At 48.2% G+C, this 70896-nt stretch overlaps 5 protein-coding genes and 1 pseudogene across 6 annotated transcripts in view; all 6 read left to right on the top strand.

The window, feature by feature from the left end:
• The first annotated feature begins 36686 nt into the window (after nt 1-36686).
• On the top strand, nt 36687-38782 carry LOC103646258 (indole-2-monooxygenase-like; annotated as a pseudogene).
• Nucleotides 38783-41530: 2748 nt separating this feature from the next.
• LOC103648538 (uncharacterized) lies at nt 41531-44475 on the top strand. Its single transcript, XM_020548821.1, has 4 exons — nt 41531-41662; nt 41860-41863; nt 43404-43845; nt 44469-44475. Exons 1-4 carry the CDS (start codon nt 41531-41533, stop codon nt 44473-44475), a joined length of 585 nt encoding a protein of 194 aa, XP_020404410.1.
• A 6524-nt stretch (nt 44476-50999) lies between these two features.
• Nucleotides 51000-53318, top strand: LOC103648537 (tubulin alpha chain). Its single transcript, XM_035965050.1, has 5 exons — nt 51000-51025; nt 52226-52440; nt 52533-52709; nt 53112-53143; nt 53286-53318. Exons 1-5 carry the CDS (start codon nt 51000-51002, stop codon nt 53316-53318), a joined length of 483 nt encoding a protein of 160 aa, XP_035820943.1.
• Nucleotides 53319-57652: 4334 nt separating this feature from the next.
• On the top strand, nt 57653-59874 carry LOC100383503 (putative cytochrome P450 superfamily protein). The gene is made up of 3 exons (NM_001176151.1): nt 57653-58211; nt 58273-58725; nt 58894-59874. The coding sequence occupies exons 1-3, from the start codon at nt 57681-57683 to the stop codon at nt 59533-59535; spliced, it is 1626 nt and encodes a 541-aa protein (NP_001169622.1). The 5' UTR covers nt 57653-57680; the 3' UTR covers nt 59536-59874.
• A 607-nt stretch (nt 59875-60481) lies between these two features.
• On the top strand, nt 60482-61618 carry LOC100384512 (uncharacterized). The gene is made up of 3 exons (NM_001177035.1): nt 60482-60790; nt 60915-60989; nt 61087-61618. The coding sequence occupies exons 1-3, from the start codon at nt 60676-60678 to the stop codon at nt 61344-61346; spliced, it is 450 nt and encodes a 149-aa protein (NP_001170506.1). The 5' UTR covers nt 60482-60675; the 3' UTR covers nt 61347-61618.
• A 7502-nt stretch (nt 61619-69120) lies between these two features.
• LOC100272298 (uncharacterized) overlaps nt 69121-70896 on the top strand; it is an 8136-nt gene continuing 6360 nt past the window's right edge. Inside the window, exon 1 of one of the 2 annotated variants that reach the window (XM_035964607.1) lies at nt 69121-70049. Coding sequence is in view for 1 of the 2 variants with exons in the window: in NM_001146784.1 (NP_001140256.1) it covers nt 69678-70049 (372 nt within the window). In the remaining variant the exon portion in view is untranslated. The remainder of the gene's footprint in view (nt 70050-70896) is intronic. The other variant, NM_001146784.1, reaches the window with a different exon arrangement.

Raw genomic sequence — 70896 nt, 5'->3', positions numbered from 1 at the left:
GGGTTTCTTTGGCGGCTACAGCAGCTTCTTCCGCGGCCATATCCAAGAGCATTCTATCAATATCAGATAATGTGCTCTCCAGATTGGTTTCTTCAGCAGTAGCAGCTTCGGCAGTAGCAGCTTCGGTAGGAGCAGCTTCGACAGAAGCAGCAACTTCGACAGCTAGTGTTATTTTTGACATTGAGGCCGGCGGTGGCGTTTCCTCAATAGCTTCTATAACAGTAACAATTCTTCGCCTTTTTGGCCTAATCACCACCTTCGCTGCCGAAGGTTCCTCCTTCTTCTGTAAAAGCTTCGTCAGATGCGGCCCTAGTGGACTTAGCAGCTTGATAGGTAAAGATTCGGTCATTACCTTTAAAATTTCTTCTACATCAGCAGCAGAAGGTGTTGAAGGAGTTTCTTCCTCTATATCAGTTGTTTTTTACTTCGGAGCTGCAGTTTTTCTCTTCTTCGGAGCAGTCACCTTAGGCTCAGGGCTAGATTTTCTCTTTTTATAGTTTCTTCATCTTCTTTCACCATCCTAGCAGCTTGTCTGCTCATGACACTGACAATCCTCTTTCTCTTTTGCCCTTCGGCACCCTTGTTCAATCGCTCGTAGTCAGGGTATTCAAAGTTCAAGGCATCCATCACCCGATTCAACCTTCGCTTTGGTCGGGTGCCGAAGGCCGCAGTCATCAGTTGATCCTCTTTTTTGGTGTAATTTCCCAGCACTTCATTACACACTGTTTCAATCATTTCCAGACGCTCTTGACAAGGTTCTTTAAATTGTTTCTCAAATTTAAACTGATAAGGAAGTCACACAAGATCAAGTCCCTTCTTCGTTCCTTTTAGCTTCGGCATGCTAAATTCGCTCAAAGTCGGAGATGTTCTGTTAGCCAAGTATTCTTGAACTAGATCTCTGGTGCTGATCTGTTCGGCTACCACCCTGAATTCTGCCACATCTTGTTGGCACGGTGACCCCGATGTCATACGACACAGGGGCCTAGTCAACCCGAAGCTTAGGCTCAGCGGGCTCAGTACTAGTGTCTTCAGCTTCTCCCTCTTCTTCACATCGGCCTTGACATAGAACCATTCACTTTTCTAGCCGGTTGGCCACTTGGTGCGGTAGCTTAGCACTGGGGCCTTCATATCCTTGCGGTAAGCGAAGTTGTAACAGCCAAAATTCTCATGAAGCCCATTTTCTCTGGCCTTCGTCTGGTAATGTAGCTCATGCACACGACAGAAAGCTTCAGCATTCGGGTCCACTCCTTGGCTTTGAAGGCCCCAGATGAAAACACTAAGCCTAACGATAGCGTTAGGGGTCAGCTGATGAAGATATATTTCATAATTATCTAAAACTTCCCCAATCATCTCATTCAAGAGAAACCACAATCCCGCTCTAAAAAAGCTCTTAAAAACCACCACTTCATCTTTTTCGGGCTATAGGGTGGTTTCTTCACCAGCAAAATGAAGAAGCTTTTTCTCTGTCTCCCCGAAGTAGCCCAGTTTTATCATCATGGGCATATCAGCTTTAGAAATGGTAGATTTACCAAAATCTAAGTGGCTAGGTTTTGATGGGATCAGAATGCTATAATCTTCTTCTTCTTCATCAGCGATTTCTTCCTCAACATCTTGTTCAGTTTTGGCAGCAGGTGCACCTTGTTCAATGGCTTCCTCTGTCACAACCAGTCCCGATTGTCTCATCACTTCGGAGATTGGGGCAGTCTCGGTAGCTTCGACCTCCTCTCCGTCACGGGTCACTCTCGCAGTTGAGCGTACTCTGGCCATCTGATGTTGAATCTCTTACAGTTCTTACGAAGTTGATGATTTTTACAGTTTTGACGAAGCTCCCTCTTATGCCGAAGCTAAATCAAAACGATGCTTTGCTCGTGAATGCGATGAAAAAGTTTTGGCTATGGTTAAATTTTTCAGCAGCACAACAGTGCAATGGCAATGAATGTTGTGGTAACTTCACACCTACCCGTCTGTTTATATAGTGCTGCAGGTGTGAAGGTGAATCGTCAAGTCACACGCACCCGCTGAACAGTTACCTGCACCCACTGAATGGTGGACCTCTCGGTGCGTGGGAGGTGAATTGCCAGAACACACGTACCCGCTGCATGGTGGGCTACATCGGAATATTTTAATCGTTTCTCGGCAACGAGCTCAGGGAAGGTGTTTTTCGGACCTTCGGCATTACGAAGCCTTGGAGAATTTTTCACGGATCAAGCTCGTTACGAAAAATGATCTAGCATCGCGAAGGAGCTACTGTTGGGGGTCTGCTTCGTCGTCGAAGGTCCTGTAAGAAGAAACACCTTCGGAAGATTGACACAGAAGCAACACCGAAGCTACCATCCAGGGAGCTTCGGCATAAGTGACGCCTTGAGACGAAGGGTTGCACCGACTTAAAGATGAAAAGACCGATCGGTCCATGATAATTTGTGCCATGATTGTAACCAGTTGTAAAGGATATGAATGTAATTTCATACAGGCTGCGCCCTGTGCCTATAAATAGATGAACAATACCCTCGTACTGTTCACGCTGACTTGTATCCACTCGTACATTACGCCTGTACCTTTTTCTTCTATCAAGTCGAAGGTACAAATGTAATTCAATATTGTTCTTATTCATTCACAATTATATGATAAATGGTATATTATGATGTCATATGATTATCCATGTTATTTCTCATGTTTCATATACTTCATCTTTCATTGATATATGTTGTGATGAAGAAGGTATGTCCTTCATGACCTTTGTCCGAAGATCGTAATATCCTTAGGGAAATAATGCTTCGAAGGACGAAGGACATTAACCATTAACCTATTTTTGTGTTGCCTTGTTCTTAATTCATAGCTTTTGAGAACAAGTCCCCAACACAAACCAATAGGGCACATCTTCTTTTTTGGAGGTCTATCTCAAAAGAACCTCTAAGTTAAGCGTGCTTGTTTGGAGCAATTTGGGATGGATGACCGACCGAGAAGTTTTCTCGGGTGCGCATGAGTGACGACAAAGTGCGCACAAAAGACTCGGGTTGGTTTGTGGGGACAATATATGATCCTAGAGAGTTGTTAGGAGTAAGTACCACTGGTCCAGGAGTGGACGGAGTGTTACATTTACATTTACAGGGTCTCCAATCATGTATAATAGGTTACCACTATGAAATGACTTCACATGGGTTTCGAGCCTGTCTCCTTCGATGCACCATCTAAAGTAGTACATGACTAACTAAGATGTGTTAGATTCTTATATATATATATGGACATAGAATAATACTATTACTCCATAGTTTATTAGTTTTCTAATATATTTTAACCTTCCTTTTACATGCCTTGGTAACTTGATGTTATTCCATTGTTTGATTATCACAATTATAGAAATAGTCGATATAGGTTTTTCAACTACCGATTAATTTATAAGGAGTTTATAAAGCCACCCAGCCTTGATATTGGTGATATATAATGATGTGAGTAATGCTCCTATTAAGATAGCCTGCTTGCAAGATTTTCATTAAATAACACTGCCTCCAAGTAAGAACACATATCAACTTGTGGCATAAATCTCACCAACATCAGATTTCTAGTTTGCATAATAATAATAATCCTCTAGTACCCTCAGACACCTAGTACAATGTGTTGTTCACTTGTTCTTAATTGATGTGAACCAAGAGCAAGACAACACATTTTTTATACGTTAACAACCTTCGTCCTTTGAGTCATTATTCCCTCTTGGTTATATGAATCTTAAACGAAGGTCATAAAGGACAAGTCCTCGTTATCCACAAATATAAAAAATATAACCACAAGTGCTATATAAAGTCACATATTTACTTCATAATGAGTATGTTGATGCTATCAAAATTTGTATTACATTGATACCTTCGACTTGCTTAAAGGTAGTGATGTGAGTCCGATTACAATCCAGCGTGAATAATACGGGGGCACTATTCATCTATTTATAGGCTATCGTACAGCTTCTGAAAGGATCACGATGCCCAAGAGGGGGGGTGAATTGAGCTTTTCTAAAAATTCTACAACAATTAAACCCTAAGCATGAGCCTAACTTCACCCAACTACTAGCAATGAGTAAATACTACTAGAAAAACAACAACCCTAAGTCATTACTTCAAATACTTGCTAATCAATTGAACAAAATGAAATACTCAAATTAAATGTGGAATGTAAAGCAAGGATAAGAAGACTCCTCCAATTTTTTTACCGAGGTATCGAAGAGTCGTCACTCTTCCCTAGTCCTCGTTGGAGCACCCGCGCAAGGGTATCTCTCCCCCTTGGTCCTTGCAAGAACCAAGTGCTCACTATGAGGTGATCCTTTGCCACTCCGACACGGTGGATCCCTCACGACCGCTTACAATCTCGAGCCGGGTCACCAACAAATCCTCCGGGGTGATCACCGCGCTACAAACGCCACCAAGCCGTCTAGGTGATGCCGATCACCAAGAGTAACAAGCCATAGACTTTCACTTGACCAAGAGAAGTCTAATACATGTGGTGTGTTCTCTAGGTGGCTCTCACTTGCACTAATGAGGTCTTAACACGGGATTAAGATTTTCTAATCAACTCACTAGGCTTTGTGGTGGTTGCAATGCTCTATCAATGTGTGGGCTTTAATGTGGGCAGCAAGACACTCAATGAGGTAGGTGGAGGGGGTATAAATAGCCCCACCCACCAAACTAGTCGTTACATGGCTGTTTTGCGCATGGGCGCACCGGACAGTCCGCTGCGCCAATGGTTGGCTCCAACGGCTAGTTCTGACAGCTAGCCGTTGGGCTGATGGTGCACCAGACAGTGAACAGTACCTGTCCGGTGCACACCAGACAGTCTGGTGTGATCGCTAAAATTCATTTTCCAACTCGTTGCTCTCGGGTTTTCTCGGGGGCAGAGGCGCTACCCTCGGGGCTGGCTGGCCCCACTGTCAGAGGGCGCACCGGATAGTCTGGTGCACACCGGACTGTCCGGTGACCCTAAGACAGAAATCCTAACTTCTTTTTCCTTTGATTTTTCTAAATCGTTTTCGTTCTAACTTGTGAGTGTGTTATAGAGTGACACCTAGCACTAGATGTGAATGTTAATATGCATCAACACTACACTAGAAATCTCTTGGTCAAACTACTCATCCACAACCCCTCTTTATAGTATGACTAAAATAAAATAGAAAACCTAATTCTATACCAAGTGTCTGCAACTCCTTCGACACTTGGAATACGAAGACCTTCATCTTTTGATTCGTGTTTTCAGTCGTCGCTTCAAGTTCTCATGTCAGTGATTGTTTTCACCGTTGTAGCACAACTTCCTGTAATGCGACCTAACTTACCATTTGCTCTGAAAAACACACGTTAGTCACATATAATCTTATGTTGTCATTAATCACTAAAACCAACCAGGGGCCCAGATGCTTTCAGCTTCGTACGTCATTACATTTATACCCTTAACGATTACATACAAGGTTTATAAATGTCATAGGGACATCATCGTCATTTGTATTCAATAACTTGAACATACCTTCTCCTCACGTTGTCTTCCTACTTCATCGTGACGGAGTATGCTTCGTCGTACCTCCCTTGAGTTATGTCGAAGCTTTTCTGGTGATGAAGCACCTGTAATACTTAATAGCATACTGAAAACAAATAGTTATCCATGTTTTTGAGGACCTTTAGAAGACAAAAGCCCCCAATAGTAGCCCCACACAATATTAGTTTGTTCCTTTCTAACAAATTCATACTGCGAAATGAACATAGTCCTTTAGCCGAAGGTCCGAAAAAGCACCTTCTCTTCGCTAGAATAGCGAGACGTTTTGTATTGTGGGGCCCATCGTTCAGTGGTGCTTTGTGTATATATATGAGGTTTTGCGTTGAAAATATTTTTCGTGCTATCAAGCTTTGTGTTGGGTTTGTCGTTTTAACTTTCTAATTCTATAACCGCTATTGCTTTGGAGCTTCGGCTTGTTGTTTCGTTCAACGCTAAGATGGTTGAAAAGAAGAAAAGCGTGGACCCCTCACTAGCTGGTTTCTACGAAGCCATGGAAAGGACCAACGTTGAGAAGATTACTGATGAAATGTTAGCTGTGCTGTCTAGGGGTTCTAGTGACATAGAGGATTTTGATATGGAGAGTGACAACGATGACGCCGAAGATCGGCCGTGGAGGTCAAGTCATGTTGTATTTGGAAAATCCACAGTTAAGAGAGGACAGATTGAAGCAATGAAAGGTAAATATTTTCGTGATACAACTATAGTGAGGGCCGGAGGAGAGAATAATGTTCCTCTTCCTGAAGCTGATGAAGTGGTTGTTTATAAGGGTTTCATAAAGGCTGGCCTTCAGTTTCCTCTGTATAAAATGCTGATTGAGGTACTTAAAAGATTCGAGATATATCTTCATCAACTCACCCCCGAAGCTTTGATCAAAATGGAGTTTTCATCTGGGCAATGAGGAGCCAGGGGTTGGATCCAGACGTCAATTGCTTCTGTAATATACATGAATTATCTTACCAGACGAAGGCAATGGAAAAGGAACAATATCACAACAATTTTGGTTGCTATTCCTTCATGTACCGCTCTAATGCAAGGCTATTCCCACGCTTCGCAAAAAATGGCCCAGGTCTTGAATGAAGCAATGGTTCTATGTTAAGAATGATTTGGTTGAGAGGGAGGATGTAAAAGATATAATTCAACGTCCAATACGATCTCACTTTGGTGTCTGAAGGCCCTCGATCGTGAATAGTGACAAAGCTCAAGCCTGCCTGGTAGCCTTCAACATTGTGTGCAGCTACATTGGCACCAGAGACTTGGTCCAAGAGCATATAGCTTTCAAAGTATGGCCCCTTGTCAATGAATGGGAAATGCCGAAGGAGACCACTAACATCTCAAGCGAAGGTTGTCTAGTTTATTTGAAATATACATACCGCTACAGAAGTCAATTCGGTGAGCCAAATGACAAATGGCTCGAGGCCATCAAGGCAACCGCTGATGATTTGTTGGGGGCTTACATGAAAGCCGAAGACGAAGGCATGAATATTGCCTTTGGCGTCCACAAAAAGAAAAGGCTGAATATAGTTTTTGTTGTTATTGGCTTTGCCTATCCCGATTACTGCTTTCTGGCTTGGAAGCACGAGCGAAAAAGAGAATTGCATCATCGGTCCCCTCTTCCGTGCCGCAATCAAATAAGATGAAAGTTGTGACTCACCGATTGAAGTCATATGTCTTGGAGAGGGCTGCTATACTGCTGGCTGCGGGGGTCTCAAAGATAGAAGCTGTCGAGTCTGCTGAAGATATCTTCCCAACTTCGGAGGTAATACCTGCAGCAGCAGCCGAAGTTTCCACCATCCAGTTGGAGAAGACAGAACTAGAGAGTTCTAAGATCGAACAACAGCCGAAGCTGCAGAGCCCTCCTGTAATGCCAGGGTTGTCAATGACAGCAACCGCTCTAGCGACGACTCCTAGGAAATGAAGGAGGATGGCCAGCGTTCTAGAAGCTGTTCTGAAACCTTCGAAGATGGCTTCTCCTGCTCCTACTAGGGTTTTCGAAGACACAGTCGAAGAATTGGAAGAAGTTGTCGCTGCAAGTGTTGTTCCTGATTGCACCAAGGCTGGACCTTCAGAAACTAGGCCAATAGAGCAAATAAAGGAAAGTCTGCCAGAGAAGTTAACACTGCCAATACCCGAAGCGGCGTCGACCGAAGATCTTGATTTTATCATCTGCCACGCTTCGGGAAAGCAACTGACACAGAGGCAAGTTATCGAGGCCCAACATTACACCAAGCAACTGAAATATCCTCGAGGGTCCCTGGTGTACGAAGGTGATGAAGAAAACAACTTTCTATATTGTCTTCCTGATAGCAAGGAAATTGATGTCTCTCGAGAGATGATGGACAAGATGGGTTATCCGAAGCTTGAGATTGGGCTATCCTGAATGCCGAAGGACCATCTGGCAGAGAGCTTAGCCTACAATAGCCTGAAGGTTTGTGCTTACTATCCCTCTCAATCTTTTGGTAACCATTTTCAAGTATATTATTTGCTCGTATTAATAAATATTTCTTTTATTATTAAGGCCTTATTTTAAGCAAAGTTTTAAAAACCCAAAAAGATTGCGAAGATGATAGCACAAAAATAGCCTTCGGGAATTTGCACTTGAAAATTATAACTCTCTAGAATGAGGCGCTTGAAAAAGATAAAATTCTGCTTTCTTTGGTTGAAAGATTAAAGGCAAGCAAAGCTAGCTTGGCCAAATTCTCCGAAGTGAACCAAAAAATTCTGAAATTTGATAAAGAAAAAGAAGTAGATGCAAAGCATATAACTGATCTGGAATATGCCTTGTCTATTCAAGTTGGATTGCACAGATCCAAAGTAGCAGGATTGGAAAAAAAACTCAATGAAGTTACTGAAAATTTCAACGTGGAGTAATCAAAACGTGAGATATCCGACACCGAGCGGATGAGCGTTTAGAAGAATGTTGAAGAGCTTCAGCAGACGAAGGAGGAATGCTATAATATTGCCATGTAGTGCTCAGACAAATTAAACAAATGCTTTTACTAGTGTTGGCGCGTTCTCGGCTGAGCGGAATTTCATTCGTTGTGAGCCCGAGGGTGTGCTCAAATGAATAAAGGGCAAGGTCGAAGCATTTGACGAAGTTCTCTCTGGAAAGGAGTATTTTTATGCCTGCGTAGGCGCTCGGGGAGTTGTATCTTTACTTGAAAAAGCTGGCTGTGACCATCCGAAAGCTGTAATTCAGTTAGACTTCTCAGTTTCAGCGACTGACATCAAGGAGCTGTCAGCCAAAGCTACTGCCCTTAGTTCTATTCTGAAGTGTGGATGAATGGCGGTCGAGAGATGGCAGACGAAGCCATTAGGCGAAATGAAGAAGAGTCTCATCTTGCCTCAGAAGAAGCAATAAAAGTCGAGGAGGTCACTGAGCGCGATAGACGTATAGGTACGTTTGTCTTATTTTAGCCTCGTAAGTATATTGGCTTCATATCTAACAAAAGCTTATATTTTGGTGTAGCTGAACTGTCTCCTCCTCCAGAGCCATACAACCCTAACGACGATCCAGCCCCGAAGGGTACCCTCCATGAAATTAGAATAGTGAATGCAACAATTGATGAAGGTGTAAATAGACTTCTAAGCGAAGCTGCTGAGAGGGTCCTGAAGGAGGATAATTAGACTATGCATAAAAACATTTACATAATTTTGTATGCTTTTTGATGTAATAAACAATTGCAAGCTTTGTATCTCATGATGTAATATATTTCTTTGTGTAGTGTGAAAATGCCATCCATACCGTTTTTGAGCTGAAGGCGAATAAACACCTTCCCTTCTTTTCACGCTTCATAAAGAAAATTCCCTTTTTCGCTGAAGTGGCATTATCAAACTCGAAGGTCTTGCATAAGAAATATCGTTGTCGAAGTAATAGTATTAGTCCCATAGTCCTTGTTGTAGGTCTTGTATGAGGAATTCTTTACCGTTTGATAGCAGCGAGTAAAGTTGCAGCATCCTTTCATAATTCTTTGTCAAAGAGACGCTCAACATCGTAGGTTAACCATTGTTGACGAAGGAGCAATTTCCCTTCTTTTCCACTGCTTTGAATGATGCAAGATGATGAATGATGTAGTGCTATGATGCAGGATGATGCGATGATATGATGCAACAAAAATAAAAGACACTTCATAATAGTAAGACTCTTCATCCCTTAGAAACGACTTTGGAGTCTCTTCACCTTTTACTTAAGTGCCAATTTTAGCTTTGCATCCCCGTAGGAACGACTTTGGAGCTAAGCTCTGCTTACCCTTAGGAATGACTTTGGAGCTTCTTCACCTTTTACTTAGGTGGTATTTTAGCTCTGCATCCCCGTAGAAATGACTTTGGAGCTTCTTCACCTTTTATTTAGGTGGTATTTTAGCTCTGCATTCCCGTAGGAATGACTTTGGAGCCTTTTCACCCTTACTGTTACACTTGATGGTGTGACCATAGATTTATTACAACATGGCGAAGGTTATACCTTCTCAAAATTGTCTCTGAAGCAAGAACATGAAATCGAGAGATGGAAATTACAATAGGTGTATATGGAAGCTTTTAACCCAGCCCCTCTGTGGCTTCAGTAAATATGACTCGACTCTGGAACAGTGCTATTAACTGTCCAAGCTTCGGACTCTTCTCTTACATCACATTGTTGCTGAATTTGACGCTACCCTTTAGGTTGTTGGTTGTGGGACGAAATTGGAGCCATGACCGATGGTTGTGGCAAGGCCCAAGCAATTGGAGAGTGGCTTGCTGAAGCTACTGAAACTGTGGGATGTGAAAATGGTTGTTGATTGCCAACATACTCTAGAATGTATGGGGAATAAGACAAAACAGTATGCATGACTTGTTTTAGCTGATTTTGTCGTGCGTCGGCCTCAGCTATCTCCTTTTGCTTCTGTATTGTAACTTGGAAGGTCCTAGTTGTGTGCCCCTTATCCTCTCCGCAGAACAAACAGAACAACCTTCTCGGTTATGAGTTGAATCTTCCTCCAAAGCTTCGTCCTCCTCTGCCTCCTGGGGCGGATGGTCTGAAGGAGCTTTGCTGCGTCCCAGTTGACTAGGAGCTATGTTGATGTCCTTGGGTGTGATTTCCTCTGTCTTCGCTTTGGCTTGGATTGTGTATCGTCCTGACATGCCTTGGGTGGAGTCTTCTGCCGAAGCCCCTGGTCATCTCAGAATATCTGTAGGCTTCTTCCCTTCTCTGTCGAAAATCATTGTCGGCTCTGATGTGCTCATCCATCTTCTGTAGAAGCTTCTCCAGGGTTTGTGTAGGCTTCGTGGCGAAATACTACGCTGTTGGTCCTGGACGAAGCCCCTTGATCTTGGCTTCAATAACAATCTCATTTGGCACTATTGGCGCCTGAGATCTGAGACGTAGAAACCTTTGGACATACGCCTGCAAATACTCCTGGTGGTCCTGTGTGCACTGGAATAGGGCTTGAGCAATCACTGGCTTTGTCTAAAAGCCTTTGAAGCTGGTGACTAGCATATCCTTCAACTTCTGCCACGATGTGATTGTTCCCGATCAAAGAGAATACCAGGTTTGAGCAACACTCCTAACTGCCATGACGAAGCATTTCGCCATGACAGCAGTGTTGCCACCATACGATGATATGGTTGCTTCGTAACTCATGATAAACTGTTTCGAGTCCGAATGCCCGTCATACATGGGACGCTGTGGTGGTTTGTACGAAGGTGGCCATGGGGTAGCCTGCAATTCTGTAGCTAAGGGAAAAGCATCATCAAAAGCAATCTAGTCATGATGAAAATCATCATACCAAACATCATCATAGCTTGGGCTTTCCAGATGAATCTCTCTCTGATGTGGCTTATGCCCTTGCTCATTGTCTTGTGTGATGTGACACATCTGTTTGGCTGCTTCATCAATCTTCTTCTGGAGTTCAGCTAGCCGAATCATCTTCTCCCTTCTTCTCTCCATTTGTTGGTGTATAGCTTCTAGATCTATGATTTCGTGGTCCAACTCTTCTTCCTATGGTGTTGCGCTAATGGCTTTCCTTTTCTGGCTTCGGACCTCCCTTAGGAGGAGCCCTTCTTGATTGGTGTCCAGCGGCGCGAGGGCAGCCCCTGACGCTACTGCCTTCTTCGGTGGCATAGCGAAGGTAGTTGTTCGAGTTCTTGTCGTCGAAGGTGGTCGTTCGAGTTCACCCACGGTGGGCGCCAATGTTGTTCATTTGTTCTCAATTGTTGTGAATCAAGAGCAAGCCAACACATTTGTTATACGTTAAAGACCTTCGTCCTTTGAGTCATTATTCCCTCTTGGGTATAATGAATCTTAAACGAAGGTCATAAAGGACAAGTCTTCATTATCCACAAATATAAAAAATATAATCACAAGTGTTATATAAAGTCACATATTTACTTCATAATGAGTGTTGATGCTATCAATATTTGTATTACATTGATACCTTCGACTTGCTTGAAGGTAGTGACGTGAGTTCGATTACAATCTATTGTGAACAGTACAGGGGGTACTGTTCATCTATTTATAGGCTATCGTACAACTTCATATGTCATTACATTTATACCCTTATCAATTACATACAAGGTTTACAAATGTCATAGGGACATCATCGTCATTTGTATTCAATAACTTGAACAACACCTTCTCCTTATGTTGCCTTCCTACTTCATCGTGACGAAGTTTGCTTCATCGTACTTCCCTTGAGTTATGACGAAGCTTTTCCGATGACGAAGCACCTGTAATACTTAATAGCATGCTGAAAACAAATAGTTAGTCGTGTTTTTAGGACCTTCGAAAGACGAAGGCCCCCAACACAGTGAATGGCATAGCTAATAGCCACTTTTAAATAGTGCGATTCTCTCTCAACGATATGCCAATGATTACCGTACGGATTTAAATCGAATTAGCTGAGTTTTCAAACAACAAATGAGATGTCAACGAATGTTGCAAGGTTGCACTAGCTAGCTAAATACATGAGTGATCCAACGATTTGAATTACTTATTTGATCACATGGTATTACTATTCTTCTTCTTCTTTAATAGAACACTTAGGTCATAAAGCATTGGAGCAAGTTTGTAGTCACTATATCCAAAGTGACACATCACATTTTCTACACAATTTGGACTGCACAAGTTTTACCCCATCATTTTCTTATCTGAGTAGCTTTATATTAAGAATAACATCACACTCCTTCAAATATTTCGTTTCAAGGTTACTAGAAAAAGGTCTTTCACTAGCTCTCCATGACCTCTGCTTGGTTAGGCAGGCAAAAGCGAAGAGGTTACTAGAAAAAAGTCTTTCACTAGCTCCTCGCGCCCTCTACGGGTTTGGGTGGGCGTCGAGGGAACGCATTCAAGAGCACACGTGGGAAGAATGTGGTTGTGTGCAGGTGTCTAATCTGCTCGCAATCGTGTTGCGAGAGCGCACAAGTTGGGGTCGGGGTCTAGGACTCGAAATGAGCTAGACTCGACTCAGTCTCCTCATGAGCTCAAGGTAGAGGCTTAACTCGACCCTGGCTCATGTGATGGCTCGCAAGCCAACTTGTTTTGCTTTAGATTCTAGAGAAGATAGCTAATATATGCATGAATAATAGAGCATATGCTAGGTAAAATCATGGATGAAGGAGTGTAGATAGCATATAATAGAAAAATAATCAAGTAGACTTGGTGTATCCAAAATCTTGGGCTCTTGATCTCTATTGGACCAGTTTAGGCTTAGCTCGTGAGCCTGTGTAAGCAAGCACATCTCGACTCAATTGCATAGCGAGCAAAAAAGACTGGCTTAGCTCGTTCGTGGCTCACGAGCTGCTATAAGCTCAAGTTGGCTTATGAGTCTTGAGTTTTTTCTAGCCCTATTGGACGGTGGCCTGGAGGCAGATTTAAGAGTGTGGGATATAACTGATGCATGCATCCCAAAGTAGGGATGACAGTAACACCCAGGAGTGTGGGTGCCCACGAGTTTTACACCCATCGGATGTAGGTCTGGGTGTCAAATTCCACCCACGGATCTACATCCGACCCAACCCAAAAAATAATGGGTTAGGGCGGGGTGTCTTTTTCCCCATGGGTGTCCAATGTGCCCCATAATACTAATTTTTTATTTCTTGTTCGCAAATGATTTGTGTTCAGTCCAGTCAAACCCTAGGTCATCTACTCATCTTAACTTCGTAAAGTGTGAATTTATATTGCATTATGTACTACGTGTTTCTAATAAGTATATGCGTGTGTTCTAAATAATTATATGTGTTTTCCTTGCTATGTGTGGTGCTTTTATTTAATTATTTGCATTATCGATAACCCAGCAGGTGTGTGGTAGGTGCGAGCGTGACTTGATGTTGTTAACATAGGTTGGTGTTTGTTCCACCGATACTTAGGGATAGTAACGAGGTCTAAATTTTACACTACAAAATTTAAGGATCAAATCGAATTAGGATCGAACTCTATTTATATTCATTTTTAACTAAAATTTGCTAAGGGCTCAAACGAAAAATTTAGGTGATGTTTGGTTCACCAAACGTAACGTAAATGGTTTATGGTAATGACTCACATCCGATTACAAGCGGTAATAAGTTTGAATAGACTTGTGTCAATTTCTAGTGTGGTATCTGATTACGGTTGTGTTGAGATCCAAATTGAGCGGACGGTCCGGCCCTTGGGCCCGTACAGTCCGCGTGCCCCAAGATTAGATTAACTCGGGTGTTTATCCTTATCTCGTGCATGGTTATCCATCTAATCACGTGGGAGTTGTTGGCTATCTCTTAGGAAAAGGTCCAGACCTCCTCCCCTATAAATATAAAGGGGTACGACCAATTGAGAACCCCCGAACACATTCCAATCGAACCAATTACTTTATTTACTTTTCCTGCCCTAGGAGTTGATGTAGCATAGTTCTAGTTATAGTCTTCCGCATATCCACCTCCACCTCTATTCGACTCTACGTCGTCTAGATCCATCTTGGGTGGCCTACCGATTCCAAGACGACCCTAGGATCTCACCCCTCCCGGGGGGCAAGATCTAGTTGTCCACTCAATATCTCTTCCTCGAATTGATATCTTAATTCCTAGGCGACTCCACGTCGTCTGGGAATGCCCTGGGTGACCTGTCGACCCGCAGCACCCTAAGATCTCTTCCCCCAAGGGGACGAGATCTAGATTCCAGCAAGGAGGAGGAAGACGACCCTGTCACCAGGTTGCGGACCGTCCGACCCAAAGTCGCGGACCGTCCGGTGTGACGTAGGGAAGGCACCACTCCTGCGCCCAGGTCGCGGACCATCCGGCTCAGAGCCGCGGACCGGCCGCGCCGCTGCAGAGGGCACCGCTAGGCGGTACACCACCTAGTGATTGGCGCCCAAAAAAGGCACCAACACACTTTTTGGCGACTCCGCTGAGGAAGAGGTTGCAGATCTACAAAATTAGGCTTACATGGCCGATTATATAGATCAAAACGGTGCTTCTACAAACAGCAACACAAGGCAGACTAATTTATCGGCCGCTGAGCATGAAAGATTAAAATATGACATGAAGAAAATAGACGAGGAGGTCCAGCGACAAACAGATCAGGTGCTCAAGGTGGCGGATAAGTGGTTCCTCTCGCACTTCAGGGTAGATTGCCACCAGAAGGCCGTCCAAGAGAGGGAGATAAACGCCGAGTACATGTCAGCCTTGCTGCAACAGCTCCCCACGATAGGTGATGCCAGGTCAGCCGATGATATTCCACCTATTAAAATTTCTTTTGATAATCGGATTAAAAGTATCACAGAGGATATAGAGAGGATGGCACATGCATTAGGAAAAACTCACATGCCTACTTTTTTATCATATAAATTAGGCGCCGAAACAATTGCACCAAACACATCGGCAATAAATGGGTTTCCCCAGCCATATTCTAGTGTGTCGATGGACTCATATCCAGGACGACCTTCGCCGCTAAATGGTAGGTCAACTCTGAGCATGGCCAGACCATCCGCCAACGATCCCAGACCGTCCGACCCTCCGTCAGACCGTCCGGCACCCTACACCGGACAGTCCGGAATCACACAGAGCCCACCGCAAGGGTCGCAGGTGTTGCCCAACGAGGCCGAAGAGTCTAGGAATAGTACCGGACCGTTCGGTCCACTCGCATACCGTCCGACTGCACAGGTCGGACCGTCCAGAGCACCTGAAATCACCCGTGATCCCCCTAGTGCGGAAGGCCGGTATAAAGATAGTCGGCCACTCAATCCCCAAGAGCCGAAAATGTCACCTATCATTGAGCTTGTTTGGCCTGCCAAGGCCAAATCTTCTGTTTGCTCTCACCCGCACTCGACACAAAAGGAGAAATTTGAGTTCACATTTAATATTGCTAAGTGTGATAAAATATTTGATGAGTTACTTAAGCATGGTAATATTAAATTATCACATATAATTCCTCCGGTTGAAGAATTAAAAGGGCGTATATATTGTAAATGGCATGGCTCCTTTCTTCATAACACCAATGATTGTGCTGTCTTTCGTTGGCAAATACAATCGGCTATAAACGAAGGCCGGTTGAGGTTTCAAAAGGAGGTGAGGATTGACAGGCCACCTGTCCCTGCCACCACATTAGAGTCGACAAGAAAAAAAGTCATAGTTCGGCCTTGTGCGGCCGATAAAAGCAAAGATAAAAATGTTCTCATTGGTGATCCCCGCACACCAAATATGTTACGCAGAGTGGTTACTCGGAAGGCTCCAGACAAAAGAAAGACCGAAGGCGCCGGGAGGCAAGCACGATCGGACACCCGATCACGATCACCTATCCTGCGCATGCCGAACGGTCCAGGTACTAAGGTCGGACAGTCCAAGACAAGCGCGAACAGTCCGGCTATGATGGCCGAACGGTCCGCAGATGGTCAGAAGCAGCAACCTCAGACCATCGGACCACAACGTTCCAACACAAGTGTTAGGAAAGAAAACACTACTAAGACGTCTGGATGACTAAGTAGAGTCGACCCTACTTTTGGTCAGTTGCTTGCCAAATATATGAAGAAGCCCGTTCCACACAACCGGCCAATAAAACAAACGAAGTCAAAAGGGCGATCTATGCGAAAGCAGAAGCCGACTAAACGGACCCAAAAGGTAGCACAACCAAGATCGCCTTGTCATCCTCCTCCGGGGATAGCATGGTGCGTCCCGTTCTATCCATCGCCGATGTGTTGTCCTGCTCATGTGTGGGGTGGTATGATGATGAATTCGTATTACTGGCCCAATCCGTTTGCTTATTTGGGCTGGGGGCACCACAAGTTTTTGCCTATTGATAGGTTGATCAGGCAAACATGGCCGAAGAGGATGCAATCCGAAACGGCCTCTGTGCATTAAAGTTTCATCAAGTATTTATATTATCTGATCGCAAGAGCCGATGACTTGCATCAAGCTGAGTCCTTACTTCGGGAACAAAGTAGCTCATGAAGTCAATTGTTTCCACGGTTTTCGCTAGTGCTTTTGGTTCGCCAAGCTCCACCAGAAGGCAGGGGGCATATGTTGAGATCCAAATTGAGCCATGGACTGCCCTTGCGCTCAGATAGTCCGCGTGCCCCGAGATTAGATTAACTCGGGTGTTTATCCTTATCTCGTGCGTGGTTATCCATCTAATCACGTGGGAGTTATTGGCTATCTCTTAGGAAAAGGTCCAGACCTCCTCCCCTATAAATATAAAGGGGTACGGCCGATTGAGAACCCCCGAACACATTCCAATCGAACCAATTACTTTATTTACTTTTCCTGCCCTAGGAGTAGATGTAGCGTAGTTCTAGTTATAGTCTTCCGTATATCCACCTCCACCTCTATTCGACTCTACGTGGTCTAGATCCGTCTTGGGTGGTCTGCCGATCCCAAGACGACCCTAGGATCTCACCCCTCCCGGGGCAAGATCTAGTTGTCCACTCAATATCTCTTCCTCGAATTGATCTCTTAATTCTTTGGCGACTCCACGTCGTCTGGGGACGCCCCGGATAACCTGTCGACCCGCAGCACCCTAAGATCTCTTCCCCCTAGGAGACGAGATCTAGATTCCAGCAAGGAGGAGGAAGACGACCCTGTCGCCAGGTTGCGGACCATCCGACCCAGAGCCGCGGACCGTCCGGTGTGACGCAGGGAAGGCACCGCTCCTGCGCGCAGGTCGCGGACCGTCCGTCTCAGAGCCGCGGACCATCCGCGCCGCTGGAGAGGGCACCGCCAGGCGGTACATCACCTAGTGATTGGTGCCCAAAAATAGGTTGGACTTAAACAAATATAATTTAACGTTATTAGTTACCAATTACGTTTCTAATATATGAACCAAATGGCACCTTAGATAGTGATCCATTACCATGCCTATCTGCACCACATCCACCCATTGCCATCCCAAACGTTGTTTTCCTCGTTTCTTTCCCCTCCATGGGCACGAATACATTGTTTCTAAAATGAAACGATTCCTATGGCTATCTCCAAATGTTCCCTTCCAAATCCTCTTATTCATACTTTCTATTCACATTTAAATATATTTCCCTTAACTATTCTTCCCTCTATTTCTCCTCCTCTCCAACCAATCCCCATATTTAGCTATCATTTACTCTTTAACTGAGCTATTTGCCTTTTATGCCAGTTTTTTAGAGTTTTAAAAAATACTACCATATTTATAATATTGTAATACACATTGTTATATAGTAATTATACTGAAAAGAAAAGATATTAATTTTATAATTAAAGCACTAATTAACAAAATGAGGGAAGATTAGAACTACCCTACCGTCTTGTTTGGGATAAAGGGTAATGGAGTGGATTGAGGAGGCTAGAATCCCTCACTATTCAAAATTGAGTAGTGATAGATTCTAGCCTCCTTAATCCACTCCATTACTTTTGATCCTAAACAAGCCCTACACGGGTGGAATACTTCTCTCCCCATGGAAAGGGTGCTAGAGTGGGCACCGTTGGACCCCTCCTCCCTCATTTGTACACCCTGTCGGAGACAGGGGGCAGCAGAAATAATCTGTTGGAGTTAGCCTAACAATTCCTACTCTTCACTAACCTATCACATTAGTAACAAGACAATAAATACACAGAAAAATTACTGTACCTTTTGCACTGCGAGTGCACCAACAAAGAAAAGAAATAGTCGACCTGGTCCGCCATTGCACCGTGGCAAGTCAACATTGTTGTAAAAAAAGTGAAAACGATCGCAGCGTTAGTAAATGGTACGAACTAGAAGTGTGCTGCAAGGGATATCGGTTTCATATTTTATGCTTGATTAAAGGCAATAGTTTGTACAACGGAAACATGATTGGTTATATTTATATATAAGACCACAAAATTGTCAAATTGATTTGACATCGAACTGCCCCGTTGCCACTTAGTGCTTTCACGTGGTGCTCGTGGGCCTCCAAAGTTTGACTAAAATGGCCCTTCATGGCCTAGAAACTGATCTTCAGTTTGTAGTGACCCATTCGTCAGTTAAGAAGAAAACCCATGGGCCACGGATACGAGGGTATGTAAGCTATTTTTGGTGGTAGTTTCATTAGCTTATTAGAAGTCTTTCCTAAATCAAGTTTTTTTTGGAAAAACACAAAAAACTTGTCTCTAACAGTTATCCTAAAACGCTCCTAACTTTTTCATAGCCTCTAAATCATAAATACAGTAAAGACACAATATGTATATAGAGTCTTAATTTTTTCACTTAGGTATCTAAGTATCTTACAAAGACATTTTATTTAATTGGGTTGTATGGTCAAACGTGACATCAGGAGCAACTCGTCCACTTCATCCGTAACGAAACGACCAATGAAAACGACGAGATCTTTAAAGAAACAGTTTTGTACCAGTGTTTGACAATGCAGCAAACAAACCGGCCGGTTCATCCTCATCCGTTCATGACAAGCAACTGGTCAACTTCAACTAGAGGGAACTTAGGGCGATGCAAACATTGTTCCAAGTAAGTTTTTATAGCTCTAACTTTGATTCCTTTTGGATACACTTTCGCTACTTAAATTATAAGATATATTTTTCCTCAAAAGCTTGTAATTGAAAATAAAATAAATAAAACGTTAAATGACCACAAGGCATTAAATTTCAAAAGAGATAAATCATTAATAAAAAAAATAAAAGAAGATAGTGATAGGCTATTTTGCTGAGCTGTTCTAGTGACACAAAGTTGTGATGTGAACCTCACAAAAATAGTAAGAGACTTGCCTGAATTCTAGCTTTTTCAGGCGACGATTATGTCAAAGCATATTGAGCTTGACTCATTTATTTATTAGTAAATTCTAGAATAAATCTATAATAACAACTCATGAATGGTGAAAATAGAAGTGTTGAATTTTTAGTCCCATATAGAAAGTGAAAGGGGATAGAGCCAATTAAAATAGTTTGTTTCTTGCTATTTCTTGAAAGAAAGCATGAGAGAGATAAGCTAAAGCCACACACACGCGTGTATTTCACTATTTTTTTGTGTGATTATTTGTGTGACTTCTGACTTGCAGTATGACGACTGGCGCTAATTTTGTTTCTATTTTTTGTTGTTTTGTACAATTTCTTTTATATTTTTTTATCGTTTTAAAGGAAATGTTCCATAGGGCAATTTCTACCTGTTTTGGTGACTAAGTGTTCAACACATCATCTTAAACTAACTATCTTCATATGAGTATGAGCACAGGTACGTCCATAAAAAGACAAATTGAAGAGATCAAGTCTAAATGAGCTAAAATAGAGGTCCAAAAGTGCAAATTTGGCCAAATCAACATAAACATGAAGTTTAAGTGTTTGAGTAAGTTGCACATACCCTATTCTATGTTTCTAGCATTTTGTTTTGGCTACTAACTCATTCCTGCAAAAAAAAGTGTATTTTGGACTTGAAACAAGCCATATTGCAAATCCTCGTGAAACCGAGGAGAAAAGGTATATTTCCTACACCTAGTCAATTCGACTAAATGCTAACTATATCTTTCTAAGTCGTAAGAAAGCTACCAAGGAAAGCAAAAAAAGGTTTGGAGAAGTTTGGCTAAAATAGTCAAAGGTGGTCTGGGCTAGGGTGCACTGAACGGTCTGGTGGCGCACGGGACCGGGTCCGTGCGACCCTGGCCGTACTGCTCGGTCTCAGGATTTTTCTTTAAAAATCACTGGACTGTGAATAGTACCTGGTCCGGTGTGCACAGATTGCTTCTCCAATAGCTAATCCAGGCGCCAACGACTAGCTGACGTCACTAGACGGTTCAGTGGTGCACCAGACCGGTCCAATGCCACTCGGCTAAGGAAACATACCAATCAGAAGATTCGCCGATTGTTACTGTGGATGGTCCGATGCACCACCGGATGATCCGGTTTGCCCGCGGTCAGGAAAGTTTTAGAGCTCCCAAATGGAGGAGGCAACGACTCTTAGGCCTCTAGGCGTCTCCAACCAGTACTCAAAGCACCTCAAGAGCACACCAACACTCTGAAACTCTGCAACCTCGCATTCCAGTGATTTTAGTGAGATCGGAGCACCAATTTTGAGTTGTATTGTGATATTGTATTCTTGCGCTCGTTTCTTTGTGTTTCAAGCGTGTGTTGTTGTGCTTTGCTCTTGTGTGTATTCTATCTCCCTCTCTTACTTTAAGTTGTGATTTTAATTATTTGTAAGGATATTAGAGATTTAGTGTTGTGGAGATTTCTTACAAACAGGAATGCGTGATATAAGGAAGAACTGTGACACTTAAGTTTGATCTTTATATCACTTGAGAGGGGTTGATTGCAACCCTTGTCCAAAGGAGGACACCACAACGTAGAGGTAGGCTTTGGCTGAACCACGAGATAAAAGTCGTTGCGTCTCTTGTCTCATTTACTTTATTGCGATCTTTCTTTTTCATAAGTTCTCTCTACCCACTTGAAATATTGCTCTTAGATTCTTTTATATCTTGAAAGAGAAATCAAGTGAAGGGAATTTTTCTCTCTTCTTCTCACCCAAACTTGGTTTTAGTTTGCACTCACTCAAATATTAGATCAAGTTTGTGTTGTTTTAAGCTATTTTTGCAGGATCACTTATTCACCCCCTCTAGATGCTGTCATTTTTCTATAACAATCCAACTTTATCTTGCCTAATAAGTTCAAAACCGAATCTATTAGATAATGGAGATCATAACTGTCGGGGACCATAATTAGGGGTACCCCCAAGACTCCTAATCTCAGCTGGTAATCCCCATCAGCACAAAGCTGCGAAGGCCTGATGGGTGCGATTAAGTCAAGGCTCGGTCCACTCAAGGGACACGACCTCGCCTCGCCCGAGCCCAGCCTCGGGCAAGGGCAGCCGACCCCGGAGGATTCACGTCTCGCCCGAGGGCCCCCTCAAGCAACGGACACACCTTCGGCTCGCCCGAGGCCCAGTCTTCGCCGAGAAGCAACCTTGGCCGGATTGCCACACCGACCGACCGTATCGCAGAAGCATTTAATGCAAGGATGGCCTGACACCTTATCCTGACGCGCGCCCTTCAGTCGACAGAGCTGAAGTGACCGCAGTCACTTCGCCGCTCCACTGACCGGCCTGACAAGAAGACAGCGTCGCCTGCGCCGCTCCGACTGCCGTGCCACTCGACAGAGAGAGGCTGACAGTAGCCAAGTCCGGCTTCGGGCGCCATAGGAAGCTCCGCCTCGCCCGACCCCAGGGCTCGGACTCGGCCTCGGCCCCGGAAGACGACGAACTCCGCCTTGCCCGACCCCAGGGCTCGGACTCGGCCTCGGCCTCGAAAGACGACGAACTCCGCCTCGCCCGACCCCAGGGCTCGGACTCGGCCTCGGCCCCGGAAGACGACGGACTCCGCCTCGCCCGACCCTAGGGCTCGGACTCGGCCTTCGCCTCAGACGATGGTCTCCGCCTCGCCCGACCCGGGGCTCGGACTCGACCTCGACCTCGGAAGACAGACTCGACCTCGACCTCGGAGGAGCCTCCGCCTCGCCCGACCCAGGGCTCGGACCGACCACGTCATAGGGGGGGGGCCATCATTACCCTAACCCAAGCTAGCTCAGGCTACGGGGAACAAGACCGGCGTCCCATCTGGCTCGCCCCGGTAAACAAATAATGATGGCGCCCCGCGTGCTCCATGACGACGGTGGCTCTCAGCCCCTTACGGAAGCAAGGAGACGTCAGCAAGGACTCGACAGCCCCGACAGCTGTCCTTCCGCAAGGCTCCAGCGCTCCTCCGACGGCCACGACATCACATGAACAGGGTGCCAAAACCTCTCCGGCTGCCACGACGGCATGTACTTAGGGCACTAGCTCCTCTCTGCTAGACACGATAGCACACTGCTACATCTCCTATTGTACACCTGGGCCCTCTCCTTACGCCTATAAAAGGAAGGTCCAAGGCTCTCTTACGAGGGGGTTGGCCGCGCGGGAGAACGGGACGGCGCGTACAGGCCTCTCGCCCCCTCCCACGCGGACGCTTGTAACCCCCTACTGCAAGCGCACCCGACCTGGGCGCAGGACAACACGAAGGTCGTGGGTTTCCCCTTTACGCCTGTCTCCCTCTAGTTTCCCCCCTTCGTGCTCCGTCTCGCTCCGACCCATCTGGGCTGGGGCACGCGGCGACAATTTACTCGTCAGTCCAGGGACCCCCCGAGGTCGAAACACCGACAGTTGCAGCGCCAGATAGGGGTCTGCTGCGTGTTGACGAACATCTTCCCGTCAAGCTCCAGATGGGTAGTTTCCAACAACCTTTCCGGCCCGGGACGGTGCTCCGTTTCGGGAGTCTTGAGTTCATGTCCCTCGACGGCAGCTACGACAAGATACTCCTTCCTCCGCCGCGCGACAGCGACAATGGCGGCCGACAACCCGCCCGCCGGCGGCGGAATCGACGACGTCTTCCCCACGTGGCGGAAGAACAACATTCGGGTTTATCCCGTCGCCTCCCCCGCCGACGGAGGAGGAGGCGGGGCAACCAAGGCCAAGCAGGAGGCGGTACCTCGTCGGCTGTCGAGCGAGTCGACGGCGCCGGCGCCCCAACGGGGGACATGTCAGGCATCGACCTCGCGTCTGAGACGAAGACGAGCGCCGTTTCCCCGCAACACGCCAACTCCAAGCGGACGAACGACGCCAGCACGCTCGCAAGGGACTTGCTGGGCGTCACCGTCGTACCTGAGACGACGGTGCAGTCTGCTCCTGACGCGACTTTGTCACCGCCCGTCGACCAAGAGGTACCGACCGATTCCCATCTCGTGCCTTTTGGATTCAGCCTCGACCCACCAAGCGACTTCGCTTTGGTGGAAGCCTTCATAGAGGCATGTCCAAACCCTCCGGGGTACGGTATGCGGTCACCCTGGGACCGGCTGACGCTCGTCTCGACCTACGGACCCTCGGGTTCCGAGGAAGATGACGAGCCCGACTTTTGTTGGGATTTCTCCGAACTCGGTAACCCCAGTGCCATGCGGGACTTCATGACCGCATACGACTATTGCCTTTCCGATTGTTCCGACGGTAGCCGCAGCTTCGGCGACGAGGACTGCGGCCCAAGTCGTGAATGTTTCCACGTCGATCTAGGGGGTCCCGGCGAAGGCAACCATCTTGGTATACCGGAAAACGGTGATCCCCCTAGGCCTGCGCCTCGCGTTGACATCCTTCGGGAGCTAGCTGTGGTCCTAGTCCCTGCGGGGGGTCAGGACGCACAGCTCGAGCAAATCCGTGAGATGCAGGCCAGGCTTGACGAGGGAGCAGGAACACTTGAGCCGTTCCGGTGGAACATCGGGCAGGAACGGGCGAACCAAACTCCGGCCGGAGAAGCGCGACATCTACCCGAGGGCATCCAGCACCGCATCGCCGACGATGTCAGGGCAAGGCCGCCACCGGCTTCCAGTGAGGTCGGCCAGAACCTGGCTACAGCAGCGATACTTCTCCGCACGATGCCGGAGCCATCAACCACCGAAGGGCGGCGTATCCAGGGAGAGCTCAAGAATCTCCTGGAGGATGCCGCGGTCCGACGGGCCGAAAGCTCTACCTCTCGAAGGCAGGGGTACCCCTCGGAGCATCGCGCCGCGACTTCCCGATTCATGCGGGAAGCCTCGGTCCACACCGGGCGCACGCGCAACACAGCGCCTGCGGCCCCGGGTCGCCTCAGCAACGAGCACCACCACCGCAACCATCGAACCCACCTCGACGAGAGGGTGCGCCGAGGCTACCACCCCAGGCGTGGGAGACGCTATGACAGCGGGGAGGATCGGAGTCCCTCGCCCGAACCACTCGGTCTGTAGGCTTTCAGCCGGGCCATACGACGGGCGTCGTTCCCGACCCGGTTCCGAACCCCGACTACTATCACAAAGTACTCGGGGGAGACGAGGCTGGAACTGTGGCTCGCGGACTACCGGCTGGCCTGCCAACAGGGTGGAACGGACGATGACAACCTCATTATCCGCGACCTCCCCCTGTTCCTCTCCGACACCGCTCGAGCCTGGCTGGAGCACCTGCCTCTAGGGCAGATCTTTAACTGGGACGACCTGGTTCAAGCCTTCGCCGGCAACTTCTAGGGCACGTACGTGCGCCCTAGGAACTCCTGGGATCTCCGCAGCTGCCGCCAGCAGATGGGAGAGTCTCTCCGGGACTACATCTGACGATTCTTGAAGCAGCGCACCGAGCTGCCCAACGTCATCGACTCGGATGTCATCGGCGCGTTCCTCGCCGGCACCACCTGCCGCGACCTGGTGAGCAAGCTGGGTTGCAAGACCCCCACCAGGGCGAGCAAGCTAATGGACATCGCCACCAAGTTCGCCTCTGGCCAGGAGGCGGTTGAGGCCATCTTCCGGAAGGACAAGCAGCCCTAGGGCCACCAGCCGGAAGATGTCCCCGAGGCGTCCACTCAGCGTGGCACCAAGAAGAAAGGCAAGAAGAAGTCGCAAGCGAAACGTGACGCCGCCGACGCGGACCTTGTCGCCGCCGCTGAGTACAAGAATCCTCGGAAACCTCCCGGAGGTGCCAATCTCTTTGACAAAATGCTCAAGGAGTCGTGCCCCTATCATCAGGGGGCCGTCAAGCACACCCTCGAGGAGTGCGTCATGCTTCGGCGCCACTTTCACAAGGGCGGGCCACCTGCGGAAGGTGGCAGGGCCCACAACAACGATAAGAAGGATGATCGCAAGGCAGAGGAGTTCCCCGAGGTCCACGACTGCTTCATGATCTATGGTGGGCAAGTGGCGAACGCCTCGGCTCGGAACCGCAAGCAAAAGCGTCGGGAGGTCTACTCGGTAAAGGTGGCGGCGCCAGTCTACCTAGACTGGTCCGACAAGCCCATCACCTTCGACCAGGGCGACCACCCCGACCGCATGCCGAGCCCGGGGAAATATCCGCTCGTTGTCGACCCCGTCATCGGCAACGTCAGGCTCACCAAGGTCCTCATGGACGGAGGCAGCAGCCTCAACATCATCTACGCCGAGACCCTTGGGCTCCTACGGATCGATCTGTCCTCGGTCCGGGTAGGCGCGACACCTTTTCACGGGATCATCCCCGGGAAACGCGTCCAGCCCCTTGGACAACTCGATCTGCCTGTCTGCTTCGGGACTCCCTCCAACTTCCGAAGGGAAACCCTCACGTTCGAGGTGGTCGGGTTCCAAGGAACCTACCATGCAGTGCTGGGGAGGCCATGCTACACCAAGTTCATGGCCGTCCCCAACTACACCTACCTCAAGCTCAAGATGTCGGGCCCCAATGGGGTCATCACTGTCGGCCCCACGTACCGACATGCGTACGAATGCGACGTGGAGTGCGTGGAGTACGCCGAGGCCCTCTCTGAATCCGAGGCCCTCATCGCCGACCTAGAGAGCCTCTCCAAGGAGGCGCCAGACGTGAAGCGCCACGCCGGCAACTTCGAGCCAGCAGAGACAGTTAAATTTGTCCCTCTCGACCCCAGCAACGACGCCTCCAAGCAGATCCGGATCGGCTCCAAGCTCGACCCCAAATAGGAAGCAGTGCTCGTCGACTTTCTCCGCGCAAACGCCGAAGTCTTTGCGTGGAGTCCCTCGGACATGCCTGGCATACCGAGGGAAGTCGCCGAGCACTCGCTGGACATCCGAGCTGGAGCCCGACCCGTGAAGCAGCCTCTGCGCCGATTCGACGAAGAAAAGCGCAGAGCCATAGGCGAGGAGATCCACAAGTTGATGGCTGCAGGGTTCATCAAAGAGGTATTCCATCCCGAATGTCTTGCCAACCCTGTGCTTGTGAGAAAGAAAGGAGGGAAATGGCGGATGTGTGTAGACTACACTGGTCTAAACAAAGCATGTCCGAAAGGTTCCCTACCCTCTGCCTCGCATCGATCAAATCGTGGATTCCACTGCTGGGTGCGAAACCCTGTCTTTCCTCGATGCCTACTCAGGGTATCACCAAATCAGGATGAAAGAGTCCGGCCAGCTCGCGACTTCTTTCATCACAACTTTTGGCATGTACTGCTACGTTACTATGCCATTTGGTTTGAGGACTGCGGGTGCGACATACCAAAGGTGCATGAACCATGTGTTCGGCGAACACATTGGTCGAACGGTCGAGGCTTACGTCGATGACATCGTAGTCAAGACGAGGAAAGCCTCCGACCTCCTTTCCGACCTAGAAACAACATTCCGGTGTCTCAAGGCGAAAGGCATAAAACTCAACCCCGAGAAGTGTGTCTTCGGGGTCCCCCGAGGCATGCTCTTGGGATTCATCGTCTCCGAATGGGGCATCGAGGCCAACCCGGAGAAAATCGCGGTCATCGCCAACATGGGGCCCATCAAGGACTTAAAAGGCGTATAGAGGGTCATGGGATGCCTTGCGGTTCTGAGCCGCTTCATCTCGCGCCTCGGCGAAAGTGGCCTACCTCTGTACCGCCTCTTAAGGAAGGCCGAGTGCTTCACTTGGACCCCTGAGGCCGAGGAAGCCCTCGGGAACCTGAAGGCGCTCCTCACGAACGCGCCCATCTTGGTTCCCCCCGCTGCTGGAGAAGCCCTCTTGATCTATGTCGCCGCTACCACTCAGGTGGTCAGTGCCGCGATCGTGGTTGAGAGACGAGAAGAGGGGCATGCATTGCCCGTCCAGAGGCCGATCTACTTCATCAGTGAGGTACTGTTCGAGACCAAGATCCGCTACCCACAAATTCAGAAGTTGTTGTACGCGGTGATCCTGACGCGGCGGAAGTTGCGACACTACTTCGAGTCTCATCCGGTGACTGTGGTGTCATCCTTCCCCCTGGGGGAGATCATCCAGTGACGAGACGCCTCTGGTAGAATTGCAAAGTGGGCGGTGGAAATCATGGGCGAGACAATCTCGTTCGCCCCTCGGAAGGCCATCAAGACCCAAGTCTTGGCGGACTTTGTGGCTGAATGGGTCGACACCTAGCTTCCAGCAGCTCCGATCCAACCGGAACTCTGGACCATGTTTTTCGACGGGTCGCTGATGAAAACAGGGGCAGGCGCAGGCCTGCTCTTCATCTCGCCCCTCGGGAAGCACCTCCGCTACGTGTTGCGCCTCCATTTCCCGGCGTCCAACGACGTGGCTGAGTACGAGGCTCTGGTTAACGGGTTGCGCATCGCCATCGAGCTAGGGGTCCGACGCCTCGACGCTCGCGGCGACTCGCAGCTTGTCATCGACCAAGTCATGAAGAACTCCCACTGCCGCGACCCGAAGATGGAAGCCTACTGCGACGAGGTTCGGCGCCTGGAAGACAAGTTCTATGAGCTCGAGCTCAACCACATCGCCCGACGATACAACGAGATTGCGGACGAGCTGGCTAAGATAGCCTCGGGGCGAACAACGGTTCCCCTGGACGTCTTCTCCCGAGACCTACATCAACCCTCAGTCAAGACCGACGACACGCCCGAGCCCGAGAAGGCCTCGGCCCAGCCCGAGGCACCCTCGGCCCCCGAGGGTGAGGCACTGCGCGTCGAGGAAGAGCGGAGCAGGGTCACGCCTAATCGAAACTGGCAGACCCCGTACCTGCAATATCTCCACCAAGGAGAGCTGCCCCTCGACCAAGTCGAAGCTCGGCGACTGGCGCGGCGTGCCAAGTCGTTCGTCTTGCTGGGGGACGGGAAGGAGCTCTACCACCGCAACCCCTCAGGCATCCTCCAGCGATGCATATCCATCGCCGAAGGCCAGCAGCTCTTACAAGAAATACACTCGGGGCTTGCGGTCACCACGCAGCGCCCCGAGCCCTTGCTGGAAATGCCTTCCGACAAGGTTTCTACTGGCCGACCGCGGTGGCCGATGCCACTAGAATTGTCCGCACCTGCCAAGGGTGTCAATTCTACGCAAGACAGACCCACCTGCCCGCTCAGGCTCTGCAGACAATACCCATCACCTAGCCGTTTGCTGTGTGGGGTCTGGACCTCGTCGGTCCCTTGCAGAAGGCACCCGGGGGCTACACGCACCTGCATCATCACCGACAACGGCACCCAGTTCACCGGCAGAAAGTTCCTGGACTTCTGCGAGGATCACCACATCCGGGTGGACTGGGCCGCCGTGGCTCACCCCATGACGAATGGGCAAGTAGAGCGTGCCAACGGCATGATTCTGCAAGGACTGAAGCCACGGATCTACAACGACCTCAACAAGTTCGGCAAGCGATGGATGAAGGAGCTCCCCTCGGTGGTCTGGAGCCTGAGGACAACGCTGAGCCAAGCCACGGGCTTCACACCGTTCTTTCTAGTCTATGGGGCCGAGGCCATCTTGCCCACAGACTTAGAATATGGTTCCCCGAGGGCGAGGGCCTACGACGACCAAAGCAATCGAACAAATCGAGAAGACTCACTGGACCGGCTGGAAGAGGCTCGGGACATGGCCTTACTACACTCGGCGCGGTATCAGCAGTCCCTGCTACGCTACCACGGCCGAGGGGTTCGGTCCCGAGACCTCCAGGTGGGCGACTTGGTGCTTCGGCTGCGACAAGACGCCCGAGGGCGGCACAAGCTCACACCTCCCTGGGAAGGGCCGTTCGTCATCGCCAAGGTTCTGAAGCCCGGGACATACAAGCTGGCCAACAGTCAAGGCGAGGTCTACAGCAACGCTTGGAACATCCGACAGCTACGTCGCTTCTACCCTTAAGATGCTTTCAAGTCGTTCGTACACCTCATTCGCATACAAAGTCTAACCATCAAGGAAGGGTCAGCCTTGCCTCGGCAAAGCCCGACCCTCCCTCGGGGGCTAGAAGGGGGGAACCCCCTCTGCGTCAAAATTTTCCTCGGGAAAGATCTTTTCTGCCAGAACGTCTTTCGTGCTTTTCGGCTACTTCGAAAGTGGGATCCTGAAAATGACGGAGTACACATAAGCAGCCAAGGCTGACCGAGCCGAGGGACTCCTATGCCTCCGGGATACGGATACCTGACTCATCACCTTTTGCGATAAGTAACTCACGCTCGGATAAGCGATTCTACGGACCGAACAAATCTTAACGCTCGAAAACTCTTCTGCCGAAATGATTTTTCGTGCCTTCTCGACTATATCGATAGCAGAATCCTACGGACGAGTAAGAGTACACGTAAGCGGCAAGGCCGACCGAGCCGAGGGACTCCTACGCCTCTGGGATACGAATACCTCACTCGTCACCTTCCGCGAGAAGTAACTCTCGCTCGCACAGACAATTCTGTTACCGACAAATAAGTCCAGATACTCGAAACAAGAGGCAAAGAAACGCAGCTTTACAACACGACGATAGTATGTTTGGGCCTTGGCGGCCGCAGAAAACATACGCACACTACAAGATGAACTGATCCTGTAGGCTCAGACGTCGACGGAAGGGGAGCAGCAGCACCCTCGGCGTCAACTCCGCCTTCGGTGAAGTCCGACCGAGCCTCGGACGGCAACGCGGTCGGAGGATCTCCACTCCGAAGAACGACGTCAGCACCGCGCCCGGGCCATCGCCGCCAGGGTCTCCTCCAGGAATCCGGCCCGAGCAGACGGCTCGGCCGGCCGCCCCGAAGCCTCAGCCAGCTGTTCTCCGAGGACACCAGTCCGGCTCGTGGCTTCGGCAACTCGACTCCAGCGTCAGTCCCGCCAGTGGATGGCCCGGCCAGGCTCCGGCCGACAAAGTCTTCTTTTCGAGCCAACTCTGCCTCTGTCCATGCTAACACCGCTGCCTCCGGCTTTGGCTCATCGAAGAGCGGTCGAGGGTCCCTTTAACTAAGCAAGAGAAGCCTCGGGCGGCAAGGCCGACCGAGCCGAGGGACTCCTACGCCTCCGGGATACGGATACCTCACTCGTCACCTTCGCACGAGGCAACTCACGCTTGGCGAAGCGGTCCAGCTAGCCGACAGGCGAGTCCTAGCGCTCGAAATGAGGAAAAAACACGGCTCCGTGCCAAAAATACATACATGTTCAGGCCCCGACAGCCACAATGAACAGTCACCGGCATTCAAGGTGCCATTACAAACGGAACTCCGGTTCCGTCCCCGCGGGTACGAACAACCCCCCACATTGGAGGGCCCGCGGGGCGACAAGGCTCCAGGTGGCTCACCGCCGCCCGCTCCGGCAGCAGCGACAACGACCTCTGCTCTAGGTGGCCAAACTGCAGCGGCGATGGCCTCAGGGCGGACGCCGCTGCAACAATGCCCTCGCCCACGTCTCCACTCGAGGGGCGAGGACAAGCTATCAAAGCCAAAGAGCCGGAAGCCCGGGGCACGGATGGTGGCGGTGATCCCGTCGGCGACGAGGACTTCTTCAGCCGCCACCACCTCAGCGCCGACGGCGGCAGCCATCTGCCCACCGGCAGATCCCCACTCGAATCCTCCCGGACGAGCGAAGCACCGACCTCCGCGCGGAGGCGCCATACCGGGGCAAAGGCGGGATAGCCCCAGAACACGAACGCCGCCCTAGCAGCGCGCGACGTCTTGGGCGGTCCTCCGGTGCGCGCGGCGCGACAACCGCTCTCGCGGCGAGAGGGGGCACCGGGAGCCGAGCCAGAGCCAGCTGAGCCAGCGAGCCCAACGCGCTGAAGCTGACGACGCTCGCCGCCGACCAGCCCCGCGTTGTCGAAGTCCGATCCTCCCGCTAGGCCGGTGAGCGCCCTCTCCCTTGAATGCTGAGGGAGAAGGTGACCCACGAACCCGCGCGGGAGGTAGAGCCCCGGCTCACCTCGCTCTCCACCCCAGCAAGGATGATGAAGATCCTTGAAGTTGAGGGCGGGACCAAGATCACAACCCGGCTCGCTTCTGCCCACCATCAAACTGGCGGTCACCGTCTTGGGCGACCACCGGCGAGGGGATGCAGTCGGGCTGCCTGATGAAAATCCTTGAAGTTGAACGATGGCTAAAAGGTACCAACTTCCACGAAGTTGCGTTTCTCCAACGACGACAAGGCAGAAGAACTACGGGCGCCCCCCATCCGGGGGCTCGGAAGGTGGAAAGACGCGATACATGAGGGGAGCGCGAAGACATTGTTGCCTTTCGAGGGGGTCACCCTCCTTTTAAAGGCAACTCTCCCCACTTGCGTCCTCAGCCGTCGCGGGCTGAGTCTTCTCCAACACGCTCCAAGGTCTTCCCCCTATGACATGAGGGCTAGGTCCCACACACCATGCAAGTTGGCCCGGGACGGAAGGAGCCAAAACCGCCGTGCGCGGTGCGCGTAACTGCCCAGCGGTTACAAGCATTCCTCCACTTTCGCCCAGACCAGCGGGTGAAAGGGCGAACCGCCACGCAGGCGGCGTGCAACCGCACCAAGGGGGCGCACCCTTTCGACTTCAACGCGTCCAGCATGGAGGCCCAGGCCCACACGTCATGTAACCGGCACGCCGGTTACTACGTGCGAGAAACCGCACCGCCACTTGCGCCAATACCGCGCCTCCTCGACTGCGGAACCAGTACCGCGACTCGAGGCGACCCTGCGCATGGCTCTACAGTGCCAACCGAGCACATCGGTCACGGGTCAGTCAGCCGCGGGAGAAGGCGCGACGGTCGATACGGCCAGAAATGGGTCGGCAGTAATGGTGGTGGCAGGCGGGCGGAAGCAGCAGTCAAGTCGTCAGCAAGCTCACGTCCCCTCCTGGGACAGCGAGAGAACCCTCTCCCACGGCGTGAAGACGACGCGCAACGGCTGCCCCGCGAACCACTCGTCCCTTCGCATTAACTCTGCGGCAGGACAGGCGGCACCTTTGGCAGGAGAAGCAGGCGACGCTTCGCTTCCGCCATAATGACCGCGTCAAAAAAGGTGTGCCACGTCGTTCGATTTCGTATCCTTTTCCTCTTCCTCTTTCTCTCTCTTACAACAGGGACCGGGAAAGGGGACACCCCGAAAGGGATCCTTCTCCACGAAGGAAGCGGGCCCCGAGCCCCCCTACTGATCAGAGGTTCGAAGGCTGGCCCCTCGGAAGGGTTCAATAGCCGCCTCAAAGCACTCGGGCTCCACGCCCACTACTGGTCAGAGGTTCGAAGGCTGGCCCCTCGGAAGGGTTCAACAGCCGCCTCAGGCCACTCGGGCTCCGCGCCCACTACTGATCAGGGGTTCGTAGGCTGGCCCCCGAAGGGTTCGACAGCCGCCTCAGACACAGAGCGAGGGATGACCCTGGGTACGTTCGATACATAACCAAGGCTCGGGCTATGCTCCCGAGGTACCCTAGGACATTTCCGAGACCAACGGGAACGATCTTGTAACGGAATCCCACCAGAGGGAGGCATCGAGCCCTTGGACCCCGTCAAAAGGGGACCGGGTCCAGCAAATCACCCGCAGGTACTTTTGGAGCGCACCTCCGGGCCACTAGCCGACCCCTAACGAATGGGGCACGGGCGTCCACTCAGATTACCCGTTAGCAACTCACTGGAGACACCATGTTCGGCGCCCTCCGAGGGCAACATGGCGCTTTCCCCCCTCCTCCTTGCGGAAAGGCGACGCAGGGGCGTATGTAAAAAAGTCGAGTCTGTCCTTGACCGTCCTCTCGCTCTGTGCGGAGGCTCGGGGGCTGCTCTCGCAAACCCGGCTCCAGCCAAACTGTTGACAACGTCAACATACCAGCCCGAGAACTTGGGACTTGGCTGTGCACCCGGGCTACGGCCAGTTCGCATGAGGGAATAACCAGACCGGCCGAAGCATCACAAAACGCATTAAGACCTCGAAGGAGTCAAACCACTCCTCCAAGGCCTCGGGGGCTACACCCAGCGGGTGCGCTCGCGCGCACCCACCGGAACGAAACGCAACCGAGAAAGGCCGGTCCCCTTGCAAAAAAGTGCGACAAAAGCCTCCAAGCGAGTATTAACACTCCCTTTGAGGCTCGGGGGCTACTGTCGGGGACCATAATTAGGGGTACCCCCAAGACTCCTAATCTCAGCTGGTAACCCCCATCAGCACAAAGCTGCGAAGGCCTGATGGGTGCGATTAAGTCAAGGCTCGGTCCACTCAAGGAACACGACCTCGCCTCGCCCGAGCCCAGCCTCGGGCAAGGGCAGCCGACCCCGGAGGATTCATGTCTCGCCCGAGGGCCCCCTCAAGCAACGGACACACCTTCGGCTCGCCCGAGGCCCAGTCTTCGCCGAGAAGCAACCTTGGCCGGATCGCCACACCGACCGACCGTATCGCAAAAGCATTTAATGCAAGGATGGCCTGACACCTTATCCTGACGCGCGCCCTTCAGTCGACAGAGTCGAAGTGACCGCAGTCACTTCGCCGCTCCACTGACCGGCCTAACAAGAAGACAGCGCCACCTGCGCCGCTCCGACTGTCGTGCCACTCGATAGAGAGAGGTTGACAGCAGCCAAGTCCGACTTCGGGTGCCATAGGAAGCTCCGCCTCGCCCGACCCCAGGGCTCGGACCCAGCCTCGGCCCCGGAAGACGACGAACTCCGCCTCACCCGACCCCAGGGCTCGGACTCGGCCTCGGCCTCGGAAGACGACGAACTCCGCCTCGCCCGACCCCAGGGCTCGGACTCGGCCTCGGCCCCGGAAGACGACGGACTCCGCCTCGCCCGACCCTAGGGCTCGGACTCAGCCTTCGCCTCAGACGATGGTGTCCGCCTCGCCCGACCCGGGGCTCGGACTCGACCTCGACCTCGGAAGACAGACTCGACCTCGACCTCAGAGGAGCCTCTGCCTCGCCCGACCCAGGGCTCGGACCGACCACGTCACAGGGGGGCCATCATTACCCTACCCCAAGCTAGCTCAGGCTACAGGGAACAAGACCGGCGTCCCATCTGGCTCGCCCCGGTAAACAAATAATGATGGCGCCCCGCGTGCTCCATGACGACGGCGGCTCTCAGCCCCTTACGGAAGCAAGGAGTCGTCAGCAAGGACTCGACAGCCCCGACAGCTGTCCTTCCGCAAGGCTCCAGCGCTCCTCCGACGGCCACGACATCACATGAACAGGGTGCCAAAACCTCTCCGGCTGCCACGACGGCATGTACTTAGGGCACTAGCTCCTCTCTGCTAGACACGATAGCACACTGCTACATCTCCTATTGTACACCTGGGCCCTCTCCTTACGCCTATAAAAGGAAGGTCCATGGCTCTCTTACGAGGGGGTTGGCCGCGCGGGAGAATGGGACGGCGCGTACAGGCCTCTCACCCCCTCCCACGCGGACGCTTGTAACCCCCTACTGCAAGCGCACCCGACCTGGGCACAGGACAACACGAAGGCCGCGGGTTTCCCCTTTACGCCTGTCTCCCTCTAGTTTCCCCCATTCGTGCTCCGTCTCGCGCCGACCCATCTAGGCTGGGGCACGCGGCGACAATTTACTCGTCGGTCCAGGGACCCCCCGGGGTCGAAACGCCGTCAATAACTGAGTCAATTTTCTATCTTTCTGTGTGTGGTAACCTTGAGCCTAATTTCCCTATATAATAAAGATGGTGTTATCTATAAAAGGCACTAGAAACAACCAATCTACTATGCGTTATGGTTTAGACAAGAGAGTCTTCAGTATTACGCAATCTCAAACTACTCCATCCCAGATGTTGGCATGCTGGCAACGATGGGGAGAGTAGTGTCTCCAAAATCTCGATCCACTAAGGCCTCGTTCGGTTGCTAGGGATTGGAGACCCGGATTGATTCCTAGCCGGATTACTTCTCTAATTTATATAGATTTTGATGGGCTAGAATAAATCCTGGTCTATTCCGGTGAAACCAAACAGGGCCTAAAGAACATGCATGGGTTAGAGCGAATCGGGGTTTTAAGCAGCGATCACATGACTGCTCACTAAGTTGATCCGCACTGAGGATGTCTACGAACTTCAACAACACCACAACTCATCTTCAACCAGATTGGAACATCCCCACGATGAGTAATGATGAGTTTGCTAGTTGCATTCACGACAGATTTAATCTACAACTGGACATGCTTTTATTTGTTATTTGCAATTTATCCATTGTTGATTGTTTTAGGAATTAATGTTATCATAAAATGTACATTTAACATGTTATTACATATATCTTATATTAAAATTGTGCCTTTAGTTTATTATAGTTATATGGATATAATCTGTAATTTTTAGTTTCAAGAGTAAAAAATATGTTAGAAACAATTCGATCTATGCTCGTGCGAAGATAATTAATAATTATTTTTGTAGTTATACAAGCACAAAAAATCGATATGCTATGCTACAAATATGAATAACAAATCATAAAAGTAATATTTAACTTGTACTAATTGGTTATATAATATTTTTGTTCGAAATCATTTTAGATTCATTTATAAGAGAAGTGAAATACTAATTAATACAGTCGTCGTGTCAGGTTCCAAAGCATGGTTGAGTAGCCTTTTGCATCCAATTAAGGCATTGTTTCAAATCTCTAAAATTAATAGTTAGCGGCTAAAGTTAGCAGAGGTTTAGAACAGGTCAGCTAACAGAGCAACTAATTATTAACTATACCTCTCAAATAGCTATTAGTTATTAGTTGGCTTAACCTAGCTAATAACTTGTTAGCTCCTAGCAATTAGCTCTAAAGTTTTGTAACGGGGCCTTAGCTAATAACTTGTTAGCTCCTAGCAATTAGCTCTAAAGTTTTGTAACGGGGCCTAAGGTACTGTTCAAATCTTTTAAAACTAATAGTTAGCAACTAAAATTAACTGAGTGGTTTAGAACAGAAACCAACTAATTGTCTCTCAAATAGTTATTAGTTATCTCATCCTACATAATAACTTATTAGTCGGCTAACATAACAATTAGCTTAGAATTTTGGAACGGGGTCTTAGTCTACTTGCGTAGATGATTAAACTTTTATTTTCTATTGTGAATCTCTCTGACCCTTCATTTTTAGTTTCTCTTTTCTTGCACGAATACTCATAAATGTCTCTGATAATTTCCATTCGCTACTAGGTCTTAGCAACAAGTGATCTTGCAATAAGAGTCCTGTGTCAGAGAGCCTGGCCTATCCTATATATTAACCATCAAATGGCAAGTACTCCGAATTACAAAGGAAATATTCTCATACCGTCTCAGATCGAGGTTTAACAAACTGATCAGTGCGCTATTCCTAGTTCGCGTCCTTTGCCATGGCAAACCAAGTGCAGCAGGTGTTCATGCGTGAGATGACGTCTCCACGAGCATGGTTTCTACTACTCATCCCACTCCTGCTCTTCCTCGTGCGCTACTCGTTCGGTGCCAAGAGAGAGAGAGGCAGAGGCAACCTCTGCTGGTAGACGACGACGACCCTCTCCCGCCTTCGCCTCCGGCGCTGCCCGTCCTTGGGCACCTCCACCTGGTCGGCTCGCTCCCTCACCTCTCCCTCTGGAACCTCGCCAGGAAGCACGGCACGGACCTCATGTTCCTCCGCCTCGGCGCCATGCCGGTCATCGTGGTGTCGTCGCCACGGGCCGCCGAGGCGGTGCTGCGCACGCACGACCACGTGTTCGCGTCGCGGCCGCACTCCTTAGTCGCTGAGATCGTCCTCTACGGCCCGTCCGATGTGGGTTTCGCGCCGCACGGGGAATACTGGCGGCAGGCGAGGAAGCTGGTCACCACGCACATGCTCAGCGTCAAGAAGGTGCAGGCGCTGCGCCTTGCCCGCGAGGAGGAGGTAAAACAAAAACAACCCCCGTTTGTTGTTCAGAGAGGCGCTTCGCACTGATTCCTAACCAAGTGCGTACATATGCATCCATGGCGATGTGCACGCAGGTGAGAGTGGTGATGGCCCAGATTGGCGAGGCAGCCGCGGCAGGTGCGGCCGTGGACATGAGCGACCTGCTCGGCTCGTTCGTCAACGACCTGGGCTGCCGCGCCGTGATGGGCAAGTCCTTCCGGAGCGAGGGCCGGAACAAGCTGCTCCGGCAGCTTCTCAGTGACACCTCGCCGCTGCTGGCTGGTTTCAACGTGGAGGAGTTCTTCCCGTTCTTGGCTCGGTTTGGCGTGCTCAGCAAGATGGTTCGCGCGAAATCCGAGAGGCTGAAACGGAGGTGGGACCATCTGCTGGACAAGCTGATCCAGGACCACGAGAGGGATAACAGCAGCGATCCGAAAGATAAAGACGCCAATTTCATCCATGTTCTGCTGTCCGTTCGACATGAGTACGGCCTCAGCAGGCAGCAGATGAAAGGAATCCTGCTTGTGAGTATATACATTCTAGCAGCTATAAGCTTCAAATGCCCAGCCATTTTTTTCTACTGAAAAGAACGTGAAACTGCTACTCAGCTGGTCATCATGCGATTTGCCGTCCCTAGTAGATGTGATCTTTCTCGATCTTCTGAGTGTACTGTTGTGTGCAGGACGTATTTTTCGCAGGAATAGAGACGTCGTCTTCGGTGCTGGACTTCACCATGTCGGAGCTCATGCGGAGGCCGCGTCTGATGAAGAAGCTTCAAGCCGAGGTGGACAGCAGCGTCCCCGAGGGACAAGAAGCCGTGAGCGAAGCTGATCTAGCCCTAGCCGACATGACTTACCTGAGAGCCGTCGTGAAGGAGTCGCTCCGGCTACACCCCGTGGCGCCTCTGCTCCCGCACTTCTCCATGGCTCCCTGCAGCATCGACGGCTACACCGTCCCGGCTGGGGTGCGGGTCTTGATCAACGCGCTGGCCATCGGCAGGGACGCGCGCTACTGGGAGGACGCCGAGGAGTTCCTCCCCGACAGGTTCGTCGGCCACGGCAGCGCCGCGCACGTCGGCTTCAAGGGGAACGATTTCCAGTTCCTGCCTTTTGGGTCTGGACGGAGGATGTGCGCTGGGGTGAACATGGGGATAGCCAGCGTCGAGCTGATGCTGGCTAACCTCGTGCGTCGTTTTGACTGGGAGCTGCCGGTGGGGAAGAAGAGAGGTGACATCGGTATGTCGGAGGTGTTTGGGTTAGTAGTGAACAGAAAAGACAAACTTGTATTGGTTCCGAAATTGCGCGTGTAGAATTTGTACGTTATATATGTATGTTGCCTGGAAGTGCAAAATAAGATGTCGCACTTGCATGTGTGGGCACAGTACAATTTATATATGACAACAAGCTCCGGCAAATCGCCAAACTCGCCCCCGCCATTTGCCCAACACAAAGTATCTGGCAACATGATTTTAAGTTTAACCAAAACTATATAAAAGCTACAAATATTTATGACACTAATGAAAACTATTAAATGAATTATATTTTTTAGTAAATCTAATTGGTGACGTAAATTTTAATAATATTATTTATTATAAATTTTATCAAAGTTAAACAAGTTTGATTTGTAGAGATTCTATAATTATATATTCTTTGAATGCAGGTTGTAACTTTTAGTACGTTATTCTAAAAGGTAACTATCAAAGTATAATAACTCAACCTGTAAGATAGTCGAGGACGTTACCGCCTACATTTTGCAAATTTAAGCACAATAATTGGTACTAGAACGTACGAACGGATAAATTAACTATAGATTTTGGTTTTAGGTCAAAGTAGCTAGAATAAGATGAAGGCGGCACTATCCACTCGATTTTTTTGGACCACACTACTCTATATATTTGATATGAGATCAAAGTAGGATGAGATAGGAGCGGTACCGTCCCCTTAATTTTTTGTGACCACACAACCATAAAAAAATTGCTTCCATGTTTACCTCATTCTCGTGTATGACTCTCATCCAAACATAATAGAAAATAATAGAAAATTAAGGCCATGTTTGATTTTTTAGTTTAGAGACTAAAGTTTAGTTATGAGACTAAAGTTTAGTCTCTAACATGTTTGGTTCTAAGAGCTAAAATAGTAAAAATATACTAAATGACTCATAAGAAGACTAAAATGGCCTTTAACATATTCTACTGCTATTAGTACAATTGAACTAAATGAGGGGTAAATGTGGAATTAATATGGTTTAGTCCATTTTAGCACATATATGAAAGACTAAAAAATCATTTTAGTCCATATTTTAGTTCTAGTATTTGGAAAAAAGGAACTAAATGTGACTAAAAACTAGAGACTAATCTTTAGTCCCTCTAACCAAACACCGCCTAAATGTGACCGCTTTTTTTCCTTACTTGTACGTCCAACCGAGCAACACAGGTCCACATCTGAAGTGTTTTGATGTTTGTCACTTTCTTGTGGAGCTCGTGCTCATAGACCTTCGATTTAATTGGACAAGAGAAACACACAGTGGAATCCCGAAAGTCCGCTGCGATTGCTTTAAGTGCTGGGAACTGACGGTGGTCACTGGTTTGCGAGGTGGCTTTAAGTCCACTGCAGGTTTTTTTAATTACGACATTTCTAATTCACGTGTTGGTACCAAATAGATGACTCATGGAAGATTGATGTCACAGCACATGGTACGCAGATTCAAATTCAAACGGATGTGCTCATGAATGGGTGCCCAGGACAGGAGGACAGGACCTTGGTTCCCAAGAAAGGGCTTCGGCGAGGGGACCTCATGTCACCTTATTCTTGCTGGTAGCTGATGTTCTGCAGGCGATGATAAAAAAAATGAGGTGGGGATCAGACACCCAAAAGCTCAGTTCTCCCGTATGCAGACAATACCCTTAGGTCTCGTTTGGGAACAAACAAACCGGCCGGTTTTCAGGGGATAGGCAGCCCACGGTCACAGATAACACGAGATCTTCGTATGCGTATTTGGGATACCTGTTCGTAGGATTGCTGGGCCCGTGTATTGGCAGTTTTGACGGGGGTAGGGTTCCACTCCTCCGGCGGCCGGTTTTGTGTGGCCCGCGACATCCTCTGTGTTGCATCCGTCGCCTCCCTCACACATCGCCGCCGCCGCCCTCAGCCACCGTCCAGCCGTCGCCACATCTCTCATTCACGGCCCCAGGTTGTTGTTTCTCTCGTCCTCGCCCTCAGATCTGCTTTGTCACCCGCTGTCCGTGTCGTCGCCATCTCTCTCATCCTCTGCCGCCTGGTTGCAGGCGCTGAAGAACTTCCAGGACGTGGAGCTTCCAGGACGTCAAGAAGACGTGGAGCTTCCAGGACGTCTTCGATCTGGTGAGCACTTCACTTATTTTCTCCCTTCCGATTTTTGTTTAGTTGCAGTTCATGGTCAGTGGACGATGGCAAGTTTTCTCCCTTCCGATTCATGGTCAGTGGACATTGAGCCTTCAGCCTCCTCCACCAGATTTATCCATCTATAATTCTATAGGCTGAAAATCTGAGTGGGTTGCATTTCTTTTTTAAGACATTTCCTTACTGGCCTCGCCCTTGTTTGCTCTATCATGTATGTTAAATTTATGTTACATTTTTCAGTTTACAATTTACTAGTGTATATCAACCTTTGTTAGCTTATGGTATGCTTGCCTACTGTTGAGGATTAGTAATCTTAAAGAATTTTGTTAATTCTTAGTAGATGTGATTCTAGGTGCACACAACTCAGTTATTGTTTTTTATTTATGTGTAGTCTGTATTTATTGATTCAGAGGCTGAAGGAACAGGGTATAACAGCTAAGACATCTTCTCAAAGTCTGAAGGTATTCAACTGATTAACTATCTCCTAAAGTTATATTTTCATTTCTTCTATTGTATATACTAAACTGGTGTTAGTTAGCATTGCTTATCCAACTATATGTCGTACATACTATGTTCAGGTCATCAGTTAGTGTTTTTTGTGTTTGAATTATATAACTGAATGCCAAGCTAGTCATGATAATTGTATCTCTCTCTATATAATAGATAATGAGTTCTTGGGAGGAGGATGCTAGACAATTTCTTTTAGACCAGGAAGAAGATGATGATGAACTCTTCTTAGTAATTGTCCCTGCTGTTCTCGCGGCTATGCAAGAAGAGAAAAGGGCCGTCCATACTTCTTCTCTTACTGGTGCTATGAAGATTAAGGAAGTTCTAGAAGGGCATGAAATTTGGAGCAAAGTTGAGTTTAGGATGGAGCCAGATATTTTCAGAGCGATAGTAACTTTCCTTAGAGTCGAGGATCTTCTACATGACACACGAGGTGTTACTGTTGAAGAACAGTTTGGCATGTTCATGTACATGATCTCGCATAATGCTACTAATCAAGATATGCAAAAATGGTTTCAACACAGTGGTGAAACCATTCACAGGAAGATAAATGAAGTCTTTGATATAATTCCAGCCTTGACAAGTAGGTTTGTAAAGCTTCCAAGTTCCGTACAAACTCACATCAAAATTGTAACCGACTCTCGTTTCATGCCTTTTTTCCAGGTAGACATAAAACCCAAGAATTTCTAATTCCTTCTAAAGTTTTATGCCTCTAATTGTCTCTTTCCTAACATGCAGAATTGCATTGGTGCCATAGACGGTACTCATATTCCTATCACTATTTCAGAAGACAAGGCTGCTCCATACAGAAATAGGAAAGGGTCTTTATCCCATAATGTTATGGTAGCTTGCGATTTTAATCTAAACTTTACCTTCATTTCGTGTGGATGGGAAGGATCCGCATCAGATGTCGGGGTTCTTCGTTCAGCACTTGGCAGAGGATTCCATGTGCCAGAAGGAAAGTTTTATCTTGTCGATGGTGGATATGCAAATACACCGTCATTCATTGCCCCTTATCGAGGAGTTCGGTACCACTTAAGCGAGTTTAGGAGTCGACGTTCCTATGCCAACTACAAAGAGCTCTTTAACCATCGCCACGCAATCCTTCGGAACCATATAGAGAGGGCTATAGGTGTCTTGAAGAAGAGGTTTCCTATTCTAAAAGTCGGAACTTTCTATCCTATTCAGTCTCAGGTTAAGATTCCAGCGGCAGCAGCTGTCTTTCATAATGTAATTAAACAACATAATGGCCAGGAAGGGTGGCTAGATCACCTCCCAAGCAACATTGAACCGTCTCAATATGTCGATGTCCCAGAGGGAGAAGTCAACTACCCTACCGGCTCGGAGTCTGTTGATGGAAACATTTTAAGGGATGACATTGCGATGCAGATGTGGGTTGCACACAATGTTTAGTTGATGTGATAGCACTTGTATCGTATTTATGTACTTGATGCACCTAATATTTTTATCTTATTTATGTACTTCTTGCACACAATTTAATTTTTATGTGTAATTTAAAATAGTAATGGCAGATGAAGCATCTAGGGCGAATTGGAACTTCTTATATGAGAAGGGTTTAATTGAAGTATTAACTGAGCACAAGGTTGATGCCAGATTTAAGGGACAGAATGGTTGGAGCTCAGATGGTTGGAGAAGCATCACTTGTAAGTTCAATGAGAAATTCCCCTCAGCACATTTCACAAAGCAACAACTTCAAGACAAGGAGAAAGATTTGAAAGCAAGCTACAAGGCCATAAGCAACGCAAAGAATGAGAGTGGTATAGGATGGAATGAGACTATGGGGATGATATTAGCTGAACCAGATTTGTGGGAGAAGTGTGCACGTGTAAGTTATTCTCTCTCTTTTGATAAAGTAGTATCATTCCAAAACATGCCTTCATACTAAATATATGTTGTATTCAACAGAAATTCCCCAAATTAAAGAAGCATCGCAAGAATGGGTTTCCTCTGTTTAGGAGCTGTGAGGCCTTGTATGAAGGTAGTCATATATCTTTCTGACTTCTACTAAACAGATCTGAGTTTTTATGAAGAAACACTTCGACTTTTTTTATAGGGAGCATTGCTAGAGGTGACATGAGTTTCACTTCTACAGAACCGGTGCTACATGTAGCATCTGTTGATGAACCAGTGCTACATGTACCACGAGTGGGCAGCGAGATCAATGTTGCTGGACCAAGTGTGGGCAGTGAGACTAATGTTGCTGGACTAACTTTGGATCGAGAGGCTTGTGAAGTTCAGTCACCACCTTCTGGTACGTCAGTACATGGAAGCGGAAAAAAGAGGAAGAAAAGTCAAGTTGCAAGTGTTTTGGATGACTATTTGGAGCACAAAAAGAACCAAACAGATAAGACTATGGAGGCGTTCCTTGAGAAGAAGACTCGTGGAGAGGAGTCTATGGATAGGTGTATCCACATATTTGAAGCTATGGAGGACTTGACAGATGAGGAGAAGGCCATTGCAGCAGAGGTGTTCGAAAATGAATTGTATCGGGAGATGTTTCTGAAGCTAACAATTCACAACGTGCGGCTGATTTGGCTTCGGAGAAAGATAAGGTATGTGTATATATATGCCCTTCCTCCCTCTCTGAAAACAATTGTAAATTCTAAAGAAACTTGTGTATTTACTTCCTTTCTAATTTCAGTAGGATTACATCTACCTGATAGATGGAGAAGGTGTGACGGATGGCTTCTGCAATATGGTCTCTGCAATGTTTTTTCCAACAAGATCTCTTCAGTTATTTTTTGATTCATGGAAATATTGTACTAAACTTGAAAAATGATACATTTAATCTATTTTGATCAGTGAAGTTCTTGTTCTAACACTGATAGTATGAGTTAACTTGTCTCCAGAATTGTGGTTGTTAAAACTAGTAGTGGTAAATAAGCCAGACTTTATGTTGTTGTTCTAAACATATTTGTATCACAAATAGAACAATTTTATTCCTTGCACAAATAGAACATTTTTGTATCACAATTAGCTCAATTGTGCTTCATGCTAAGGAAAGTTCTAAGTTTGTTGTTTTTATTCCTTGCAGAAAATCGAGGTTTGCCACAGGAGCATCAGTCAGAGGCGCTTCATGCTATTCTGAATTTTCAAGTTCTCTAGAATTTTTACTGGAACCATAATTTGTATGGAGTTAAGAACTGTTCTGCTTGTTCCATCAATATGTATGCAGGTTCTAATACATATTGTGGATCTGATACATATGTACACACTCTCATAATTCACTGGTTCATAAAAATTTAGAATACATATGTGTTTAAACGTCCAGCTCTACTTTCTTTTTATTACTGAGTCTGTTATTCTATTTATATGTTCATTTATACATTTGAAGACATGTGTTAAAAGGGTCACTGGACAGCCTGACAACCAAACGATCACAGGGCGCTCAAACCCCACCGGGCAGCACCAGACAGGGAAGGAGTATAGCAGGTTTTGCCCCCATCGGTGGTATCCAACCGGGGTGGCTATTACCTCTGTTGCCAAACGAAGCCTTATTCTCCTGCGAGGCCAACTCGAAGATACATCCCTCCTCAAAACTGTTCTTGATTAATTTAGTTTGACGACATGCCCGAACATCAATTTCTCTAGTGTGTTGGTCCCTATGCAGAAGAGAAGGATTCCCTTAGAGCTACCTCTGCCCCTATCCAACAGAAAGCTCCGGTTACACATGTTCTCTCCCTAGATAGCAAAAACTGACAAGATACGGGTGGCGGTCACCAATCAGATTGCTAAGAGAATGAACCACACTCTAACTAAGTTGGTCAATGCCATGTTCAAGACAGTGAGAGTATCTAAGAAACGGTGGGATGAGACGATTATGACAATATGTTATATCTTGAATAAAGTGTTCATAAAGAACAAAGAAACTACACTATTCAAGGAATGAGAGAAGAAGATATTAAATCTCTCTTACGTGCGAACATGAAGTTGTTTGGCCAAAGTGAATGTTCCAATCAACAAAAATCAAAAGTTTGGATCAAAAACTATTGATTGTATGTTTCTTGGGTATGCTTTTAATGACGTGAGTTATATATATTTCAGTAATAAATTTTGGAGCACCTGGTGGTACAATTATGGAGTCTAGAGGTGCTACATTTTTAGTAAATTTTCCTATGAGAAATACACCTATACTTCTAGTCACGAAACATTTATACCTGAGATGCATGAATCGGTATATTGAAGCCTATGTGAAAAAAATTCATAAACCGATAATATTATATTGACTCAAAAGAGTAAGAGACAAAAAAACTAGTCTTTTTAATGAAGACAAAAAAAGCTCTTTAGTCAGTTAGAAGAGGCAGATGCACTAACCCTAGAAGGACCTGCCCCTGGTTGAACCCCGCAGCATCGAGCCCGGGGCTGTGGATGGCAGAGCCTAACAAGGAAGGACGGGCATGTCGGAAGGGAACCACTTGAGTTATATGGATGATATATTAATCTTTGGTAATAATGTTAATGTGGTTAATTTTTGTCTAGTAACCTTGAAATGAAAGATTTGGAAAAAGGCTGATGCTATTCTTAACATAAAGATATCGAGAGAAGGAGAAAATAGTGGGGTTACTCTTGTGCAATCCTATTATGTAGAAAAAGTGTTGAGTCGCTTTGAATATAGTGGATAAACACATGCTCTAACTCCTTATGACTCAAGTGTGTTGTTGAGGAAAAATCACAAAATCGCATAGGATCAGTTGAGATACTTTCAAACCATTGGCTCTCTCGTATATTTGGCTAGTGCAATAAGGTCTGACATCTCATTTGTTGCGAACAAACTAAGCCTATTTGTTTTTAACCAGGGGATGATCATCGGCTTGCTCTTGAGAGGGTATTGCATATCTAAAATGGACTATCAGTTGTGGCATCTACTATACCAAATTACCAATTACGTGACGGTAGTAGTGGAGGTTTATTGTGATGTAAAATAGATATATAATGCTGATAAAATATACACCACAACTGGATATGTGTTCACACTTGAAGGTGGCACTGTTTAATAGAAGTCTTGCAATCATACCATTTTAATAAGGGCAGCCATGAAAGCAGAACTCACGATATTTGATATCACCATAGTTGAAGTTGAGTGGTTTCGTGAACTCCTTACGAATTTCCGTTAGTTAATAAAGCAGTACCAACCATCTCCATGAAATATGATAATCAGACAATAATAATCAATGTGAACATTCTAATAATGACATGAAGTCTATATGGCATTGAAGACAACTGAAATCTGTTTAAGAAACTCTAGAGTACTTGTGTTGGACTATATATGCCTATACATCTTTAATCTTATGGGATTATGGGCTTAGCCTATATAAATATTTAATAATTTTAAAAGTTTCTATTAAATAATATTTGTGATATTCTTTAGTAAGATATGGGTAAGTGATGAAATGGTATCCCTATTTAGGCCTTGTTCGGTTATTCCCAATACACATGGATTGGATGGGATTGGAAAAAATTTTTAAGAAGTTTGACTTGTTTGGGATTCAAACCCATCCAATCCCACTCAATCCACATGGATTGAGAGCTAACCGAACAAGCCCTTATATGGTTGGTCATGTCTATCTACTTTGAGTGGTTTTTTGAGTGGTTGAGAAATGGGTCAATGTGTGTCACTATTGTGGGCACCGCTACTGCCTACTGATGTTGAGCCAAGGCAAGGCGAGGCGCAACACGGTCACGATCGTCAGCTAGATAGAAGTTGAGCAGTCAGGAAGCTAAACAGTTGCCGGAATTGGAGCATGGGAGCGTGCAAGAGTTTCAGAAAACTTCAGAATTTGTGTTTAATTTGTTATAGAGAGTTACCTGACTCCTGATCTCCCATGATCTCTCAATTCCTCTATCCTTTGATCTCCCACGACTACCCAATACTCTTTAGTACCATTTTTTCTGAATTAGTTTGCTAGTATTAAAATTATTTAATTTTATAACACAAACCATATAAGCTATTGAAACACATGGTGGTGCTCCCTATCTAGATGAGGCTGGGGCCCTCTCACCGCTCTCAAAAACAATGTTCTGCGCCCGAACTCATCCATAAATTATCTAACGGAGATGGCGATGAGAGACAACTCTTTCATGTAACCCTCGCGAAGGTAGGAATAGGGAAATTTTCTTCTCGCGAGAAGAGAAACCGGGAGTCATTCTCTAAAGCCCGTTTGTTTTGTTGGAATTAAATTCCATTTTAATAATTATAATTTAAACAAAAGTAATTAAGTTCGTATATTTATATATGTAATATATTTATATATTATACTAAATTATATGAGATAGATAGTTATATACTACATTTATGTTATAGTGAAGCAAGTAAAAAAGTGTGTTATAAGTTGTACATCGGAAAAATAACATGTAAATTTATAGAATCAATTTTCTTCTTTATCCTATGAATTTGAGACAGACTTATATGATAAGTTTTGAAATTGGTGGAGTGTCATATTCTAAAAAAATAGCATATTCTATTAGTAAGATTCTAATTCCTCAAAATGAAAGGAAACAAACGGGACCTAAGAGGAAATTTCTCATAGCCGTCCCTAGGCCAAACCATGTTTGAACAGACCCAAGAGCCTTAGTGAATACTCTAGAACAATAAAGGTTCTGCTGGGCATAATTTTTTAATATGTTCCTGGACCAAAATATTTATTGTAACGATATTTTTCACTAAAAAAATGTATGGTCGTAGCATAATGTTTCGAGAAAATGCTGGGATCTATGAGTGGATAAGAATGAATGGAATGGTACAGAATTGAGAACTGACTAGGAGAGTGGATGTCGTTGCGCCACCTGGTGCAGAACAGGACGCGCCTCTCCGACTCCGAGGCCGAGCATTTCCGGTTTATATCTCTACTAACTATTAAGGATGGATTGTAGACTGCCCCCGCCCCTCCCCCGCTACCGCACGCCCGCCTGTCCGCCGCAACGCATTCCCCGCGCATCCCGCCGTCTCGCACGCCCTCAAGCCCGCAACGCCCTCCCTAGCGAAACCCTCCGCTACCTCAACGCCACACGCCCGCCGCCGCCGCCGCCGCGAATCCGCACTAGGCATCCCTCCGGTACCCACACCGCCAGCTCGCGACTCTCGCACGCCCGCCTCCCCCTCTGCTCCAGTGTCGCGCCCTCGCCTGTCCCCGGCCCCGTCTCCCAAAGTTGTCCGCGATCGCCGCCCTGCTCCCCTCGCCCCGTGCCGCGTCCGACGAGAACACCCCCGTGGATGTATCCGGGATTTGAGGCCTCCCCCTCCCTTCCCCTTCCCCTTTCCCTTCCCCTACCCCTCCCCCATCGGCGATGCCCGGATCCGCGACCGTCGCCATCCAACCCCGGCCTCCGTCTGTGACCGCTCCATGGTGGCGCAAGCGCTGGAGGCATCCACAGGGGCTACAACGTGAACCCGCCCCCGTTCGACATCGGCACCCCCCTCCCCCGACCATTGTCGGTTTCCATCGTAGGAGCTCCTCGCTCGTGCCCGCTTCTTCACCGATGACTCGGGTATGTCATGCCCCCCCCTCTCCCCCTCGTCGTGTCCCTCCTTTTGGCCGCCGAGCCACCCCTCTCTCCCCCTCGCCGCCTCTCTGATCCGGCTGCGTCCCGCCTCAGCCGGTGGATGGGTGGGAGTGGGACGGCAAGGTTGTGGTGTACACTCACCGCGCGCGGGAGCTGGTGCGGCGATTAGCTCCTTGATAGTTCCGCCCACACCTGTGTGTGCCCTGCCTCGCCGCATCTTGTCGCTCCATGCCGACATGCGCCAAACATATGAAGAGATATTTCCCTCACGCTCCTCAGCCCCATGCGCCAAACACATCTATATCTAGGTATTCTTGGACCACAACTGTTGTTGCTCGGGAGCGAACTGATGAAGAGATAGTTTCATCGGTGGTTATTAGGGATGTTCTTTCGATGCCTATGGCTGTGTCAAAGAACCCAAACATTGCCTTTATGTTCTTAACACCGGGTTCATTGCCTTTTGATAAGTTGTGGGAGAAATTTTTACAGGTGTGGTTCTTAATATACCCATCATCTAATATTGCAGTTAATAAACATGAAGTTTGTATTATGTCTGTTGTACCATCACCATTTTGTAATAGTTTATTTAGTTTGCTTCAAATTCTTTGCACAGGGTCATGATGGTCGATATTCTATCTATATCAATGCATCTCTCTCGCACGCCTATTACCTGTACATTCTATCTCTCTTTTTGTTGGGCGTGAAATTCACAGTAAAAAGGTACTCCCTCGCACCCCCTTACAAGTGCTTTAGTTTGTTTTATCTGTAAACATGTAATCATGCCTTGACAATTCTTGTGATTGTTGAAAATGGTGCATCTCCTGCTCTTCTGGCCTGCAAATCTTGTAAGCTGGTAACCCCGACCGTAGTTTTTGTGTGAGTTTAAACATTGTTTGTACTCTTATACGCTTTCTATAAAGCAGCAGAGTTTAACTCTGCTAAAAAAGAAAATGGTGCATTAGTGGGTATTTAGAACACTAATAGATCGACCATTTTGTCGCCGGAAACTTTAATAGAGCCTATCTGTCTAAGGCTGCCATTGTGTATGGCATGGACAAGATTAAGCAGGAGGACATGATGATCTATAGATTCAATTCCATGTGATTCAACAGTGTCTATTTAAAGTAGAGCAAATAATGCTAAGTTGCTAACTATATAACATAAATCAACCAAATAGTTTGTTGATCTTGAATCAGGACAGTTTTCAAGGGCAATTTGGATTCTTCATAGGTTTTATGATGCCCATCTTAGTGACCAAAATTGTCAGTCTGACATGTATAGAGTACTTTATTTTAAATGTTTACTATTAAGAGCTATAAGTGAGATTACTTCTGCATTGAATGGACTTAAATGTGGGTAGGCTTTTAATTTAGCTTAAACTTTTGTTTTAGGCTTTATGGAACACATTGAACACTGTCTTCTAAAGTTTCACTGATACAAATGATTCTTGCCATTTCTTGTATATGTTGCTTTCTTTTCTCTGACATTATTTTATTAATTTTTTGGTACATGTTTGCTTCTGTGGAATGTAACACTTAAATGTCACTAAACTGCAGGTAGTATGGGGGAGGGTTTCAATGGTTGATGCAGAGAAGAGGTTGTTAGGAAATGCATTGGAAGATGTTGATAATCAATTTTTTGTATTGCTTTTTGACATGTTCTAAATGATTTTGCAGGCAAAAGAGAGCTCTTTTCTCAATTCTTAGCAAATAAATGATTTTGGAACTGGGGGCAGGTCAGAGTCTAGAGCATGTTCATTCCATGTATGTTGGTTTTGTCACTTGTTTTTGGTGATTTCAGATCTGAATGGCTGACATTCTGTCTCTCCATCGATATTTAATAGTAAAGCAAGGTTTGAGACCTGGATTTATTGGGTACTGTAGACATTGGAGGTGGATTTTTCTCAATTTGATATATTGGAAAAAATTGTGACTTGACCTGTGCTGCAACAACCTTTAGACAAGGAGGCTTCTAATTCATCTCTACCAACAGTCCTGTATAGACCTAATAACCTTGCCTACGGCAGTACCAAAATAGCAATACCCATTCCAAAAGGCTTGTATAGAACTATAGACCAAAACAGTAGTATTTTTTGACTGGAGGTGACTATGAGACTGTGATTGCAACACAAACAAATTTAGATCCATAGTTTTTCGTTTATATATGCAATTTCAATCTTTTGATCCATAGTTTTTTGCTTGCAGGTATGGGGCTAGGATTGCATGAGGGAAGGTATCTGCTATTGTCCAGTATAACAAAAGGCAAATGTAGGTACCTTGTTAAATCAATCGGGGATGTTTTGCTTGCAATATTGTTGCCTTTGTTTTCCCAAGTATGCACGTGCGGGCTTGTCCTTTTTGCTACCTGATGAAACAAATAGAGTATTTATACCCTGAAATTTATAACTTGTTGTTTTCATAACCTGAAATCATGGTGTGCTAGAGGCCTAGAGTTGCTGGAGGCAAAGCATAGATAACTGAATATAAGGACAACTCATGGACTGCCTTCAATTTTTTCTTAGCTATTTAGGATCCATTGCCGCAGCATGTTTTTAGGCTTTATCTTACAGATTGAAGGTAAATAGAAATATATTCCTAGAACTGTGGGTATTTCTTAGAATTTGTTTAGTATCCACTGTAGCAGCAAGATTTTAGGCTGTAATATAACTAAATTCAGTTTCAAAAAGGATCAATCACAAGCACATCATCTATTGTAGCGGCATGCATGGAAAGCTTTCAGTTAAAAAATAAGTAGCTGGCAAGCTGAACTAAATTTTTAAAGGCAAAGTTTTGCCAACAATGACAATGTGGTTAGTGTATTTTTTGTTTTACTTCGAATTTTGGATCATTTTACAAGGATAGTGTATTTACCTTTCAAAGTTTAGATATAAATTATTTATTTAGATGACATCCCCGCAGATTGAATTGTGCCCTAAAATTCGTTCAAGTAAACCAAATGGGGTTCCTGTGTATTTATGGGCTTCAAATTTTGGGCTTGACTGAAGGAAGTTGAAGCCGATGTGGCATTTCTTTTTAGCTTGAGGTACTTGTGTTGATAATCATGAACACCCTTTAATAATTTAAGGCGCAAGATCTGAAGAATTGAATCTGCGAGGATGTCATCTAAATAAATAATTTAACTGGGATGGTCTGATGAGTGTCAGACCATGGATCTCCCTGGATTCACGAGTTTCATCTGGCCCTCTGTTAAAAGTAGAACCCTTCTCTCTGTTTTCCTGATCTTGTAGTACCATAAAAAAATGCCCTAATGCTACTCCGTGTGATAATAGAAAAATCCTGTTTAGGACCCCAAGGAGGCAGGTTTCGTAGGCTATAAATTCTCTTTATGCGCATATGCCAATGGTTAGTGCCTTATTGTTATTGGAGTTCATTGCTATCCATTTTTTATAACACTGGTTTGATTGTGATGCAGTGATACCTCGGTTGGCGTCGCACATGATGCCTTCAACACGTTCTTCAGCAAGACTGGTTCCGGCAAGCATGTGCCCAGGGCCATCTTCATCGACCTTGAGCCCTCTGTCATCGACGAGGTTCGCACTGGCTCGTACCGCCAGCTCTTCCACCTAGAGCAGCTCATCTCGGGGAAGGAGGACGCAGCTAACAACTTTGCTCGTGGCCACTACACGGGTAATTCACCTTGTGTCTGAATAGATAATAGGAGTGGGTCCTATGCTTCTGCAACTGTGGATATGTTCAATTCTAATTATGGTGCAATGCAGTTGGGAAGGAGATTGTCGATCTATGCCTGGACCGTGTGCGCAACAGCGACAAACAAATGTACTCATCAGAAGGCAGAGCACCATTCGGCAATTGCTACTGTCTTCGTGTGGCGCAACAGCGACAAACAAATGTACTCATAAGAAGGCAGAGCACCATTCGACGAAGAGATCATCTTGGTACTTTTGTTGTCAGTATCGCATCGACAATCAAAAATCATGCTGTCCACTTTTCCTAATTGGTTGGGCCTGTATTATTCCATTTTTTTAAAAGATCCATCATAATCAATTCATCAATTTCTCTTTAGTTTCATTAGTAAGCAACTGGCACATTAGGTTGTGATCCTTATCTCATAAGTTGAGTATAGCAACGAGAGAGAGCGTGAAATTGACCTATGGATGGTCTCACACAATTTTTAGACCTAGCTAACATATGCAAGGTTGCTGTCCTGTGAGTATTAAAGAATATATCTGTACATTTTAGTTTATCACAAGTCAAAGAAGTAAAGGCAGTCTCTCTCTCTAAGTTGCATTTGCGAATCATGTTCTTCAGATGACAGTAAAAAGACTTTATGCCTATAGATTCTCAGAATGGTTCTATTAATTATAATGAGGTACTTCCTGTTCATTTTTTTAAGTTTTGTTGAAACTCAGGATTGGGTGATGTGCCTTTGTTACCATCTTGGGGCTTCAGTTTTACTCTGCAATAATATTTCACATTGTTTTTGTTTTATGTACAATGCCCATTGTGTACAGGAGGTTTGGGTGATGGAGTCATACTCGATCTAGCAGATTCGGATTTGTTCTTTTAAATTCTTGTTGAAGTTCTGTTGCATCTCATGGAACAGACAAGTCTCGATAGAGGAAGGAGAAGACAAGGCAAAGGATATTCGCGCAATCTTGGACAGGTTTTGTTTCCTTCCATTTCCCCATGGTTTCTTTAGTCACTCTGCAGTTACCAACTAGATGTTAAAATAAAGATAATTGAACCTACACACTCCATTTGGATGCTTTTGTCTGACATGGATAACACCACACAATCACTGCTTTCATTTACCGGCAATGATAATGTTCATGGCTTATACGATGTTCTGTTAAACTACAAGTATGGTGCATCCCATTATTTTGCCATTTCATTCTTGTTTTACTTAAAAATTTTGTTGAATAAGGTGACCTCGTGATTCTTCAAGCCCTTGCTAAATTATATTTGCTGTCAACGTCTCAGTCTTATATTCACCCTAGCCATTTCAAAATGGTTGCCTACATATTCTAGAGGTATTCTTTTTTTTCAATCCTTTAGCCTTGCCTTTTTGGTTTGGCTCTGCCTCTTTAGTTCCTTTTTGTTACTAGGAAACTTTGTGACTTTTATCTCTTTTTATTAGAAGGGAAGCATGTTAATCTAGCATGTTGTTAGAAATGCAATTCATATCCTGCACATAGAGATGTCGAATGAAGTGCCCTTAGGCTATTAGCTACGATAAAAAATGCAGGCACCGGGAATACACGACCTTACATGTTAAGAACTGAAAACCAACATTACACAACCCATTTTTTCTTGTTTTTGAATGCTGGTGGCAGACACAGCCGACAATTGCTACTGTCTTCGTGTGGCGCAACAGCGACAAACAAATGTACTCATCAGAAGGCAGAGCACCATTCGACGAAGAGATCATCTTGGTATTTTTGTTGTCAGTATCGCATCGACAATCGAAAATCATGTTGTCCACTTTTCCTAATTGGTTGGGCCTATCTTATTCCATTTTTTTAAAAGATCCATCATAATCAATTCATCAATTTCTCTTTAGTTTTATTAGTAAGCAACTGGCACATTAGGTTGTGATCCTTATCTCATAAGTTGAGTATAGCAGCGAGAGAGAGTGTGAAATTGACCTATGGATGGTCTCACACAATTTTTAGACCTAGCTAACATATGCAAGGTTGCTGTCCTGTGAGTATTAAAGAATATATCTGTACACTTTAGTTTATCACAAGTCAAAGAAGTAAAGGCAGTCTCTCTCTCTAAGTTGCATTTGCGAATCATGTTCTTCAAATGATAGTAAAAAGACTTTATGCATATAGATTCTCAGAATGGTTCTATTAATTATAATGAGGTACTTCCTGTTCATTTTTTAAGTTTTGTTGAAACTCAGGATTGGGTGATGTGCCTTTGTTACCATCTTGGGGCTTCAGTTTTACTCTACAATAGTATTTCACATTGTTTTTGTTTTATGTACAATGCCCATTGTGTACAGGAGTTCATATTTTTCTATTGATCTTTGAACATTTCATAGTATGCATGTGACTGTTGCAGATTGATTTGCTGTTGTAGGACTTTTCTACGAGAAAATTGGACCATATATTAATAGTAGGAACAAAAAAATTAATCACTATATGAATATGTTAAAAATGGCCATAAGAATTTGTAGAGCCAGCGACGGCCTATATTATTACTTCATTAGTATTGCTTTTAGCCAAACAAGATCACGAGAGATTAGAACAATTCCAGGAAAACAGGAGATTCTGTCACTGCTCTCAAGGAACCTGTAAGTCTAGCTAGATTTGTTGATTATTGACTTCATACTCTTTCATGAAGCAGACCTTATGATGTATTTAAAAATACACTGTAGTGCACAGTTGAGGAAAGAATCTTATGCTCAGGTACAAATTGGTAGGCCAATTCTAGGCAAAGGAGTTGGGTTAACATGGGAAGAGGCCAAGCTCCACGTAATGAGTAGTCTAATACTGACTGACTTTGTTTTCCTACTGTTACCTTAGTTTCCTTGCCTTAAGAAAATCTGGATTCATTTAGTAAACCCAGAGAATATCTCTGTTTGCATTTAAATCAGCATCAAGGATGGTCATCCTTCAATCATAATTCTTATAACTCCCAACAATCATCTTTGGCACAGATGTCACACCCCCCACCAGGAGAGGACTCTGCATCATCCATTGGTGCTGTTAGTTTCTTCTTATAACTCTGCATCATCCATTGCAATCCCGCCTCGTTTTCCTGCTACAGCTCCAACCTCCGCGAAAGGACCTCGGGGACGGCGTCGGGCGCCGGTGGCAGGAAAGTTATTTTTGCATCTGTTCTATATCATTCCTCTTATTTTCGCTGCTCAATTGGAGCGTGGTTGTGTTCTTGTAGTTTATTTACAGAGTTTCTGCTGGGGTCCCTGATAGGTTCAACGTCGTTCGTCCGCTTCTTCAGTTCTGTCACTAATGTCCATGCTGCTGCTCGTCCGCAGGTCCGTACTACTGGGTGAAGTGCAAGCCTGACAAGCTCATACCAGTTAGTCAGCCGAACCAAGGGAGCGTACGAGGGAGGAAGGAGAAGAAGCGGATCAAGCAGCGCAAGGACTTTATCATGGTGAATGCCCTTTGCATTCTTTATAGCTGTTACTGATATTAATATAATAAATATATTACTTGATTTACTGTCGATCTTTCTGCTACTGTATTCTATTTTATGCTATGTAAGCCTAGCCTGATTTTCCTTTATGCTGGAAGGGGGTTTTTTTTCACCAATAAAATCTTGAGAGTTGATAGGTAGATGTCGCCTAGCAGTCCCAAGTGTCACCATGAAACAGATCTACACAATAACTTTTTATGCCACCCAGTCAATTCCAGCAGTGCTCAGCAGAGTTTAAAATCAACCTTCTTTTGATTCACTATTTTACAATTTGTTCATTTTCCTGGACCCAAACAAGTGAATGGCATAACCCAAGCCTGGCATAGAGATACATGAGTAAACTGAAGTATCAACCAAAGCAACTTAGTCGATATGGCTGAGTAGTGTTACCTGGATCTGAGCTCTGATGTATCGCCCTTAGTTTCTAATGAAACACTTAAATGCATGTGTTACTTGTACAGGATGAGAAGAAGAAGCGCAGAGCTCAGTATTCTACTGCTGTTAAGAGAAAGGAGGCAGAACAAACAGAAAGGAAGATGGCTGCTGTGGCAAGAGAGCGGGCATGAGCAGCAAGGTTGATAGAGCTAAAACAGCTTGAGGAAGAAATTAAAGCTATAATGGCATAAGGGTCTGCTCTGGAAAATGGCAAGGCGTCTAACCTGTTTCTGCTACTCTATTTTCTCCTTCTTTGTTCCTACATAGTTTAAATTGTCACAATTCTTGTGATGGAATGGAAGACCAGTACCACTTCTTTCAACAGTAATATCAAATGTTGGAACTGTTTTTAATACAGACTCTCATTAGACCATGTTTGAAGTTTGTTTACTTTTGATGTAATTTAGAATAAGTGATGCGATGGTATCTGTGTGCTTGACATCTGAGATGGCTGTTGTCTGCAATATATAGTTTTAGTACACTTGTTCTATGATACATAATTTGTACTGTCAGTATTCAAGCAACTAATGCTGCATGCTTTTGTGGCTGTGCCTGATTAATTAAGCATATAATGTTGTATAGTATGTGTCGATATATATATATATATATATATATATATATATATATATATATATATATATATATATATATATATATATATATATATATATATATATATATTGATATGCATTTGTCCATGCATGATGCTTATTTTACCTGAAATGGAAGAAGGGCCCAAGAAACCCGGCCTGTCCTTGAAGGAAATAATCATTTTTAAAATAAATGATTTGTATTGTTGGTGTGCTGCGCTCCATCGATAACATCGAGTGAGGTGGTGTGCTGCTGCTCTAAAGAAGGGAGGAGAGGAAGTAGCGACAAATTATTATATTTTAAGGTATGTAAATATCTATGAGACTAACAAAAATATAGAATAATAATTAGTGTTTTTGTATATTAATGTATGGGTAGGATTACAAATAAATTACGAAACCTTTTTCTATAATATTATAACACATTTGTACATGAGTTATTGTGGTATTTTATCTTCCCGTTGCAACGCACGGGCATCCACCTAGTATATATATATGGAAGAATAGAAGTTTCTCCTTGACACTCACTGGTTCATGCGATCGTGTCCTTTCAATACTACATGACCAGCCTGCATGTGTGTGAAAACCACAAAATTCGAAGGCTATTATAGCAACCAGCCAACCAGGCAACCATAAAAGTCTCGAGCCTACCGTTTTTCTTTCGATCTCCAATCTCGATCCACAAACTGACTACGTACGTACCATCCGTTGGGCATGGCAAACCTGCTACAGCAGTCCATGCGCGAGCTGATGGTTCCACGAGCATGGTGCCTGCTGCTGCTCCCTATCTTCGTCTTGCTTCTGCGCTACTCGGTGAGTAGCAAGAGGGCAAGGAAGAGGCAGCGGCAGCTAGACGGAGACGACGACGACGACCATCTGCCTCTGCCGCCTTCGCCTCCGCCGCTGCCGTTCTTCGGGCACCTCCACCTCATCGGCTCGCTCCCTCACGTCTCCCTCCGGAACCTGGCCACGAAGCACGGCTCCGACCTCATGCTGCTCCGCCTCGGCGCCATGCCGGTGCTCGTCGTGTCGTCGCCCCGCGCCGCCGAGGCGGTGCTGCGCACGCACGACCACGTGTTCGCGTCCCGGCCGCGCTCTCTGGCCGCCGAGGTCGTCCTGTACGGCTCGTCCGACATCGGCTTCGCGCCGTACGGGGACCACTGGCGGAAGGCGAGGAAGCTCGTCACCACCCACCTGCTCACCGTCAGAAGGGTGAGGTCGTTCCGCCACGCCCGCGAGGAAGAGGTACGTAGGTTAATTACTTGCATTGGCGCTGAAACCATGTGACGCGTGCTTAATTGGGTAGGTGAGCAAGGTGATGGCTCAGATCGCCGAGGCGGCCGCTGCCGGCGCGGCGGTGGACGTGGGCGAGCTGCTGGGCTCGTTCATGAATGATCTGGCGTGCCGCGCAGTGATGGGCAAGTCATCCGGCCGGACGACCAAGCAGTTGCGGCAGCTGGTTGCCGACACGTCGCCCCTCTTGGGAGGCTTCAACGTCGAGGAGTTCTTCCCGTTCCTGGCCCGCTTCGGCGTTCTCAGCAAGGTGGTCCGTGCCAAGTCCGAGATGTTGAGGAAGAAGTGGGACGAGCTCCTGGACGGGCTGATCGACGGCCATGAGAGCACGTACAAGCCGACGACAGCGGCGGCGCCGGCGAGTGATCTCAAGGACAAGGACGAGGACGAGGACTTCATACATATCCTGCTCTCTGTTCGACAGGAGTACGGCCTCACCAGAGAGGCCATGAAAGCTATCCTGCTTGTAAGTTCATCTCATCTCAGTCACACATGATGTTGTTAAGAATGTGCAGTTTTATTTGGTTGATAAAATTACACAAATAGACAGAACACACGTACTTGAATTTAACGGCGGCTTGAGCTTGAGTCCTGAATAATTTGAGAGAGGGGCTATGAACATGCACGCATGCAGGACGTATTTTTCGGCGGCATAGACACATCAGCTTCACTACTCGAATACACCATGATTGAGCTCATCCAGAGGCCACACGTGATGAAGAAACTACAGGCCGAGGTGAGGAGCAGCAGCCTGCCCCCGCACCAGCACCAGCAGGGGCAAGAAATCCTGAGAGAGACCGACCTGAACAACATGTCGTACCTGAGAGCCGTCATAAAGGAGTCGCTCCGGCTACGCACCGTGACGCCGCTGCTGGCGCCGCACTTGTCGATGTCCCGCTGCGCCATCGACGGGCTCGCGGTCCCCGCCGGCGTGCGCGTGCTCATCAACGTCTGGGCCATCGGCAGGGACCCGCGCTTCTGGGAGGACGCGGAGGAGTTCGTCCCGGAGAGGTTCCTCGACGGCGGCAGCGCGGCGGACGTGGGCTTCAGGGGCACCCATTTCCAGCTCCTGCCGTTCAGCGCCGGGCGAAGGCAGTGCCCCGGGGTCAACTTCGCGATGGCCGCCGTCGAGGTGATGCTGGCGAACCTCGTGCACCGCTTCGACTGGGAGCTGCCGGCGGGCAAGGCGGCGCGCGACATTGACATGTCCGAGGAGTTCGGGCTGGTGGTGCACCGGAAGGAGAAGCTCCTTCTAGTCCCGAAACTACACGCGTAGCGCGTGGCTCCGATCCGTGCTGCTGCATCCAAGCGCGGTCGTCCATCAGATTAAAATGTGGCGTGGGTTATATTATTATTGCTAGTGTGCACATCAATAGGGGTCATGCACACAACAGTGTAGTGTGTACTTATTTCCGATCGACCCGTAGATTGTGCTTGAATACTTGTGTCCAACCCATGCATTTGTAGATACTGTGATGGCGTACGTGCTTGCATAATTGGATGATTAGTGCATCCATAAGTTGTAGTGTAATGTTCCGCTTACATTCCCATACATGGTTCTTGTATAAATACAATAATGCTTTGAATTTTCTGATTGTATGTATTGATGTTTACTAAAATTGTTTACTAAAATTTTCTGAGTTGATTTGGGAGAAATGTAGAGACTTTTTTTTGTAAAAAGATGACATAACTGGTGCTTAGTAGAGATTGAGTATTTAGTTCGCAGATATAGAATATCTTTGCGTGACTACACCATATATTGGGCCACATCGATCCTGACCATTAACGTCTACCAATGCAAAAGTAAGACACGGACATGGCTCTTCCATTGCCTTTAATATTTTCATTTGATATTTAGAGCCCTCGCCAGGCGAATATGTCAGTAGATTAATCTCCATGACGAGCTCATCCTTGGTCAGGATCTATCATCTAGTACGTATCCTTTTTTATAACTCAGCTAAAACATGAAGAAGAACGCAGCTGCTAAGTTGGCCCATTAATTTGCTACATTATTAGGAAGCGTCGAGAACAGCAAGTTGACCCGGTCCTGCCGCAAGACAAGGCCCTCCAATAATAACACTATCTCGGCCCATGTATGCTCTCTAGAAACAAGGAGGTCCACACAAGTTCAAACCCACACATGTACACGCACATCCTGAAGAAAGCTAGTAGCAGCTGCTATAAGAGGAGGCAGGAGGTCTTCAACACAGGGATCATATATTCGTTCACAGATCGATTCGCAGGCGGGTGGTCGGCGTCTCACTATCCACCACCGCGCCGCTCCGGTTTAATTTCTCCTCGACCGGCCAGCGCAATTCTGTGCCTCGATCGATCGGTCGTAAGGCAAGTGAGCAAGCTATATATATATATATATATATATATATATAGGAGATTCTTCGAGCGAGCTAGTAGCGAGATGGGTTCCGCCGTCCTCTTTTACTGCATCTGCATCGCCGCCGTCGTCGCATTGTCGTCGTCCATGGTCGCCGTCGGGTCCGCCGCCCCGGGGGAAACCCCCAAGTTCATCTCGGGTACGTACTGCTCTGCTCACCGTGGAAAATTTAACCCGTTTTGCATTGTTGGAGCCTCGTACGTACGTCGTGCATGAGCTGACTTAATTGTGTTGTCGTGCGTCCCCTCTCTCTCTTTTTTCAGCGAGCGCCCTTGAGTGCTCCGCTAACGTAACGGAAATAGCAAAGGCGCGCAAGCTGATCGATGTCCATGGCCACGGTATGGGTCTCTCTGAACCTAATTAACACTACTAACTAAGCTAGTGATTAATTAACCAAACGCAGCTTGATCAGCGATATGATGATCGATGGTGCAGGGCTGTGCCCGGTGCGGTTCGACCACACGCGCGGGATCAGCGCGGTGGCCAGCAGCTGCAAGGACCGCCCGCTGCCGTCGCCGGAGCGCTGCTGCGGGGCGCTCAAGGCCTACGCGTGCCCCTACAGCGAGCTCATCAACGACAACGCCAACAACGGCTGCGCCAGCGAGATGTTCTACGTCATCATGACACGCGGCAGGCTGCGGCCGGGCCTCTTCTCGCAGCTGTGCGTCGAAGGCCCGCTGGGCCTCCAGTGCTGATCAACACTGGCCTGCTGCCGCCCACCGCCCGGAATCTATCTATCTATCTATCTCCTTGGAAACATATATCAGACGATGCCCCAGCGCGTGCCGCTGATTTGATGCAAGTATGCGGTTTTCATTTGTAAATCGGAGTCGATCCATACTAAGCGATACAGGAACACCCTGTATCAATTTTCACTTGTGATGAAATTGCACATGTACTCATTTGTTGTACACACATACACACACAGAAAAAAAAACGTTAGAATATAAGAGGATATATGTTTGTCAATCGACCGTTAGACAAAATGAATACTCAGATTCCTCAGCTCGTGTTTCTATGCCAGGTGCTCCTTCACTTTCGGGGTCGCCTTTTCAATTTTGGATGATTGGAGAGCTCTCGTAGTATATTATTTACATTATCCAAGTGTTAAAGTTGAAAAGTGTGTTCGGCGGAGTGCATTCAAGTTTGTGTTGCGCAATGATGAGTTATATAAGGAATATCGAAGAGGTGTTATTAAAATGTTTGTGATTTGATCAAGCAAGGCTGGCTATGGGATAAATTCATGAAGGTATTTTGTAGTACACATCGATCATCTCTAAAGATGAGGATGGTTATTGTGTAGAGTTAATTTTTATTGGTTTACTATAATGGTCTATTGTTTTTTTGTTACTACAAAGGTTGTGAAGAATGCCGGTGGTTTAGAATTATTAAGATTGTTGCCTAGTGTTATGCTTTCTCATATTACCAAACCATGGCCTTTTCGTGGTTTAGAATTATAGGTTCGGCATACAAACATTAATTATGGATCAAGGGAGATCATTTGTGTCAAAACATGTACAAGATTTTGCCAAATTATATAAGGTCGAGTTGCTCAATCATATCCATACTATGCTCAAGCTAATGGCCAAGCTAAGTCTAGTAATAGGACTTCGATCAAACTTATCAAAAAGAAGATTGAGGATAATATGAGAATGTGGCATGAAGTTATCATATAACTAGACATGGTGTGCCAATAAAGTTACTCCATTTGAGTTGGTACATGGGCAAGAGGGAGTGTTACCTATCGAAGCAAATTTGGATACATATATGCGTGCTAAACAAAATTAATTATTTGTTGTATATATCATGATTTGGTGATGGTCAATATCGATGAGGTGATACATAATAAATTGAAGGCTCTCAAGGATATAGAGAAAGACAAGGCTTTAATTGCCTAGGCATACAGTAAGAAAGTCAAGAGCAAGTCATTCCAAATTCTAGATGTAGTGTGGAAAACCATATTATCAATCAAATCAAAGAGCAACAAGTTTTCCAAGTGGTCACCAAGTTAAGAGGGTCCTTAATGATCAAAGTAATATTTGAAAATTCAAATGTGCTACAAACGTTGTGAGGTGATAGTCTCCTAAAGGAATTAATAGAAGCTATTCAAAAAATATATTTCCAAGTGTTTAGAAAGAGGCTTAGAGTGCTTTCCAAACAATGGCTAGTACATGTATAGCCCTTAGCGCAAATATGGCTGATATATATCGCCCTTAGATGCTAGGTCGTCGGTGAGTTGGGCATCACCGCTATTTAGCGCCTTTATGTTTTCAGATCCATGTGAATATTCCCCTAAAAACATGTGCAATATATTGTCATGCAAAAGTGTCGACACTACCAAAGATGGTAAAATCGACCCTAAAGCTAGCCAAAAATTTATGAGAGAAATCATGATCTATTGAGATATTCAACATCCAATTGATCAAAAAATTATTTATTACCTATTTTATCGTTGTCGGGGACCATAATTAGGGATACCCCAAGACTCCTAAATCTCAGCTGGTAACCCCCATCAGCACAAAGTTGCAAAGGCCTGATGGGTGCAATTAAGTCAAAGCTCGGTCCACTCAAGGACACGATCTCGCCTCGCCCGAGCCCAGCCTCGGGCAAGGGCAGCCGACCTCGAAGGATCTACGTCTCGCCCGAGGGCCCCCTCAAGCAACGGACACACCTTCGGCTCGCCCGAGGCCCAGTCTTCGCCTAGAAGCAACCTTGGCCAAATCGCCACGACGACCGACCGTATCGCAGGAGCATTTAATGCAAAGGTGGCCTGACACCTTATCCTGACGCGCGCCCTTCAGTCGACAGAGCCGAAGTGACCGCAGTCACTTCGCCGCTCCACTGACCAGTCTGACAAGAAGACAGTACCGCCCGCGTCGCTCCGACTGCTGTGCCACTCGACAGAGTGAGGCTGACAGCGGCCAAGTCCGGCCTCAGGCGCCATAGGAAGCTCCGCCTCACCCGACCCAGGGCTCGGACTCGGGCTCGGCCTCGGAAGACGACGAACTCCGCCTCGCCCGACCCAGGGCTCGGACTCGGCCTCGGCCCCGGAAGACGACGAACTCCGCCTCGCCCGAACCAGGGCTCAGACTCGACCTCGGCCTCGGAAGACAGAATCGACCTCGACCTCGGAGGAGCCTCCGCCTCGCCCAACCCAGGGCTCGGACCGACCACGTGACAGGAGGCGCCATCATTACCCTACCCCAAGCTAACTCAGGCAACGGGAATAAGACCGGCGTCCCATCTAGCTCGCCCCGGTAAACAAGTAATGACGGCGCCCTGCATGCTCCATGACGACGGCGGCTCTCAGCCCCCTTACGGAAGCAAGGAGACGTCAGCAAGGACTCGACAGCCCCGACAGCTGTCCTTCCGCCAGGCTCCAGCGCTCCTCCGACGGCCACGACACCACACGAACAGGGTGCCAAAACCTCTCCGGCTGCCACGACGGCATGTACTTAGGGCACTAGCTCTTCTCTACTAGACACGTTAGCACACTGCTACACCTCCCATTGTACACCTGGACCCTCTCCTTACGCCTATAAAAGGAAGGTCCAGGGCCCTCTTACAGAGGGTTGGTCGCGCGGGGAAAGACGGTACGGCGCGCGCGTAGGCCTCTTGCTCCCTCCCGCGCGGACGCTTGTAACCCCCTACTGCAAGCGCACCCGACCTGGGCGCGGGACAAACACGAAGGCCGCGGGTTTCCCCTTTTACGCCTGCCTCCCTCAGGCTTTTTCCCCCCTTCGCGCTCCGTCTCGCGCCGACCCATCTGGGCTGGGGCACACGACGACAATTTACTCGTCGGTCCAGGGACCCCCCGAGGTCGAAACGCCGACAGTTGGCGCGCCAGGTAGGGGCCTGCTGTGTGTTGACGAACAGCTTCCCGTCAAGCTCTAGATGGGTAGTCTCCAGCAACCTTTCCAGCCCGGGACGGTGCTCCATTTCGTGAGTCTTGAGTTCATGTCCCTCGACGGCATCTACGACATGATACTCCTTCCCCCGCCGCGCGACAGCGACAATGGCGGCCGACAACCCGCCCGCCGGCGGCGGAATCGACGACGTCTTCCCCACGTGGCGGAAGAGCAACATTCGGGTTTGTCCCGTCCCCTCCCCCGCCGACGGAGGAGGAGGCGGGGCAACCAAGGCCAAGCAGGAGGCGACACCTCGTCGGCTGTCGAGCGAGTCGACGGCGCCGGCGCCCCAACGGGGGACACGTCGGACATCGACCTCGCGTCTGAGATGAAGACGAGCGCCGTTTCCCCGCAACACACCAACTCCAAGCGGACGGACGACGCCAGCACGCTCGCAAAGGACTTGCTGGGCGTCACCCTCGTACCTGAGACGACGGTGCAGTCTGCCCCTGACATGACTTCGTCACCGCCCGTCGACCAAGAGGTACCGACCGATTCCCATCTCGTGCCTTTTGGATTCAGCCTCGACCCACCAAGCGACTTCGCTTCGGTGGACGCTTTCATAGAGGCGAGTCCAAACCGTCCGGGGTACGGTATGCGGTCACCCTGGGACCGGCTGACAGCCGTCTCGACCTACGGGCCCTCGGGTTCCGAGGAAGATGACGAGCCCGACTTTTGTTGGGATTTCTCCGGACTTGGTAACCCCAGTGCCATGCAGGACTTCATGACCGCATGCGACTACTGCCTTTCTGACTGTTCCGACGGTAGCCGCAGCTTCGGCGATGAGGACTGCGGCCCAAGTCGTGAATGTTTCCACGTCGATCTAGGGGGTCCCAGCGAAGGCAACCATCTTGGTATACCGGAGAACGGTGATCCCCCTAGGCCTGCGCCTCGCGTTGACATCCTACGGAAGCTAGCTGTGATCCCAGTCCCTGCGGGGGGTCAGGACTCACAGCTCGAGCAAATTCGCGAGATGCAGGCCAGGTTCGACGAGGGAGCAGGAACACTTGAGCCGTTCCGCCAGGACATCGGGCAGGAATGGGCAGGCCAACCTTCGGCCGGAGAAGCGCGTCATCTACCCCAGGGCATCCAGCACCGCATCGCCGACATGTCAGGGCAAGGCTGCCACCGGCTTCCAGTGGGGTCGGCCAGAACCTGGCTGCAGCGGTGATACTTCTTCGCGCGATGCTGGAGCCATCAACCACCGAGGGGTGGCGTATCCAGGGAGAGCTCAAGAATCTCCTGGAGGATGCCGCGGTCCGACGGGCCGAAAGCTCTGCCTCCCGAAGGCAGGGGTATCCCTCGGAACATCATGCCGCGACTTCCTGATTCATGCGGGAAGCCTCGGTCCACACCGGGCGCACGCGCAACACAGCGCCTGCGGCCCCGGGTCGCCTCGGCAACGAGCACCATCACCGCAACCGTCGAGCCCACCTCGACGACAAGGTGCGCCGAGGCTACCACCCCAGGCGTGGGGGACGCTACGAACCATCCGGTCCGCAGGCTTTCAGCCAGGCCATACGATGGGCGCCGTTCCCGACCCGTTTCTAAACCCCGACTACTATCACAAAGTACTCGGGGGGAGACGAGACCGGAACTGTGGCTCGCGGACTACCGGCTGGCCTGCCACTTGGGTGGAACGGACGATGACAACCTCATCATCCGCAACCTCCCCCTGTTCCTCTCCGACACCGCTCGAGCCTGGCTGGAGCACCTGCCTCCGGGGCAGATCTCCAACTGGGATGACCTGGTCCAAGCATTCGCCGGCAACTTCCAGGGCACGTATGTGCGCCCTGGGAACTCCTGGGATCTCCGAAGCTGCCGCCAGCAGCCGGGAGAGTCTCTCCGGGACTACATCCGGCGATTCTCGAAGAAGTGCACCGAGCTGCCCAACGTCACCGGCTCGGATGTCATCGGCGCGTTCCTCGTCGACACCACCTGCCGCGACCTGGTGAGCAAGCTGGGTCGCAAGACCCCCACCAGGGCGAGCGAGCTGATGGACATCGCCACCAAGTTCGCCTCTGGCCAGGAGGCGGTTGAGGCCATCTTCCGAAAGGATAAGCAGCCCCAGGACCGCTAGTCGGAAGATGTCCCCGAGGCGTCCACTCAGCGCGGCACCAAGAAGAAAGGCAAGAAGAAGTCGCACGCGAAACGCGACGCCGCCGACGCGGACCTTGTCGCCGCCGCTGAGTACAAGAACCCTCGGAAACCTCCTGGGGGCGCCAATCTCTTCGACAAGATGCTCAAGGAGTCGTGCCCCTATCATCAGGGGCCCATCAAGCACACCCTTGAGGAGTGCGCCATGCTTCGGCGCCACTTTCACAAGGCCGGGCCACCTGCGGAGGGTGGCAGGGCCCGCGACGACGATAAGAAGGAAGATCACAAGGCAGGGGAGTTCCCCGAGGTCCACGACTGCTTTATGATCTATGGTGGGCAAGTGGCGAACGCCTCGGCTCGGCACCGCAAGCAAGAGCGTCGGGAGGTCTACTCGGTAAAGGTGGCGGCGCCAGTCTACCTAGACTGGTCCGACAAGCCCATCACCTTCGACCAGGGCGACCATCCCGACCGCGTGCCGAGCCCGGGGAAATACCCGCTCGTTGTCGACCCCGTCATCGGCAACGTCAGGCTCACCAAGGTCCTCATGGATGGAGGCAGCAGCCTCAACATCATCTACGCCGAGACCCTCGGGCTCCTGCGGATCGATCTGTCCTCGGTCTGGGCAGGCGCAGCGCCTTTCCACGGGATCATCCCCGGGAAACGCGTCCAGCCCCTCGGACAACTCGATCTACCCGTCTGCTTCGGGACTCCCTCCAACTTCCGAAGGGAAACCCTCACGTCCGAGGTGGTCGGGTTCCGAGGAACCTACCACGCAGTGTTGGGGAGGCCATGCTACGCCAAGTTCATGGTCGTCCCCAACTACACCTACCTCAAGCTCAAGATGCCGGGCCCCAACGGGGTCATCACCGTCGGCCCCACGTACCGACACGCGTACGAATGCGACGTGGAGTGCGTGGAGTACGCCGAGGCCCTCGCCGAATCCGAGGCCCTCATCGCCGACCTGGAGAGCCTCTCTAAGGAGGCGCCAGACGTGAAGCGCCACGCCGGCAACTTCAAGCCAGCGGAGACGGTTAAGTCCGTCCCTCTCGACCCCAGCAACGTCGCCTCCAAGCAGATCCGGATCGGCTCCGAGCTCGACCCCAAATAGGAAGCAGTGCTCGTCGACTTTCTCCGCGCAAACGCCGACGTTTTCGCGTGGAGTCCCTCGGACATGCCCGGCATACCAAGGGATGTCGCCGAGCACTCGCTGGATATCCGAGCTGGAGCCCGACCCGTGAAGCAGCCTCTGCGCCGATTCGACGAAGAAAAGCGCAGAGCCATAGGCGAGGAGATTCACAAGCTAATGGCGGCAGGGTTCATCAAAGAGGTATTCCATCCCGAATGGCTTGCCAACCCTGTGCTTGTGAGAAAGAAAGGAGGGAAATGGCGGATGTGTGTAGACTACACTAGTCTAAACAAAGCATGTCCAAAAGTTCCCTACCCTCTGCCTCGCATCGATCAAATCGTGGATTCCACTGCTGGGTGCGAAACCCTGTCTTTCCTCGATGCCTACTCAGGGTATCACCACATCAGGATGAAAGAGTCCGACCAGCTCGCGACTTCTTTCATCACACCTTTCGGCATGTACTGCTATGTTACCATGCCGTTCGGTTTGAGGAATGCGGGTGCGACATACCAAAGGTGCATGAACCACGTGTTCGGCGAACACATTGGTCGAACGGTCGAGGCCTACGTCGATGACATCGTAGTCAAGACGAGGAAAGCCTCTGTCGGGGACCATAATTAGGGGTACCCTCAAGACGCCTAATTCTCAGCTGGTAACCCCCATCAGCATAAAGCTGCAGAGGCCTGATGGGTGCGATTAAGTCAGGGATCAGTCCATACGAGTGACTCGATCACGCTTCACCCGAGCCTAGCCTCGGACAAGGGCAGCCGACCTCGAGGGACTTCCGTCTCGCCCGAGGCCCCCCTTTTACGGCGGACACATCTCCGGCTCGCCCAAGGCCTTGGCTTCGCTAAGAAGCAACCCTGACTAAATCGCCGCACCGACTGACCGAGTTGCAGGAGCATTTAACGCAAAGGTGGCCTGACACCTCTATCCTGACGCGCGCCCCCCGGCAGAGCCGAAGTGACCGCCGTCACTCCGCCGCACCACTGACCGGTCTGACAGAAGGACAGCGCCGCCCGCGCCGCTCCGACTGCAGTGCCACTCGACAGAGTGAGTCTGACAGGCAGTCAGGCCTTGCCAAAGGCGCCATAGGAAACTCCGCTCCGCCCGACCCCAGGGCTCGGACTCGGGCTATGTAACACCCTAAATCTCATTTTGAGAATATAGTAAAAAAAAATCAAAGATCTTGAACTAGAATAATTTTTTTTTCTCTTCTTTAAGAATTCCCATAACATGTGAAGTCAAATCTCCTTATAAAAGTTCTATCAAAAAAAAATACGTTTATATACATTAGACTTTATTAAAGACTATAAGTGTTAATGTGAGAACATTTTTTTAAGAGATCATACAATATAACTATTTTTCTTAAAATAATTACATGTGTGCTACATATTCAAAAGCAATTGCTTACGTAGAATAAGAAATGAATGAATAAAAACATATATATATATAATGAATATTGCATCATGCTGGATTCCAATTGTGTATTTTGTTTGAGATAGAAAATTCAAACTCAAATTCAAAATAGAATTCAATTGGAAATGAAAAACAGAAATAAATAAAAGAAGCCTCTACTTGGCACCTTGGGCTGTATTCTCCCCGCGCTGGCCCATCTACGCTCCCTTTTCCTCGCGCTGGCCCATTGCCGTGCCAGCCCAATAGCACAACACTGTGGGCGCCCTGTGTCTCTACCACGTGGGCCCGGGACGCCAGTTCCTTCTTCCGCTCGAGCTCCGTAACAGACGTCGCTACTTCGTCGCTGGGACTTGGGGAGCAATTCCACGAACCGCGCTCGGTCTTCTCCCTCAACGGAACGCGACTTCTTCGCCGCGCGCGCTGGAATCCCTGGCCATATATCCTGGACGCACGACCTCCTCTCCTTCTGCCCATCCATGGCGCTCGGCACCCAGTGCCCCTGCTCCTCTTCCTGGCAGCCGGGTGGAGCTCCCCCCCATGGGCGAGCCTCCAACCTTCCCTTTGAGCTCCCACAAACCCAAGTACAGGGTGCCCCCGCGAGCTCCATGGCCGCGCGTGCCAGGCCTTCGCCATCTATGGAGCTCGGCGTTGCCCCCTTCGCCGCGCGCTGCTCATCCTCTCCACCGCTCGGAGATCCGCCCGATGCCTCACCAGAGCGTGTGGATGTCGCGGCGTCCACCAATTCGGGGGTCATGGCGTCGTATCTGGGGCGATTTCTTGCCGGTGATGAAGCTCCGCTGCGGACCACAAATCCTCCGTGGGCGGGCCTCTGCACGTCGTTTCCGCCGGTGAGGACTTTTCCCTTGTGATTGCCATACCGTTTCTAGGGGCGAATTGAAGTCTGGGGCACCTAGGCGGATTTGGGCCAGGGTCAGTCATGGCGCCGCCGTGTTCTGTGGGCAGAATGCCGCCGCTACCTGGGGTTCGCCGGCCGTGTGAGTGGTAAGGGAGAGAAGCTCCTGGCCGTTGATCTTGTAATGGGTGGGCCGGATTAGGAGGAATCGTATCTCTGCGCGTGATGCAACCTAAACCATCGGATCATGAAGGGACGTTCCAGATCGCATAACTCTTACCGGTTTTGGGCTTGGGGTATCTGATCCGTTGGTTCGCAGATGGACGGCCAGACTGGATCATAGCGGCCCAGCTCGGGTGTAGGATGATGGCCGTTCGATCAGGATCCGAGGGTCGCGATGGAATCTCGGGTAATTAAATCTGGGTCGCTGCTTGGGGATCCAACGGTCTGTGTCGCGCACCGGTTCACTTAATGGGCAATCTAATCTGGACTGCCAGATTTCGATCGGGTGGCTGTCGTGGCCCGATGCCCCTTCACCGTTTACATTTTATAAAAGAAACCCTCTGTTTTCATGAAACCAACCCGCCGTCCCCCGCGGGATACACCCGAGTCTTGGGGAAAACTATGGTTTAGCCCCTGCACTTTCTAGTTTTTGGTGCGCAGTCCAGTCAGGGAATAAACTATGGAAATTCATTTAGAAAATGATTAATAGTGCAAAATTAATCCCAGAAACTTCTTTAATTCCTAGAAAATACATTTTAACTCCTTTTTGACTCATTCCAGTTCCTATAATTTTGTAATATTATTGTTTATCATCTAATGTCTCTTTTTTGACATGAAAA

Source organism: Zea mays, chromosome 2 (genome assembly GCF_902167145.1).
Source record: "Zea mays cultivar B73 chromosome 2, Zm-B73-REFERENCE-NAM-5.0, whole genome shotgun sequence".
NCBI classification, from domain to species: domain Eukaryota; kingdom Viridiplantae; phylum Streptophyta; class Magnoliopsida; order Poales; family Poaceae; genus Zea; species Zea mays.
The sequence above is the reverse complement of the archived record's forward strand: the minus strand, read 5'-3'. Positions and strand labels throughout refer to the sequence as shown.

Bases quoted from the DNA above. Each gene is read 5' to 3' on its own strand.
- LOC100384512 (NM_001177035.1), top strand. From the start codon at position 60,676: ATGGGTTCCGCCGTCCTCTTTTACTGCATCTGCATCGCCGCCGTCGTC. The intron at 60,791-60,914 runs GTACGTACTGCT...CTCTTTTTTCAG, and splicing joins AACCCCCAAGTTCATCTCGG to CGAGCGCCCTTGAGTGCTCC. The intron at 60,990-61,086 runs GTATGGGTCTCT...TCGATGGTGCAG, and splicing joins GATCGATGTCCATGGCCACG to GGCTGTGCCCGGTGCGGTTC.
- LOC103648538 (XM_020548821.1), top strand. From the start codon at position 41,531: ATGCAAGAAGAGAAAAGGGCCGTCCATACTTCTTCTCTTACTGGTGCT.
- LOC100383503 (NM_001176151.1), top strand. From the start codon at position 57,681: ATGGCAAACCTGCTACAGCAGTCCATGCGCGAGCTGATGGTTCCACGA. The intron at 58,212-58,272 runs GTACGTAGGTTA...TTAATTGGGTAG, and splicing joins GCCACGCCCGCGAGGAAGAG to GTGAGCAAGGTGATGGCTCA. The intron at 58,726-58,893 runs GTAAGTTCATCT...GCACGCATGCAG, and splicing joins CCATGAAAGCTATCCTGCTT to GACGTATTTTTCGGCGGCAT.
- LOC103648537 (XM_035965050.1), top strand. From the start codon at position 51,000: ATGGGGCTAGGATTGCATGAGGGAAG. The intron at 51,026-52,225 runs GTATCTGCTATT...ATTGTGATGCAG, and splicing joins CTAGGATTGCATGAGGGAAG to TGATACCTCGGTTGGCGTCG. The intron at 52,441-52,532 runs GTAATTCACCTT...GGTGCAATGCAG, and splicing joins TGCTCGTGGCCACTACACGG to TTGGGAAGGAGATTGTCGAT.